Consider the following 60,948-nt stretch of genomic DNA (forward strand, 5'->3'; position numbering starts at 1 on the left):
CTTGGTTATTAACCTATTCCAATAATAAAAATTAAGAAAGTTAACATAATGAAGGTAGGTATATGAAACATATTTAGATGAGCGAGAACTAATTCAAAGCAATTGTTTGTTGTCTGACGTCTAAGTAGCCATACTCACACACATATGTACGTTACGGTTAAACCTCCACCAGAGAAAACAACGAAAGCAAAAAAAAAATTGCATATGCGATGCGATGCGCTGACTGAAGAAATTGTTTTTGGAGGGAAAACCTGCTTTTCGAATTGAAGCATTTTATCCAATTCAATATTAGGGTTACCCACCTTAAGAGGAATGTATTATGTATAGGTATTATGATTTTATAAAATTAGACCCGAATATCTTTGTTCCAAGAAAGTGTAATAAATTGCGTTTGTTTTAAAGAATAATATGCAAGTTGATATTTAAGTTTATATGTAGATTCAAAAATAGGCCTACGATTGTGATGTAAAGTGCATACATATGAGTTGTAAGGTAGGTAGTCTTAGAATCATAGAAAATTCTCATGTACATTTGTATAATATAAGCCGTGTCTTTTCTACAGCACATTAGTTACAAACTTCACACGTATTTGTTTTTGCAATAAAAATTAAAAAAAAATAGTATATACTGAGTTGAAGGAAAAACGGGCTTTAGTATGTAAATAAAGAGGAAGAAATTTCTATAAATTCATAATAATTTTGGTTTCTTTTGACTTATACAAAAATCAGATCAGTTAAAAAGTATGGTAAGGTAACACTACCAATTTAACACGAACAAACAGGAATGGTCAGTGCGTTGAGATGCATTCATGGGAATCAATTCAGTGTTGCCCCCAATTGGTTAAGAGTGTAGAATGGTGGACTTGAAACTTCATCACTATGCCAGTTATATGGTCTTTACTGGGTTATATAGAAAAACAAACTTGTTGGTATTATTTATTTAATTCCAATATATTTTCAAGTTTAAATATTATCCATAACACGTAAAGTGGTTTACTGTTTGTTTTCCTTGAAAGTGTACAAAAACTCATTATCTATCCTAGTAACAGAAATACTTTTTGTTTAGGTAAAAAATTATTGGAAAGAATATATTATCGCTTTATGAAGACACATTGCATAATTTTCTGCAACTCTCGCGTCGAAATAATTTGTCGAGAAACATTTTAAATCGAAATGAAATTCATATAGCTAAGAAATGACATTTGTTTTTCCACAATTTGTCACGATGCGAGAGTTGCAGAACGTAGGCACTGAGTATTCATATACCTAGTATAATTGTTTTAAACAACCTTTAAGAGTAGAAAATGAGTTCGGGATTGTAAGATAAATAATTTTTAGTAAATACTTTACCATTTTACATAGCAAAAATAAATTAATTTGTTTGTTCAGGGGGCAACACTGAACAAATTTAAGCGCCAGACAGTATTATCTTGCGCATGTGCGATGCGCTGCAGACAGTATTATCTTGCGCATGCGCGATGCGATGCATCGCGTTGAATTTCACATTTTCTTAAACAAAAAAGGTAAGTTCGCACTAGCTAGCTTTCATATTTTCATAAATGGAAGACAATATTGTGTGAATTCTTTAAGAATCCATTTGAATATGATTTGTTTTTGTTTCTTTATCTAAATAACTGACTAGAATTATGTTCTTTTATAAAAGGAAACAATTCAAAGAATCTGCAATATCTTTTTTTTTTGTATTAAAGGGACACTATAAATAAATAAATAAAAGTATCTCTACCAAACGTAGAACTACGGTGGTGGGGTCTTATTTCTTTTTTTTCTATTTCGATCCATACCTCCTATTAGTAATTTTCTTAACATTGGTGAAAATTTTATAACTTACCTATATGTATGAAAGAACACAAAAAATACGCAAAAATGGAAAACACTTTGTGCCCAGCATGCTGACTCTTTCTCTCACATAATCTCAAAGGGGAATTATTTTTTTAAAGGAGAAACAAAAATGCTGCCTGGCAGAGTGGAGATGTTTGATAAAAAAAATAAAATCTATCAAATAAGTAAAAATGAAGAAAATTCTCTCAGAGTAATAAAAACTTCTTACAGAGTTAACAAACGTCTTATATCACTTTGTAGCTAGATTTGAACTAAAATGTCTTCTTGCTGTCAAAATAAAAATTTTTACAAAAAACGCGACAAGATAAAATCACGTTTTTCGAATGACGCTCAGGAAAAAACTAACAACAAGTTGAAGACTTTTTTCCTCAACGGCATATGCAAAGTGCGATTATATCGCGTGCGTTTTTTGTTGTGGGACAGCCTTTACCCGTTGCACCCGAGATATAGTTACAGAGAAAAATCGCTAAGTCAGCGTTTACATTCAACGATTTTTCCAGTGGCGATTTTTTTTTGTTGTAATCACTTTAGATTTCGTTCCACTGCAAAACTCTTTCCTTCTTCTTTTCTCAAAATAACAAAAATAAACAAAAATCGTCACTGGAAACATCGTTGAATGTAAACGCTGACTTACATCCTACCCTAATTATCATTTCTTTGAATTGTCTCAGTTTTTGTACGTTTTCGTTATAAAAAATTTAATTAAAACGCAAACATTCTTTACAAAAATTTTCACATTGAATTTTTGCACTCTCCATTGTTATTTTCCTTTTAATCAACGGTGTTTTTCAACACGACAAGAAAGCGTTTTTCTTATGACGCTTTCTTGTCTTGTCGCTTTGAGGTCGGTGTGGGTAAGCCTTTAGGGCTAGACACTTAAGAATTTTAACGCGAGATTTTTTCGATATTGTGAGGTTCACAGATTTAACCCGCGACTCATTTTTATACCTAGACGTTTCATGCGAGACGTTTTTCGATTTACATAATAGTAAAAGAATAAGAAATATCGAAAAGATGAAAAAACAAATTGGCCTTGTCAGTCGCGGGTAAAATCAGTGCGACTCACAATATCGAAAAAAGTCTCGCGTTAAGTATTTAGTGTAAAAGAGAATATATAATGTTAGGTCTGTTTAAGTACTAAACAAACAACAAATTTCAGCCCACAGTAAAAGCAGAATATCTACTCAAACAGAAAATCTACCTCCAAAAGACAGCGGGTAATAATAAATATCCTGAGAAAAATTGTTTCATGTGTAGACGGGGTGTAATGCAAAAAAACCGCGTTTTAACTTAACATTCGTGGAAATAATGAATTATTGAATCCAAGTAATTGTTTAAGTGACAAAATGTTGCTAAGTAAACGGTATTTAAAAAAAAAAAAAACAATTCATTTCGATAAAACATGTTCGTAAGTATAATGTTTGTTCGAAGTCCACTTTAAATTATAGATATAACTACATTGGCCACTTTTTGCAAAAAGTGCAAAAGTAAAAATATTTTTCTCTTACTAGCTCCACCCACCGTTTTTTCGCGTGCAAAAAGTGCATAAATTGCTTTAAAACTTAAAATGAAAGGTTTTCAACACATTTTTTAAGTTTTAATAAGTTTCATTAAAATAAATATACATATATTAATTCCAAAGGTATATTTTAAGAAAAGTTTCATTACATTTTAAAAATTTCTACACGGCAACACTTTTTTTCAAACTCATCGGTCATCGCATCAATTCTATCGCACATGCGCAGTAAGTGTGTGTGTCGAACGAAAACGGTAAAATTGTTGCGTTGAGTTTTCAGTCTGGCTGGTTCTTGGATAAAGTAAGGAAGCAAAAGCAAGTTAGTTCGTGTTGGATACATTTTGATATAAAGGTGGTGAGTACCTATTTTATTATTTAAAGTTTGCATAGTTATTATTTGTGTTTTTATGATCAATATAAGCATAATTACTGTCTAAAAACATAATTTTCTTATGATTACAGCCAAAGATCAATTTTAAATCGAAGTCCACATTAAATTAAATATATATTAATTCCAAAGGCTGGCTCTGGGATAAATTAAGGAAGCAAAAGCAAATAACTTTGTATTGGATACATTTTGATTGTTGAGAAAATGATTCTTTTCATTACTGCTGTATATAAAGGGTTATCATCAATAATAAAAGTCCAAGGACAATCTAGTTTATTAACATACTTAGAGTTGGCCAAAGCTGGTGAGTACCTATTTGTTTATTCAAAGTTTGCATAGTTATTACTTGTGTTTTTATGATCAATATAAGCATAATTATTGTCTAAAAACATAAATTTCGTATGATTATAGTCAAAGATCAATTTAAAATCATCGGAAATATTAAATTTTACGATGCAAAAGCTAACGTTTTTATTTGTGATGAGGACGTAGTTGAGTATGCAATCCAGTTTAAATCTTCTCCAAGCTGGACCTTAGGAGTGCTAGACGATGGCGTTCTTGAAATTCCAGGTAAACATTTAGCCAGTTCATGTGAAATTAGTATTTTTTAAAGTCGCTCATACACATCACATTTGTGCCCGCACCGGTCTCATGAAAAAAGATTGATTTTATTACCTACCTCCGGTGAGCGCTTTTGTGTGATGTGTATGGGCTACTTAAATCTTAACAACCCATTTAAATCAGTTTTTATTATGAATTAAAATCAATTTCTTTTTTTCAAATGATCAGGTTCCCAAGGAAGTTCACTATCAATACGTGACAGTGATACTACTGTAGCAAATTCATCTTCTATAAGTGACATTAGTGTAACACCATCGCCACCACCGAAACATCCTTCAGAAATAATACTTCAAGAATAAGTGACGTGCAAGAATACTTTATAACTAAAATCAATGCTCAGGTAAAAACATTGAAATAACTAACTGAATTTTTCATTTTACAAAATATATAGGGGCCCTTCTATGTAACTCTGTTCTACTTTCGGATCTGCTAAGAATCTACTTTCGATTTAACTTTTTGTCTGACTACATAAAGTATCTGAATCTTGCGAATAGATAATATTAAAAAATTTTACATCACTAAATTTATTCAATTTTCGTTTTCTACGGAATCACGGAGATACCATTTTACAAATTTGAACACTTATTGTAGAATCGAATTACATAGTTGGGCCCCCGGACATAAATACTTTAAAAATATTCTTTTTTATTAAAATACATTGCAGTCCCACTACTTGAATTCTTTAAAATTATACTTTTTATTAAAATACATCCCGCCATACGTTTTTTAAAGAGTTAAAATTCTGTTCAGTAATAAATTTAATTCAGTCTGTCTAATTTTTTATTAAAATACATCCCAAATACAAGTCAAAATTTAAATTTAATTATACTTTACATATCGTCGGTTGACAACCAAAACTCATTATCTGCAATGTAATTTGTATGCAGTTAACGAGTTTTGGTTGTCAACCAACGATATATTCTTTTGCATTTATCTTTACCTTTTTGCGCTCTCTTATTTTTGTGACTAAAACAGTACCTAATATCACTTTGACTTAGGTGCATTTAACATACATATAATAAATATTTAATGTGTAAATATTAAAATTAAATGATAGTTTGTTACTAACTTGTTGAAATGGTGTATTGAGCTGTTGCAAGAATTTTAAAATTTTAGAAGTCAAATTAATTATACATAATTATCTCAAGCACAACTAAGCCCAATCAAATTAATTAGGGAGCAGAAAGGAAACGACAAATGCAGAAGTGCAGTCTCAGTAAAAAAAAAACCTTATATCCAGGATAACATTTCGATCTAAAAATTTTTAAAGCCTTTGAAGTTGATTAAATTGATTCATTATAATTTAAGTAGCGGTTTACATATCTGATAATAGTCGTATGAACTAATGTATTTTATATTTTTTTTGTGTAGTAACTAAAGAAAATTATTCAGAATTTATCCGAGCAACTCTAATTTCGATAATTTTTTTTTTAATATTGGTTTTCCAAAATAATTCAAGTTTTATGGATTTTAAAGTGCCGCTCTTGGCATTACAGTTTATTAAAATCATGGGGTACTTGAAATTTAAGAAAAACAATATTTCAAAACAAAATTTAAGCTTTTTATATAAAAAAAAATACCATTTCAAGTTCATGTTCTATTTTTTTATTTTGTGAAAAAAAGTAAAGTAAAGTAAACTCTTATAAAGTCGCTCATAAATAAAAAAAAAAAAGTTCTTCGAATATGAGTAGGTACTATATGGCAAGTTTATTATAATAAGAATGCGAACTCAAAACTAACAATTACTCGTAAGATAAAAAGTTTTCAATTTGTTTATTTGTAACTTTTATTATATTCATGTAATTAACAGACAATAAGTTTTGTTGATCTGATCTGTTCTGTTTTTATTATTAATTAAAATCAATTTCTTTTTTTTTTTTTCAAATGGTCAGGTTCCCAAGGAAGTTCCCTATTAATACGTGACAGTGATACGAGTGCAGAAAATTAAAGACTCTTAAGGAACCCGGCATCGAGAATATACAAATAATTCCTAAAAATATAACATCCTCCAGTAACAATACAACTCCTCAAGAAGAAACATCCTTCAGAAATAATACTTCAAGAATAAGTGACGTGCAAGAATACGTTATAACTAAAATCAATGCTCAGGTAAAAACATTGAAATAACTAACTGAATTTTTCATTTTACAAAATATATAGGGGCCCTTCTATGTAACTCTGTTCTACTTTCGGATCTGTTTAGAAGCTACTTTCGATTTAAATTTTTATCCAAACTACATAATGTATCTGAATCTTGCGAATACATTATAAAAATAAAAATTTGAACACTTATTGTAGAATCGAATTACATAGATGGGCCCCCGGACATAAATACTTTAAAAATATTCTTTTTTATTAAAATACATTCCAATCCCACTACTTAAATTCTATATTAAAATTCAATAAATTAATTATTTCGCTTGTCTATGTTTTGAACTGTTAACTTTAAGTAAATTTTGTTAAGCTTGTAAATTAATACATATATATTTATTGTTTAAATAAAAAAAGAGATACAAATGAAATTTTATCTATATTTTTGAATGGAAAATGCGTAAATCTGAGAATTAGAATTTTGGAGTTATTTTGAAACTGTTGTACGTTTGTGTCACACTATTATCGCGTTTGGGAACATCGAATCTGCTTTTTGGGGTAGACAAAATATACGTTCACAGAAAACGTATTGCGTAAAAAAATCCAAAACTAAACAAATCAAACACCAATTTTCTGAAATACAAATGTATTAATCGTTTGTTAAAGCAATAAGTTTATTTGCCACAGTTAATTTATTGCTTTAACAAACGATCAATACATTTGTATTTCAGAAAATTGGTTTTTGATTTGTTTTAGTTTTGGATTTTTTTACGCAATACGTTTTCTATAAACGTGTATTTTGTCTACCCCAAAAAGCAGAATCGATGTTCCCAAACGCGAAGGTAGTGTGCCACAAACGTATACCCCACAAACGAACAAAATCATTTGATTCAAATGAGTTATTTGTTTGAATCAAACGAAATATATGGTCCCTTCAATTGCTCCTGTCCTGTGCCACAATCGCAAGATACGATTGCAACAAACGTAAGTATAAGGAAAACGAATTGTAGTTCCCTCCAAATGCTATTGTTCTTTGCTACAATCGCAAAGATACGATTGCAACAAACGTGAAATGGTTGTTTGCATCAAACGAACTGCATTTTAATGCTCTTTTTCTTTGCCACAATCGCAAAGATACGATTGCAACAAACGTGAAATGGTTGTTTGCATCAAACGAACTGCATTTTAATGCTCTTTTTCTTTGCCACAATCGCAAAGATACGATTGCAACAAACGTGAAATGGTCGTTTGCATCAAACGAACTGAATTTTAATGCTCTTTTTCTTTGCCACAATCGCAAAGATACGATTGCAACAAACGTGAAATGGTTGTTTGCATCAAACGAACTGCATTTTAATGCTCTTTTTCTTTGCCACAATCGCAAAGATACGATTGCAACAAACGTGAAATGGTCGTTTGCATCAAACGAACTGAATTTTAATGCTCTTTTTCTTTGCCACAATCGCAAAGATACGATTGCAACAAACGTGAAATGGTTGTTTGCATCAAACGAACTGCATTTAAATGTTATTTTTCTTTGCCACAATCGCAAAGATACGATTGCAACAAACGTGAAATGGTTGTTTGCATCAAACGAACTGCTTTTTAATGCTCTTTTTCTTTGCCACAATCGCAAAGATACGATTGCAACAAACGTGAAATGGTTGTTTGCATCAAACGAACTGCATTTGAATGTTATTTTTCTTTGCCACAATCGCAAAGATACGATTGCAACAAACGTGAAATGGTTGTTAACCCAAAGATTATAAGAATTTGATGCAAACGAAGTCGAAAATATCTACAGCAAACGAAAAAGTCGATTGGGCAATTTTTCCGTTTGCGGCAAACGATTTGTTCTCTGAGTGCAAAACTAAATAATAAAAAAACGAAGTAATCAATAACAAAATAAACCAAAAAAGGAGGCATAAGAAAACGGAGTATAAATTTGTCGAAATAAAGGAAAAACCAAATAAATAAAAAACTAAACAACAAAAACACGAAACAATAAAATAGCGAATCGACTTAGACGAAACAACCAAAAACTTAAATAAGAAAAGCGAAACAAACCATACCCAAAATTTGGCATTATATCGATTTAAATTATTGCTGTTACGAAACAGATTAATCGAAATATGATAAAAATTAATCATTCCTTGGATTCGGATTTGATTAAAATAATTCAAAAGGTATTTATGTTGTTGTCTTAAGGTACGAGTACACTGAGAAAAAAAAACTTACATGAAACATCTTCATATTAAAGTTGAAACCATTGCCAGACTTCAGCTTTAGTTGCAGTTTATTATAAAAACTTTCAACAGTGAACAGTGACATAGTGTTGGTTAAGCACTCGTACTTTAAATATCTAACCAATTAAAAATAATTTTATTAAAGCCTGGGCGTGTTGAAAGTTCCTCAATAAAGTTGGAAACAACAACATTTATGTAACTTATATTTTTTTTTTGTGTTTTAGAATAAAGTTTCTAATAAAACAACAGAAAACAAAATAATTGTTGACCAATTTTTTTTTTTTTATTTAAAAAAAAAGCTATTAAAATTGTTTTAACCTTCAAACTAAATATGCAGTTATCTTGTATAACAAAGAATTTTTTGGAATTGTTTTTTAATTTTTCGAACCATCTTTTAAGAAAATTGGTTTTGGTATACAAAAACTAGCTTGCCATTAAAAAGCAAGTATAATCGACACATAAAAACTAATCATACATGCAACAGATTTATCTCCACACGCACATTAGTCGGTTAAAAAAATTGATTCTTCTAAAATTAATTTGGATCTTTTTCAATCCAAAATTTTTTGGACTAAATATTGAATAAATGTTTTCTAGGAACTATCACCCGATTAGATAATCTTTAGTACCTACGCGGGAGGTCTTACAAATAAATATTAAGTTTTGTTTTCTTCTAATTGTTTCTTAAATAAATTCAAACGGTGAATAAAATATTCCTTTAATAATAAAAACGATGTTTATGTTTTGTCTTAATATTATGAGAACCCTATGAGCTCGATCACGATTAGAAAAAGTGCTTCTGTCTGTTATCGCCTTGCAGCATTTAATTTCTTATTTTATCAGCAATATAGTCGTGCTCTGTTCGTGGCCAAGCTAAATGAACATCTGACAAAAGCACTATCACTTAGTCATTCATTTTTAGTAGTGATCACCCCGGATTATTTTTTTGATGAGTCACATCATAGGTCAAGATTTAAAGACATACAAATAACATCTTTATTTTGAAGTAGGTACACAATACACTTTATAATGTACCTAGGTACTAAAACTATAAGTAATAGCATTGAGTTTAATCACTCACTTTTATTATAAGGCCAAGTGTATACCCTGGAGTTGTTTCTCTTCTTTCGGCCTTGTAGTTTAGTGGTACATGTACCTACTTTTTTAAATGCCTATTTTAAATAATTGTACAAAGGTATAATTTGGAATAGGTAAACGCTTTATATTTAATAAAAATCAAGAATTCATAAAGTAAGACTTTACTTTGCATTAAAAACAAAATGCAGCCCAAGCTTCTTGAGTGATTTTTCTTAAACTCGATAACAGTTTTAGGAGATTATCTAGAAATAAATTGAACAAATTTTAGAACCAAAAGTAACGATATTAGAAAAAGTCATACTTTTGAAATTAAAAAAAAAAAAAATTGGTTCCCGAAAAAATATTTTTTGTGCCGTTATTATCTGTAGCTTTTTTTTATTTCTGGATTTTAACGAACATTTTGAAACAATAGCGTATTTTTTTTTTTTTTTGAAAAATCAATTTTTTGAAAACGGGTTTGTAAAATATTTCGAAATTTCGTTTTTAAGTGTTAATTGATTATTTCTTAAAATGGCATGCCAACTTTTTTTTTTAATGTTAGAAAATTTGACAAAAACTCGAAAAATAACAAAAAAAAATTTTTTATCTTTACAAAAATATCTTTATAACTTATCCATAGATCTTGTAGAAAAGTATCTTGTTATCTTTGGGGGAAAGTGTTCTTCATTTCACACACAAAATTTAAAACTGCGACGGCTCAAATGTTTTAAAATTTTCGTTTAGTAGTAAATTTTTTTAACAAAAATTTACTTTAAAAATCCATTTTTACTTGCGATATAGGTACTATATATCAAGTTATGCATTCGTACAAAAAAAGTTAAAAAATGTTAGTTTTAAGCTAAGGTCTATCTTTCAATGAAAATCATCATTAACGGTACCTGCCATAGAACCGTTTGTGAAGAAGCATTTATATAATTTAAATATAAACCAAAAATAAAATTTTCAAAAAAATAATTTTTGGATTTTTAAAAAAATTTTGAAAATTTTTTTTTGAAAAATCAAATTTTCGAAAACGGGACATTGAATATTTTTGAAATTTTGTTTTTAGATATTGATTAGTGATTTCTACAAAATAGCATACCAATTTTATTTTAAAACTTTTTTTCCAAAAAATTATTTATAAAAAATTAGTTTTTTTTAAAAACGGCTCTAACGATTTTGAAAATTTTTTTTCTAAAAATGCATGTTAATATATCAATTAAAACTGCATACTCGTTTTTTAGGGCAATTTAATTTCAGATTTTATTTTTTTTTTAAACGAATTTTATTTTTTTTTTCCAAATTTGTATATAAAAAGTCTTAAAAATTTAAGCAACTTTAACTCTAAGAGCAAGTTCGTGCGACCCAGTCGTGCATTTTATTTATAAATGTTTTCTGAAATTCTGAAGTGACACATTTATCATTTTTCTTGCGATATAGGTACTATATATCAAGTTATGTATTCGTACAAAAAAAAAAAGTTGAGATAACATTTTTCCATAACATTACGATGGTAGAGAATGCCAAAAAAGTGGGTCCCGGAAGTCCGTCTGTCTGTCTTTCTGTCTGTCTGTCTGTCTGTCAGTCTGTCAGTCTGTCAGTCTGTCAGTCTGTCAGTCTGTCAGTCTGTCAGTCTGTCAGTCTGTCAGTCTGTCAGTCTGTCAGTCTGTCAGTCTGTCAGTCTGTCAGTCTGTCAGTCTGTCAGTCTGTCAGTCTGTCAGTCTGTCAGTCTGTCAGTCTGTCTGTCTGTCTGTATAAGGAGCTACAGCCTAAACGGATGGACCGATTAATGTCAAACTTGGTGTGTAGCGTTATTTGGCGACTCTCCAGAGGGGTTTTTGGAATTAATTTTTTTGGACCAAAAATAACGGTACTTGTCATATACCGATTTTAGTAAAGTTGAAATTGCTCAAAAACGGCTCCAACGATTTTGTTTAAAAAATTCAAATGTAAGTTTTAAGACAAGGTCTATCTTCTAATGAAAATTTTTTTTTTTGAAAATCATTATTAACGGTACCTGCCATAGAACAGTTTTTTTTAAATCCGATTATCTCCGAAAGTGCTTATTCTATTTCAACGAAACTTTTTGTGATGAAGAATTTATATAATTTAAATATAAGCCAAAAGCAAAATTTTGAAAAAAATACTTTTTGGATTTTTAAAAAAATTTTGAAAATTTTTTTTTGAAAAATCCAATTTTCGAAAACGGGACATTAAATTTTTTTGAAATTTTGTGTTAAGATTTTGATCAGTGATTTCTACAAAATGGCATACCAATTTTATTTTAAAACTTTTTTTCCAAGAAATTATTTATAAAAAATTAGTTTTTTAAAAAACGGCTCTAACGATTTTGAAATTTTTTTTTCTAAAATTGCATGTTAGTATATCAGTCAAAACTGCATACTTGTTTTGTTGGGCAATTTGATTTCAGATTTTGTATTATTTTGTTAAAAAACGAATTTCCTTTTTTTTTTCTTTCCCATATATTTAGATTTTCCAAATTTCTATATAAAAAGTCTTTAAAATTTAAGCAACTTGAACTCTAAGAGCAAGTACGTGCGACCCCAGTCGTGCAATTTATTTACTTGCGATATAGGTACTATATATCAAGTTATGCATTCGTACAAAAAAAAAAGTTGAGATAACATTTTTCCATAACATTACGATGATAGACAATGCCAAAAAAGTGGGACCCGGAAGTCCGTCTGTCCGCCTGTCTGTCAGTATGTCAGTCTGTCAGTCTGTCTGTCTGTCTGTATAAGGAATTAGAGCCTAAACGGATGGACCGATTGACTCCAAACTTGCTATGTAGCAGTTTTTGGAGGCTCTCCAGAGGGGTTTTTGGAATTAATTTTTTTGGACCAAAAATAACGGTACCTGTCATACAAAAATTTCGGAAAAGTTTAATTTCACAAAAACGGCTCCAACGATTTTGTTAAAAAAATTCAAGTATTAGTTTTTTAACAAGGTCTATCTTTCGAAGAAAAAATTTTTTTTGAAAATCATTATTAACGGTACCTGCCATAGGACCGCTTTTTTCAAATCGAATTTTCTGCAAAACTACTTATTGTATTTCAACGAAATTTTTTATACAAAAGCATTTATATAATTTAAACATAAGCCAAAAATAAAATTTTGAAAAAAATAATTTTTGGATTTTTAAAAAAATTTTGAAAATTTTTTTTTGAAAAATCAATTTTTTGAAAACGGGACATTGAATTTTTTTGAAATTTTGTTTTTAGATGTTGATTAGTGATTTCTACAAAATGGCATACCAATTTTATTTTTAAACTTTTTTTTCAAAAAATTATTCATAAAAAATTAGTTTTTTAAAAAACGGCTCTAACGATTTTGAAAATTTTTTTTCTAAAAATGCACCTTTATATATCAAATAAAACTGCATACTTGTTTTGTGGGGCGATTTGATTTCAGATATTGTTTTATTTTTTTGAAAAATTAATTTTATTTTTTTTTGTTTTTTATATACCAACATTTCCCAAGTTTCTATATAAAAAGTCTTAAAAATTTAATCAACTTGAACTCTAAGAGCAGGTTCGTGCGACCCAGTCGTGCATTTTATTTAAGTCAAATCCTCACTTTGCACTTAAATCACTTGCTCGTAACTCAAATCACGACTGAACATCTACTAATTTCCCATTGTCGTTGAAATAATTGGAGTTAACGTGGTGAATATGACCACCGAGAATGAACCATCTTTGTACAACCACCTAAAAATGAAAACCAGTTTAAAAAATAAACCAACCACTTAATTTCCAAAATTTTCCATTCACTTTTTTAGCTCAGAAAACATACCTCCGTTCCTTTGAAATTTATGATTTCCCTTTCATCTAGGAAAAATACTACTTACTGTAAGCATACCTTCTCTGTACCCTAGGTAGGTACCCCTATGAAAATTTCTTTGACTAAGCTACTGCCTGTTACTGGTACATTATATTAGCATTCATCATCATCAAAACAATTACAACCCAAAATCTCTGTATTCTTATCATTTTCTCATTTGTTATGATTGAAAAGCAAAAAAAAAAAACTATTGTAGTTATTACTCTCTTTCTTATATTTTTATTATCAGACTTGTCATGAGCTTGGTACAAAACATCCCTATCTCCTACCAGAAATATACTCTCATGGGTAAACAACAAATAAAATTTAATAACAATAATACTGTACAGTGTACATGATGTACACCTTCCTCTCCAGCATGTAAGTAAGTAAGTGGCTTATCAATCTTTGAGAGAAAAATAAAAACAAAATAATCCACGGGGTCTTTTAATATTATTGCCAACTGTGGTTTAATTTTTAAGTGCTAAATATATTATTAAAAAAAATTAAAAATACACAAATTTCATATATATAACTATGCATAAGAAATATACACAATTTTTGTATCTTATCAGGTTTATCAAATTAAAAAAAAGTAGGATCTCATTATCATAGATTTGAAAGAAGAGACCAAGACAACAATCAAAAAGTAATCAGATTTTAACGCAATGGTTTACAAAAAAAAAACTTTTGACCCCTTGTAACCCAAGATCGTAAATTTTAAAATTAATAATCTCAATCGATTGGCCTTTACCTTTACCTATAATAAAACACGTATATTTTAAAAATTCGATAAATTTATTATTTACTTAGTTATTTCGATATATGTATGTATATATGACGTACTATTTCGATAAAGCAATACTTTAAGATTATGTTAGAAGCTTCAAAAGAAAGAAATATAGTTTGTACAGCTTTTGTGCGATCTTGTTCGGTTTGTTACAGAAATGTCACATGGGGCTACAAGGGGTTATGAATGTATCCCTGTATACTTTTTAATAACAAACACATTTTTTAAACTAAAATATTTAATTTTTTTTTTAATCAATTCCAGGATCTCCAGGATAAGGTCAGTGATGGGAAGTAAAACCAGTCCGAAGAGTGAATTTTACGATAATACTTCAATGTGTTGCCGCCCCTATTCGAAAATGGAGATAAAGTTTTTCGAACTTTAAAAAGAACTAGCTTGGAACCTAAGAATAGGACAAAAAAGCAAAACTAAATTATAGTAGTTTTTGTTTAAAAATTGAAGTACTACGTATTTATTCCTATTTTGCTAAAAAAAACAGTTTATCAATTTTAAGAGATTAAAAAAATTTTACTTAATAACGCATTTCTGTGAATTAAATTTATTTTCAAAATAAAAAACTCAATAAAATTGATATCAAAAGCTTTTTTTCCGGGAAAACCGTTTGACGAAAAGGAAAACTTTGTTCTTGTTTCAAAATCAGTTATAGTTTGGCAGCACTAGAGATATTTCAAGAATACCACACGAAAACCACAAAAATTGTTATAACTCGAGAACGAAGTAAAAACGAGAATACCTAAAAAGTTTTTCGGCAAAGAACTTTTTTTTTGGGCACCAAATCTTACGGTAAATGTAAAAATATACGCGTTCTTTTGCAGATATTATGCTACTTTTTAAATAAAAAAAAAAAAACATTTTTTGAACCCTTAGTAACTGTACCTGTCATAAAACTTTTTCTTGATTTCTAACTATCTCGAAAATGACTTAACTGATTTTAATGAATTTTGGATATAAAGTAAAAAATCAATTTTTTGAAAACTTTGTTTTTATGGTGTCAACTTATAATTATTAAGAATGGCATTTTAATTTTTGGAAATTTTTATTACCGAAAGAATTTAAAAAAAAAATAAAAAGGCTCCGAAAACTAAAGCATATTATAAAAACTCTGTGTTGTATAATGAAGTTAAATGGCATACTTCGTTTTTAGATTAAAAGCATTTAAATAGATACATATTTTTGTCCATTTTTGTTATTTTGTAAACAAATCCTATATTTTTTTGAGATTTTATTAATTTCTTATTAAATTAAATTAAAAATATGCTGGAATGAATTAAAACACTGTTGAAAAAAAAAACAACAAATTGAAGTTCAAACCTGTTTGTCTCAAATATAAATTTCTTTGATTTATGTTGCTTTAAAGTTTGCAATTACTTAAGGGGTAATAACACTTTGTAGACACGAAATCGTTTCACCATTTTCATCAGTGTATAATACAAAGGAGAAACATTATTTTCTTTTGGAGTTTGTTTAGTTTGTTTAAGTATGTCCATAGGTAACAGAATAGGCTAAGGTGAAAATTTTTAATGATGTTAAATTTTGTAAATGGCGGCGTAGTTCAGGATGGTCGTAAAATCCTGTGCACCCATCGGGCGACCAACTAACTCCTACAGTTTTTAACCGATTTGACTGAAATTTTGTGTGGAGCTTAGCAATACTATTGATTTTTAAAGAAATGACATTAGTTTGAAAAACATATTTTATTCCAAAAACAAAATTCGATGATAAAAATACCATAAAATCGTTAAATTTTTATATAAAAAATCCTAAGTACTTCACTGGAGAATAGTATTGTTAAGCTCCACACAAAATTTCAGCCCAATCGATTAAAAAATGTAGGAGTTAGTTGGTCGCCCGATGGGAGCACAGGATTTTGCGACCACCCTGAACTACGCCGCCATTTACAAAATTTCACATCATTAAAAATTTTCACCTTAGCCTATTCTGGGACCTACACTGAGGGAAAAAACAACTTAAAATCAACGAAAACCACGTTGATTCAACTATTTTTCGGAATGATTTTGCGTTGAAGACGAACATTTTAAAATCAAAGTAGAACATCGTTAGTTTAAAGTGGTTTACCGTTATAAAACATCTTTAAATCAAAGTTGTTTCAACTTTAAAAAAAACATTAATTTATTAAAAAAAAAAAAAAAAAAAGAAAAAATGGGCAGCCGCTGGGGATCGAACCTACAACTCTTGGGTTACTAGGCGAATACTTTACCAACGTGATATCTCACTGTTGAAAATTAGAGTGATAAAATGCAACAAAAGCTAAAGTCCAACAAAAATAAAAAAATTTCTTACGTTGTTTCAATTTTATTTTGAAGAAGTTTCATGTTAATTTTTTCAAACATTAAATCAACGTTGAAAATTTTACATTTTACGTTGCGTTTTTTCCATCAGTGTATGGATATACTTAAACAAACTAAACAAAATCCAAAAGAAAATAATATTTCTCCTTTGTTTTATACGCTGATGAAAATGGCACTTGATTTCGTACTTACAAAGTGATATTACCCCTTAAAATTAATGTTCTCTCCACGTTGATTTTGAGATGTTCATCGTCAACGCTAAATCATTTCGAATATGAGAGTTAAATCAAAGTGGTTTTAATTGATTTAAAATAGTTTTGCTATCGCTTTTTAACTAAGTGACCTAAAAAAGTTTGATATTCAACAACTTTAGGCATAAAAGCAAATACGTACGGCGCAGTTGTGCATTTTATTTTAAATAAAATGGAAAAAATAAATTCAGAACACATTAAGCTATTGGTCTGTCAACAATTCCCCTAGTTTCAAAAACAGAGTTTCACAATGTTTTGTATAATGCAAAAATTTCAAATGGACTCCAACAACAACTCTCCTCCAACTCTCGCGGTTTCTTCATTGTATTATGACTATATCAGACTAATCAAAATTTCTATATACTCAATAACGAAGGAAAAAATAATGAAAAATATTTTTATTTTAAGTGGAACTATTGAATATAATTTAATTTTAAAGTTTAAGTGGGCGAAACTCTTTGAAGTTGAGGTCACTTGAACTTTAAAATTGAGTTCTATATTTTCTTCAAGACTGTATTTTTGAGGTGATATTTATTGCTTCTACTTAATATATATTATATTTGATTTTTTCATTCAAATCATTCGATTTCGTTTCAATTTTCTTCTACTTTTAATAAGTTTAACTAATAAATTCTCAAAATATTAAGTAAATCATTTTTTAAGTCTATAACTTTTTATTTAATTCTGTTTAAATTTTCTTCTGCATATAACCGGATAACAACTTTTTTGTATAAAATTGTTCAATTTGTTTTCGAGAAAAAATTGTTAAAGCTTATCAGAAAACTTTATTACAACTCAGTTGAGAAAGAAGATAATTACATTTTAATTACTTCTTTGATATTTGCATAATTTTTAAATAGACCGGTCACAGTCATTAAACGCTGTTCAAACGCTGTTTCGTTTCGGTTTTTAAGTGTCGTCAATGTGATTTTTTTTTAAGTAAGGTAAATTTTCTTGTATTTTACTTGTAAAAGATATAAACATAACACGTAGAAAAGGCTTTTTCGTATTCAAGCGTTTTGGTTGTTTTTCTCCAATTAAACATTTTCAAAAGTATTTTTTTTTAAGTGGTTGGCAACCATGGTCTTACTTTTGGCTGCAACATTTTTTCTTTAAGTACTATCGTGGCCTTTTTTGACTATACCGATACCCATTTCCAGAGCGTTGACAATCATCTTTCAAAAGACAACAAAAGCATCAGTCTGATAACAGTGTTGTTGTCAGTCTGTAGAAGTTTACTCACGTAGTCAGTTTGGACGGGATCTGACTCAAAAACGTCTTTATTTTAAGTTCAAATTGATTTAAACAAAAAATAAAAGAAAATTAAATCAAAAATAAAATAAATAAAAAATAAAAGTATTTTTTCCATGATAGGTAAAAAGAATAGACCCATGTTCATTGACTTTATTGGAACCCAAAATCATAAAAAAATGTCCGATAAGATCAGTTTTTCCAACTTTGACAATAGGTGAGTCACTTTAAATGGACACAAATAAAAAAAAAAAAAACAAAAATAAAAAAAAAAAAGACACCGATGATGCTGTGACGGGAACATTTATCACGATGGGGGTCATCTTCATTGATACTCTTTCCAATCAATAATCCCGAAGCTAATGGGTTCTTTCTGTTTTTTCTTTTTTTTATTTTTTTATTTTTTTTTATAAATTTTTTTTTTTTTACAAAACACCTTCAGCGAGAGTCTATATTCGATACTGAAGGACTGCGTAAATCGAAGATCGATCGACAGTTTAACCGATGATTCGGACTGTAGTGCCTCCGTTCAGGAATATTCCACATTCGATTGCTACAAAATGGTCTCGATGACCGATCACTTTGGTGATAATATTCTCGAAGAAAACGGACGAATATCACTGGCATATGAAAATCTACGATCAATTCCGAAAAGGATCGCCGAAAAATTTGCATCGAAAACAAAGTTTCTCGATTTGGGTTACAATGATTTTACGAATTTGTCGTTTTTGATGTTTTTTGATAGATTGCATACGCTTATATTGGATCGAAATATGCACCTGGATGTTAATACATTGCCATTTTTACCCAATTTACGGATCCTTTGGTAAGAATAATTGATTTTTTTTTTTCATAGAAAATATAACTTATTTGAAATCTATTTTTCAAAGGATCAACAATTGTAATATTTCAAATATAGACGCATGGCTTTACAGGATTGAAGATCAGTGCCCGCATATTCAACAATTGTCGATAATGGGAAATCCAGGAACAATGACCTTAATGAATGCACAAGCAAATAATGACTATAGAGATTATATTTTTAATAAATTGCCAAGTCTTAAGTATTTGGATGGAATTGCTAATGAGCCATTAAGTAGGAGTCTTTTGAGAATTCCATCAAAATCTTCAACGGCAACAACAGATTCTACGAGAACGAATTTAAGTTGTAATGGCATAAGTCGCAGTGGGATTAGTCGTAGTGGTCTTAGTCGCAGTGGCACTTCGTCGTTATCACTGTTTAAGTTAAGCGAGTTATTTAGGTTTAAACGAAGAAGGAGATGTTTTCAAAATTAAAACATGACTTTTTAACAAAAATAAATAATTATTATGATAAGAATGTTTAAAAATTTTGTTTTTGTTTTTACGTTCCATATAATTAAATTAATGCTTGAATGACTAATTCTAATTTACACACATACGTAAGCATATAGATAGTGCTACTAATTACACGGTGCGACACTGAAAATACACCCGACGAATTTCATAGTGTAGGCTGTTCGTGTGGTCGAATAATGCATAAAAATATTTTTGTTATATTTTTATCCTCCATTTTTTTTTTATTTACAAAAAACCATTTTTACAGACTTTACGATGTAATCTATTAATATCTCAGTAATATTTTTAACAATTCTCAATATGTTATATGTTTTTGGAAAGAAGATTTCCAGACCTTTTGAATGATGTATATAAGTCTATTGTAATCCAGTCAAATAAGGGTTTAACCTCGGAATGAATGTTAGTAGACATTTTTTTTGCTCAATATCTTCCTTTTGCCATTCTATAACATATCTCAAAAGTCTAGAAAAATCTCATGTCCGCTTGTCGCGATTTCAAGGTCAAATCGCGAAATGGAGATTTTCAAAATTAGCAAAAATAGGCTATGGTATTATATACACATATGATACATGATTTCAAGGTATTTTTTAATGCTGATTCCAAAAAATCTAAAATCAAGACAATCTGACGTCTCTGGAAAAAGTTATATCTGTTTTTCATCTGTCAACTCATATTATTATAACAGTTGCAAACTTACTGCCGAAAAACCCTTAAAAGTTATGGTAGATGAACCAAATTTTGCATGAAGATTTTAGAATCCATCATTATTAAAAATCAAAACAATCCATTACAGAAAATATATATACCTACGAAATAATGGTATTTTTTGATGGAGGGGCAAATTTTAGGATATGCACTAAAGAAGATTTTTGTTCATCTTAGGAATAAGTGCTAATAGGCTAATTTTTTCATTTTAATCTTTGTTTGGATATTCTTTAACTACCCTCAAAAATCTAAAAAATCTCATGTCCGCAAGTCCTAATTTTTTTGGTTTGAAGATAAGGTGCAGATTTTAAAAAATTGAAAAACTACACTTCAGATATTTGTGTCAGATCAACATGAATAAGGTGCTTTACTTTTCAGGGATGGTCAGGTTGACTTGTTTGTGAGTTTTGTTGGAATAAGTGTTAAAAAATACCTTTAAATCATGTCGCTTATGTTGGTATACATATAAAAATTTAAACTTTTCTTATTAATTTTTTTTAAATCTGCACCTTATCTTCAAACCAAGAAAATTAGGACTTGCGAACATGAGGTTTTTTTAGATTTTTGAGGGTAGCTAAAGAATATCCAAACAAAGATTAAAATGAAAAAATTAGCCTATTAGCACTTATTCCTAAGATGAACAAAAATGTTCTTTAGTGCATATCCTAAAATTTGTCCCTCCATCAAAAAATACCATTATTTCGTAGGTATATATATTTTCTGTAATGGATTGTTTTGATTTTTAATAATGATGGATTCTAAAATCTTCATGCAAAATTTGGTTCATCTACCATAACTTTTAAGGGTTTTTCGGCAGTAAGTGTGCAACTGTTATAATAATATGAGTTGACAGATGAAAAACAGATATAACTTTTTCCAGAGACGTCAGATTGTCTTGATTTTAGATTTTTTGGAATCAGCATTAAAAAATACCTTGAAATCATGTATCATATGTGTATATAATACCATAGCCTATTTTTGCTAATTTTGAAAATCTCCATTTCGCGATTTGACCTTGAAATCGCGACAAGCGGACATGAGATTTTTCTAGACTTTTGAGATATGTTATAGAATGGCAAAAGGAAGATATTGAGCAAAAAAAATTTCTACTAACATTCATTCCGAGATTTACCCCTTTTTTCTCCTTATTTGACTGTATTATTGGTTAAACAAATTAAGTGTAGGTTTTTATCCCATAAATCTTGAAAAAGTGATTTTTTTCTCAATTTTTTCAACTTTACCCAATTTTTTTGCACAATAAAACAAACAAAAAATAAAGTAAGGTTATATTCTGAAAGAATATTTATTTAGGCACAAATTGGTGTATTGTTTTATTGAATTTGACCAAAACTGCGGAATATAGGCTACTTTTTCATAACTAGAAAATATAACAAATGATGATGTGAATTGAAAGGTGCACAATAGGGTGCTCGATATTTTAAAATAATTGGCATTTGTATGCTCCTAAGATCTTATATGGTTGGAAATAAACTAAAAAAAACATTCCCCAAGTTTCAAGTCTCTAACTTCATTCTAACCCGTGCCGCGAAGCGGTTGAAGTTTTTTATGGAAATAACATGGACCTAGTTCGATCAATTTTATATTCCAGCCAAACCATTTGTTCAAAAAATTTAAAACTTTAAAGACTTAAACTTTATAAGTGTAGCTATCATGTGAACATTTTTCAGATTTTAAATTGTTATATTTTTAGAGATTCTGCTTGGTAAATACAATCATTTTTTTCAGACTTTTTCAAAAATCGCTTTTTACACATTTGATGCCAAAAAATTAAAAACATAAACAGTTGAAACTCGATTAACCGGGATGGTCGGGACCGGGCCCATTACGGATAATCGAAAATCCCGAATAATAGAACTTTCATTTCTCAAACAAAAAATTATATATGTATCTCAAAATCGGTAAGTGTCATTTTAAACAAAACGAGTAAATATTATAATAATTGATGTCTAGCAAGACAATTAAATCACAACAAAAACATTATTGTTAAAAAAGGAGCCAAGTTCTCCTATGTTTAAATTATGCTGACACAAAAAGTACTGAGATGTAAAAGTGTACCAAGTTCTAAAGTTTGGGTTCAAATTCGTATCAATAAAATTTTGATTGTTCTCTTGACAATTTTTCTTTTAATTACCGATTTTTAAAGTTATTTCAAAAATTGCCAAGTAAACAATCAAAATTTTATTGATACGAATTTGAACCCAAACTTTAAAACTTGGTACACTTTTACATCTCAGTACTTTTTGTGTCAGCATAATTTAAACATAGGAGAACTTGGCTCCTTTTTTAACAGTAATGTTTTTGTTGTGATTTCACTACTTTTTGCAAGGTATGGCTGTAGAATTGAAAATCTCTATGATTGATGAAAATTCAGGGAAAATGGGCGGTTGCCACGCCCCCTGGCTGAAATTCTCAAACTTTAAATTTTGTTCTTTGTATAAACTACCATCTCTACCATTCTACCAAATTTCAAGATTCTACGATAATCAGAAGTGCTATATTATATTTAATAAAAATTCAGCGGAAATGGGCGGATGCCACACCCCCTGGCTGAAATTCTCAAATTTAAAATTTTTTCCTTTGTATAAACTACCAGCTCTACCATTCTACCAAATTTCAAGATTCTAGGATAATCAGAAGTGCTCTATATAGATGAAAATTCAGCGGAAATGGGCGGTTGCCACGCCCCCTGGCTGAAATTCTCAAATTTTAAATTTTTTCCTTTGTATAAACTACCATCTCTACCATTCTACCAAATTTCAAGATTCTACGATAATCAGAAGTGCTATATTATATTTAATAAAAATTCAGCGGAAATGGGCGGATGCCACGCCCCCTGGCTGAAATTCTCAAATTTTAAATTTTTTCCTTTGTATAAACTACCAGCTCTACCATTCTACCAAATTTCAAAATTCTACGATAATCAGAAGTGCTCTATAATATTTGATGAAAATTCAGCGGAAATGGGCGGATGCCACGCCCCCTGAATTGAAAATCTCAAATTTTCGATTTTTCCCTTTGTATACACCACAAGCCCTATCACCGTGTAAAATTTCAAGTTTCTACGTTAACGGGAAGTTCTCCATAATTTTGATGATCTGTCAGTGAGTGAGTGAGTCAGTCAGTCAGTCAGTCAGTCAGTCAGTCAGTTACGGTTTTTGCGATTTTTAAAGCCCTATATCTCAGAAACTACTCATCGTAAAAGGCTGAAATTTTGTGAGGAGTTTGGTTTTGACAAGCTCAATAAATGTAGCGAGTTTGAAATTTCTAGCATCTTTGGTGTGGAAGTTAGAGGGGGGTCGAAAATGGCCGGAGTTGTTTCCTGTAAATAAGGGTGTAGTGCCAAAGTTGCTAGAGAACTTGGCTGGGCACTACCGTGCCCCTTGATCTTTGAATTTTTCAAATCGGTTCATTAATGCCTGAGATAGTGAGATATGACCAATTGTTTATAACTCACTCTCTCTTTTAATCTTTTATTATAAACAATTAACCCTTTCGGACCCAGCGTTACTCTCATGTAAAATTTTTTTGTTTTAATTCGTAAAAAATATTAAATTAAACAATTTTTTAGGTTACGATGGCGTAATTGAAAGATAATAATGCCTAGTTACTGGATTATTACAAAAAGTTATTCAAATATCATAAATTTAATTTTTTTTTATCAAAAAAAAAAAATTTTTATATATGGTCATAATTTTGAAAAAAAGATATAAAAAATGTTAATGCAGAAAATGTTTTGTTTTTTTTTGCTTAGAAGAAGTAGCATACATTATCTATAGTTTCATAAAAAGTTATTTTCTCAGTTCTCCGACTTTTTTTGGTGGTCATAGGCAGTGCATGTTACTTACATGTAACATGAGAAAAACACATTAGTTTTTCTATTTATAATTTTGGAAAATAAATTTTTGCTATTCATATTTCTTAGTTGTGATGTTTTGGCCCGATAATACCGAAAAAAAACATTTTTTTAATATTGATTTTCATAGCTTGGGTTCGAAAGGGTTAATCATATCTCAGGCATTAATGAACCAATTTGAAAAATTAAAAATGGCTGAATTTTACACCAAAACGTGTTTTACCTTTAATCCAAGATGGCGGCTTTGGCTCAAGGTCGATTTTTCCCGAAAAACTGCGTTTAAAGCTCTCAGTGATCCCCTCTACCGTCCTCTGAAAAAAAATTGCACGATCTAATTCTTTCCATTTCAGCTTAATTTTTTGTACATCCCGACTGGGTTATACATACGCTCTGTGACTGTTTAGAGATGGTTAACAATATACTTTTCCTAAAAATCTATGAAAATTAAAGATAACCATTTTTCGATAAAAAAAAACTTCTACTCTTTTCGAGTTTTTGTCTTTAACTTATAGTAAGAGGAATTTGAAAATTTTAACTGAGTAATTTTTTATATAATGTTAAATTTTCTATCTAAAAATGGATCATTTGAAAGATTTAAAAAAATTATGTAGGCATTGTAAAAAAAATTAAGAAAAACTATTTAAAAAAAAAAACAAAATAATTTGTTTTATACTTTTACTGCATAGCTTATGCTTAAATGCTTTAAGTATCTATAGTATATGGCATAGGCATAGTATAGGCATTGAACATTATGAAGAAGATAATACTTTACGAATTGAGAACTTCCTCCTTTTAAGAACTCGGTTATTAAGAAGATAGATACCTTTATCTTTATCTCTTAAAATTGGATAAAATATGCACTTTCAAAGTCTACTGTTTTTTTTGTTAATTTTTCTATTACATATTTACAAGTGGTAATTAGCTATTTTATTTTTTTTTTCCCGAAACTATTTTCAAGTTTTTATAAAACGCTATAATTGAAATTAGGTCTGTTTAATGAAGAAAAACTAGAACAGAAAAGATCAGAACAGCACAAATTCTTGAAAACTGTCAGAACAAAAAAGATCAGAAAAGTACCTACACCTTCCTATTTTATAGGGTTGACTTTTGTCTATCAGTTTTGAAACTTAAAATAAAAATAATTTTTTTGTTATGACTTTTCATTCAAATAAATTATAATTAATCAGAATATTTGTTCACATTTTGAATTTTTCTTCATATTAAGAAGATTCTAAACAAATTTTCATTATTTTGAATTTATTTAAATATATTTTTGTAAGAATAAAACAAATCAGTTGCTGTTTTAGAGCTGGGCAAATCGTTCATTTCAAAAGATGGAATCGTTCAAAGATTGATTTTACCAAAGATTCGGTCTTTTCTATCAATCGTTCTTTCGTTCATTTAATCGAAACCATTTCTTTTTCACTCATTTCGTTCTGACAAATGAGAGAAGAAACAAGAAATCGCGTATAACCTGAAATATTAACATTTCAATGCAACCATATAAAACAATTTTTCGTTTATATTTTCTATGAGAGTTTTTTAAAAATCTAATTATCTCCGCTTTTTTTTTGAAAATATATTTTTGGAAAATTTGTATGGTAAATTTGATTATTAGTAAGGCATTATGTCTCCGCCAAGTTCAAAACGTCGAAATGGATACATCAAAAATAAAAAGAAGTCAAGGTCAGATATTCGATAGAAATTCCCAATCGAATCCGATTCAATTCAAACTCTGAACCTGCTTATATAAACTTGTATCAGTTGTATGCATGGAATCGAAATGATGATTGAGAATGAATGGAATGAACGAAATCCGAGTTCTGAGAGATTTTTTAGATGATTTTTGATTGTGAACGATTTGGATAAACGAAACGTTCTTTTCCACTTCCTGGTTTTTGATTGTAAACGATTTGGATAAACGAAACGTTCTTTTCCACTTCCTGGTTTTTGATTGTAAACGATTTGGATGAACGAAACGTACTTTTTTACTTCGTACTTTCTTATTTTATGAACGAGATTGATATAAGTATTGATTGATTTGGTTTATAGTGATTGCAATCACTCAGAATTTTCGGTGAACGGATCAAAAAGACCGAATCAATCACGATTGACACAGCTCTATGCTGTTTGACACTTCTCACTCGTTTGCTCTACCTCAAAAGTAGGTGCAGAAAAACTTGAACTAATCTGTGCTGAAAAACTTCATGGAACACAAAATGACAGTTTGTAGAACAGTTTAGGGCAAGGTTTTTCTTCATGAAACACACAAACCTGTACTTTTCGGATCTTTTCTGTGCGGATCAGATTCATTAAACAGACCTCTATTTGTTTTAATATGTTTCATATTTTATTATTTTTGAAAATATTTCTTGCATTATGTGGTTTAATGGATTTAAATTCTATTAAAGAAGTCAAATTAAACTACTGCTAAAGTGTTAATCAACATTTGTTAAAAGATGTGTCATTCAAAAAGACAAAAAAAAACAGTAGACTTTGAAAGTCCATGTTAAAAGATAAAGTACCTATCTTGTTTACTTGTTTATACATTGATACATACATACGTATCTTCAAATGTTTACAATATTTAATTTTTTTTTTTAATTTTCAAAGGATTCATATCAATGGGAAATTCAATTTTCAACACTCAACAGAAAGATCCAAGGATTTTTAAGAAAAGTATATTGTTATCCAAAAATTAGACTTAACATACAAATATTTAACTTCAAGGATTCGACAGATTTTAAAGTTTTCTTTCAGTAGGATAATTTTCAAAAATTTCGTTCTTAAAATCGACTTTTTTAAAGTGTTTTGATTCATCGGTCATTAATAACCGAGGTGGCCCATAGGTATAATAGTTCATTCTCTAGTGTTTATTGTTTATTTATTCAGCTCAATATATATAGTCCGAATACTATAAGTATGTAGGTACGCTTGGAAAAACAACAACAAAAAGCATTGGAAAATCATATACCTACATTATAACATGGACAAAATTGCAACAAAAGGATTTGAAATCGATTTATAATTACCTGCTTGTTAAATGCGCTCAAAATGCACCTTATTAGCTACCAAATTAAGTGTAGTGTAGGCTACTGAAAAAAAAAATTCAAGAATTAAACAGAAGTTCCAATTTTTTTGTATTCTGTCTAAATCTGTCGTTAGATTCAATAGTGCAAAATTTTAAACGATTTAGTAAATGGCTAAGGCCATTTAGTAAGTTACTAAGTTAAAAATCAGTCCGCTTTTTGGCATTAGTAACTTACTGTTTAGCAATTTACTTGCGCTAATAGATTGAATATCTCAAAGTAATGTTCATCATGCAATCCCAAACTCTGTATACCAAAAAAAAAATAAAAGTGGTATGCTAAAGGTTTAAAGGCACTGTGAATTTTAGGTATTGTTAAATATATATACCTATATCTATCTACCCACATAAAAAAATCTTCCAGCCTTTTTTTTGTTTTATTCAATTAAATTTATAAAAGAGAAATGATCAGATTTAAACTTAGTTTCACCTTTTTATTGCAGACACTGCACTGTTTAATTTTATGATTTCTTTTTTTTTAATTTTCAATTTTTTTTTTTTTTTTGAAAAATTGATTAAACTAAAAAAAAATATATGTGAAAAAAGTTGAGGGGGTTTTCCCATCATCCGATTTTGTCCGGATTTGGAGATGAGGTGCAGTAGGTAGTTATTAACAGATCAAAAATCAATTAATTTTGTATGACCTATTCAAACTTTTGAAACTTTCTTGTTAAAGTTATTCAAGAAAAAAAAAAGGCAATATCTTAAATTTTGACGTTTTGGATTCAAAATTAAAATATTTTCGGAAATATCAATTAAAAAAAATTAATACACTTGAAAACTCCACCTAACTACATTATGTGTACATTAGCTGCGTTCCTTTGGAAATATTTATCTACTTTTTAGTACTTAAAACTACTTTGAACTACTTTTGCTATATTGAAAAAGTAGTTCAAAGCAGCTTTAAGTACTAAAAAGTAGATAAATATTTCCAAAGGAACGCAGCTATTATGTTAATTTCGATATAAAAATTGTTTGCAAAGTTTTAATTTTTTGATACAAAATTTAACATTAAATTTTAGAATTTCGAGGTCCTAAAATCTAGAATCATTTTAACACTTTCTGTGATTGCTACAAATACGCGTTATTTTTTATTCTTCCCGATACAAGAAGTGCCAAGTGGCAATTAAAAATTAAAATGTCTCAATTAATTGCTGAATGCTAATTAAAATTACTCAAGAGAGTGTCATTATTTACCAGTTTTAAAAAATAATTATTATTGATTTATGTATCTTAAAATAGAAATAAATATAAATAGTCTATTTAATAGACCCGAGCTCCAGAGCAAAAATAGAACAAATTCGTTCAAGACTTTTTATTGGCGATTATGATTCCTTGGCATACAAGAATACTCTAGCCAAAAGTGCTACTAAATCCGTTGGTGCATTTCTGAGAAAACGGCAACACTGGTCGGTTTTCAGTTTTTTTGATTTAACTCGAAAACCAAGCTTGACTTTGAAATGGTTCAAAGACACTTTTCATAGCAAATTAAATTTTCTGTCAAGTTAAGATGGTTAAAAAATTTTTAAAATTATTTTTGACTAAAATTCTAACCTAAAATCAAAGAAAAAAAAGTTAAAAAATTGACAATTTTATTTTTTTTTACTAAATCAAGGGGCATTTTGTGTATGTAGCCGGGACGTCCAAACTTTGTACTAATGAAATAAAGTAGAGGTAAAATCCTTTGATAATATGCAATTTTTAATTTTTTTTCTCAAGAAACAACTTAAATGTACCTATTCAAAAATTAGCACTTTTTCTAAATTTTTGACTTTTTTAGTTAAAAGCAAGTTTTTAAAACTCCATAAAATCGTATTAATTGGTAACTTTTAGACTTTTAAAGTAAGCATACTTCGAGGGATTGATTTAATATAAACTAAATATGACAAACAAAAAAATTTATTTGCATCCTTATGGCCTTTTGTGCAATTTTGTGTATGTGCATTTTTATAAATTCGGGTCGAATGGATGGGCAGAGAGCCATTAGCTTTGGTCTATTGCATAGAAGAACATTTAATACCAACTTTTTTACTGTTTTCAATGGCCTGAAAAACAATTCTTGTAAAATCCGCGACCAACGAAAAGTTTCTCTTGAAAAACGAAAAAAATACTCTAATGAGTTTGAAACAAAATAGCTCAGGCAAATTAGTAAATCAAATTGCACTTTTCGCGGGACAAATTTTTTTCATAAAACGTGTTTAGGTGAATGTCCTTATCGTAAAATTGAATTTTTTGGGATGATAAGATATCGGGAACAGCCGCCATCTTGGAAAAGAGGTCGGTGCCGTTTTTATTTTATAACTCCATTTTTACTCATTTAAACCAAAAATGTCCGAGGATAAACTTATTATCAATTAAATTATCTAAAAAATGATATACAAATGAATTCCGTGAGTTAGTTAAATTCAATTTTATAGTCGGTCAAAGTCCGGGTTCTTCTCGCAAGGTTAAGACAATATGACATTTTTTCAAATAGCTGAAGAACTTTTGATTTGTTTGGGATTTTCTTAAAAAATGAATTATAGCACTTTTAATTATCTATGAAATGAGCCCTTTATCGTTACTGTAACCAACATAATGTATAAGTTATCTAACGTCGAAGTTCACATTCTACCAGTCAAAAGTGAGAAAATATCAAGTTTTCTTCTATTAGACCGAGCAAATTTTTGAAGTGGAGGTATAACCAAAATATAAGTAAACAGTTTTTTAACTATATTCGTCTAAATATTGAATTCAAAGTTTGAAATCTTTAATGTTAACCTTTATATGGTTTTCGAGGTTTTAAATGAAGTGAATTTTCCAATTAATGTGAATAAGCTAAAGTGACACTATTTAAAATTCTAAATATAAGAACTGATGCCCTGTCATTTTTCCTAAACATGAACACCTCAATCTCAGCATTACGATAAGTATAACTCAAGATATGAGGTGTGTAAGCCGTTATGTTTTCGAGACTATTGTGTTTAATTTTTGATTGTTTATTTGAACTATTGAAATTCCAAATATGTTCAGTTAAAAAATCGTATATCATGACTTCGACGTTTGGTTGCTTCTACAATGTGATGGTTACAAAAACAATAAAAGGTTCATTTCATAGATAATTAAAAGTGCTATATTTCATTCTTTTAGAAAATCCCAAACAAATCAAAAGTTCTTCAGATATTTTAAAAAATGTCATATTGTCTTAACCTTGAGAGAAGAACCCGGACTTTGACCGACTATAAAATTGAATTTAACTAACTCACGGAATTCATTTGTATATCATTTTTTAGATAATTTAATTGATAATAAGTTTATCCTCGGACATTTTTGGTTTAAATGAGTAAAAATGGAGTTATAAAATAAAAACGGCACCGACCTCTTTTCCAAGATGGCGGCTGTTCCCGATATCTTATCATCCCAAAAAATTCAATTTTACGATAAGGACATTCACCTAAACACGTTTTATGAAAAAAATTTGTCCCGCGAAAAGTGCAATTTGATTTACTAATTTGCCTGAGCTATTTTGTTTCAAACTCATTAGAGTATTTTTTTCGTTTTTCAAGAGAAACTTTTCGTTGGTCGCGGATTTTACAAGAATTGTTTTTCAGGCCATTGAAAACAGTAAAAAAGTTGGTATTAAATGTTCTTCTATGCAATAGACCAAAGCTAATGGCTCTCTGCCCATCCATTCGACCCGAATTTATAAAAATGCACATACACAAAATTGCACAAAAGGCCATAAGGATGCAAATAAATTTTTTTGTTTGTCATATTTAGTTTATATTAAATCAATCCCTCGAAGTATGCTTACTTTAAAAGTCTAAAAGTTACCAATTAATACGATTTTATGGAGTTTTAAAAACTTGCTTTTAACTAAAAAAGTCAAAAATTTAGAAAAAGTGCTAATTTTTGAATAGGTACATTTAAGTTGTTTCTTGAGAAAAAAAATTAAAAATTGCATATTATCAAAGGATTTTACCTCTACTTTATTTCATTAGTACAAAGTTTGGACGTCCCGGCTACATACACAAAATGCCCCTTGATTTAGTAAAAAAAAATAAAATTGTCAATTTTTTAACTTTTTTTTCTTTGATTTTAGGTTAGAATTTTAGTCAAAAATAATTTTAAAAATTTTTTAACCATCTTAACTTGACAGAAAATTTAATTTGCTATGAAAAGTGTCTTTGAACCATTTCAAAGTCAAGCTTGGTTTTCGAGTTAAATCAAAAAAACTGAAAACCGACCAGTGTTGCCGTTTTCTCAGAAATGCACCAACGGATTTAGTAGCACTTTTGGCTAGAGTATTCTTGTATGCCAAGGAATCATAATCGCCAATAAAAAGTCTTGAACGAATTTGTTCCATCCAAAAAGGTCTATTCAATAGACTAAAAAAAGTCTGATACAAAAAACAATTGCATTTCTCGCACAAGCCATTGCAAAATTAACAAATAGTTACAAAATAAATGCATTAAAATGCTAATTAACACATAATAAATAATTAGTGACCTTTAAAGCTTATTTTTTTGTATTATTTCATTAAGTAATGTAGACTAAAATTGTTTAAGACGATGTTAATAAAAAAAACTAGTATAATTGCATAGTTATTAATGTTTTATTCTAGTTCGTATTCATTTAACATTTCATAAATTAAAATATCGATAGACACGTGTGTTTTTTTATTACATTAAATCTTAATTTTAAATAAAATAAATCTATTTTTTTATAAATTCTTAAAATTTTTGTTTTTTATCAATAAGACTCTTATTTTTAACAAAATGTGCATTTAATTTGTCCATTGACATATAATTTTTATGCAATTTCGTAGAAAAATTTATAAAAACCATTAATTTTTTGTGAAAAATCTCTTCGAGAAGGGCAAAAGAAAGCTTTTTACGTCCAATGGCTAATTGTCTGTGTTCATCGTTTATTCGGATACCGTCAAAATATTCCAAATTTGGTAAAATTTTTAGTATTTGTGTTAGATATTCTCGCTCATCGTGCTCACTAACACCGTTAAGTACGGTCCAGCCTACTGGATTGCACATCATTGAAAGTTGTTTCAGAGCGGGACACTGGACCTGCAGTGTTGTCAACCAATCTGAGACATTTATAAGATTGCAATTGTTAAGCCTACAAAAAAAATATTCAAAAATTTATATATAGTTTTTTTAATGACATAAGGATTCAAAAACTTACCAAAGAATTTCTAGGCTTTTCATCGAGGGCAGGGACTGGCAATCTAAATATGAATTCTTGTCCAAAATAAGAGTTTGAAGATTTGAGAAACTTTGAAGAAATGAGAGGTTTCGAAAACGGTTATGGCTCAAATCGAGGATTTTAATTTTATCAGCCATGTATTTTAGAATAAGACAAGGAATCTCTTCCAAAGCCCCATAAGCGAGTGACAAACGGCTTTCATGGTGCAAAAGTAATGAAATTTCTTGCTCGCTAATGGACTCATTAGCCGCCGCCGAACTGAAAAAGATAGACGAAACGAACGATAAATTATGGAAAAGATTAGATATCCTTCAGTGACTTACGTAATGAATTGTTTACGGATAGAAAATTTCTTGGCGGAACGATGCAATTCGGAGGGCGGAAGAATTTTGTTGCTTTTGAAGTTTCTGGGTGGCACCTGCAGCAAATTTGCTGTCTTGGGCCAATTAGTCCTCCTTTGGATACACAAAATTAATTAATTAATTTTCTTAATTATAATTAGTAGAAAAGTAAAAAGTTAAGTGGCCAACATAACCTCTTTTGTCTAGTTTAAAAGATGCAAATTTGAGACTAGAAGCTTAGAAACTTACCTTTGTGAGATAATCATCTTTTGCATCCTTTTATTTAAAACAAATTAAGAAAATAAAATTTCCAAAAAAAATTTAAACAAATTTAAGTGGTATTATAGCTCAATAGGAAAAAGATATCCAAAGAACAAAAACCACTCTTTGTGTCTCTATGGGTATTGGTATGGAAGGTACTATAGATATATTGCCACTCGTAAATATGAAATTCAACTAGAATTTAAATATATTTTCATCCGGCTTTTTATACAATTCGAATACGGAAAAAGGAACAAAATTAACATCTTTTCAAAAAACCCATTTTTATTATTTTTTTTCTGTTTCTAATTATTTAGGTATTCGTTCGCGAACGCACAAGCACATGTTATTTTTTTTCTGTTGTGATAATAAAAATTGTATTTTTTCTTTGAAATGACCAAAGAAGCAAAGAAATGGTATATTCCTAGAACGACAGTTATAAAATGATGACTTCAGTGGCGGATTATGCTTGGATGGGTTAAGAAATAAGAAACTGTGTTAAGGGCCATGTACTGAACAAATATTTGTTCAAATTTTATTTAAATTGAGTAACTTTAAAAATATTTCTATAACAAATTCTAACAAAATTACTTTATTATCACAGAATGTGATAAATAAAATACACTCCGGGTCGCTCAAAGTACCTGCAGTATGTATTCGAAAAATTTTGGTCAAACATTTTGTTACCCTTTTCGAGCTCAGTTCTTAAAATTCATGAGAGCTATGGGTTTTTTTACAATAGGTAGCAAAATACTTCATTAAAGTCAATTTAATGTACCTATTTGAATAAGAGGTGCATTTGGCTCGTGATAACAGTTCAAAAAGTAGGTAATTTAGTGAACAAAAATTTGGGAAATAAACTTTTCGGAATGCAAAAAGTCACGTCTCAAACGCAGGTGGCAGTACATGAAATTTCCAAAAGATTGGATGTGGCAATGAGACCGCTACTACCATCAGAAAGAAAGATTGTTTTTTTTATTACTGTACAGTATACCTATATACAGAAAATAAAGCTGAAATGGAAAAAATTTAATGGTGAAATTTTTTTCATAGAACGATAGAGGAGGTCACTGGGAGCTTAAAACTAGTTTTTTTTTTTCGGGAAAATCGATCTTGAGCCAAAGCCATCATCTATGATTTAAGGAAGCTTTAGTGAATTACTCGGTCATTTTCGATTATAAATTTTCTCTATACGACCCATATTTTTAAAGAAAATAAGTAAATATTGTAACTTACTAAAGAATACAGTTTTGGAATTTTTCGAATCGGTCCATTATTGCCTGAGATAATGACCAATTGTTTGTTTATAACTTTCTCTCTGTTTATGTTTTTTACTTGCGATATAGGTACTATAGGGCAAGTTTAGGATTCGTAAAAAAAATCGAACTCGACATAACAATTTTACATGACATTACGATGATGGAGAATGGCAAAAAAGTGGGTCCGGCAATTCTGTCTGTCTGTCTGTCTGTCTGTCTGTCTGTCTGTCTGTCTGTCTGTCTGTCTGTCTGTCTGTCTGTCTGTCTGTCTGTCTGTCTGTCTGTCTGTCTGTCTGTCTGTCTGTCTGTCTGTGTGTCTGTCTCTATCTGGAGCTGCAGCCTAAACGAGTGAAGTGATTTTCTTCAAACTTGGTAGTTAGCAGTTTTTGGTGATTCCCTAGAGGAGAAATTGAAATTTTTTTTTTATGACCAAAACTAACGGTACCTGCCATATAACGGAAATAGAAAAGGTATTTTTTTTCAAAAACGGCTCTAACGATTTTGATTAAAATTTTTGTGTGTAGTACTACACATAAGGGCCAACTTTTTAAATAAAAAAAATATTTTTTGTACCGTTATTAACGGTACCTGTCATAGAACGGTTTTTTTCGTTTCTGAATATCTCGTACAAAATTAACCCGATTTAAATGAAAATTTTTATACAAAAGTGTGTAAGTAAAGATAATATTAAAATTTTAGAAAATTTTCAAAAAACGCATTTTTGGTTTTTTAAAAAATATTTCAAAATTTTTTTTTGAAAAATCAATTTTTTGAAAACGGATCAATGAAAAATTTTGAAATTTAGTTTTTATGTGTAAATTAATTATTTCTTCAAAATGGCATACCAACTTTTTTTTTGAAAAATGTTAAAAAAATTTTATATATAAAAAATTATTTTTTTAAAAAACGGCTCCTACAATTTTCAAAATTTTTTTTCTAAAAATACCTTTTTATACGAGAAATAAAATGGCATATTTGTTTTTTTTTTTAAGATATTTTAAAACTGAGTTTTATTAATTATAAAAACAGATTTAATTTTTTTATACTACTTATGAAATTTCTTCAAAATATCAAATTTTAAATTTCTTGAATAAAAAGCTTTAACATTATAGTAACTTTAAGCATAAGAGCAAGTACGTGCGACCCCAGTCGTGCAATTTATTTTATAAGCAAGTGAACATACATATCTCTATCAATAATGGACCGATTCGAAAAATTCCAAAACTGTAGGTATTCCATTTTAAGACTTGAGTTATATTATAAGTAAGTACCTAATATATTTATTGGTTTGTATCTTTAAATACTTATTTACAAATTTTACAGTGAATTTAAAAGCTTTCGATTTGCCGTCAGCTCGGTTAGCAATTTTAAATGATAATTAAAAAAAAAACATACTTTTACAATATCAAAAATAAGCAAAAAGATTATAAATATTCAGTCACAAGTCACATCCTATATTTTTATTCGTCTTTCAGAAAAGGATAGAGTTTCTTCCATGTGCAGACAGAATTATTTAGCTGAGAAGTGTGAAAGTTCTCTTTCCAAAGTGTCAGATTCGTTGATATGCAAATATGGAACAAACACTTATAAAGTGGAAGCAGTCTTTTTTGGATTTAAGATTGCACAATTAACAAAATTGGTTGAAACTGTTATTATACATGGTGTTCCATTAAGTCCAAAAGTTATAATATTAATTTACTTTCTTTAACATAACGCTTAATTTAGGTAGTGCCTTTTGCAATTAAAATTTCAGGAATTTGCAAAAACTAACATCGCATCTAGATTTATCACCCTCAAAAATTTATAAAAACACTCCCATATTGCTTTGATCTTAAAATCTTATACCTACTCAGAGAGGGTATAACATTTATTTTTCAAATAAACTTAATATTTAACTAAATATGAATTGCAAGTAAAAATATTTTGCATTAAAAAATAAATTGCACGACTGGGGTCGCACGTACTTGCTCTTATGCTTAAAGTAACTATAATGTTAAAGCTTTTCATTCTAGAAATTTAAAATTTGATATTTTGAAGAAATTTCATAAGTAGTATAAAAAAATTAAATCTGTTTTTATAATTATTTAAACTCCGTTTTAAACTATCTTAAAAAAAATAACGAATATGCCATTTTATTTCTTGTATAAAAAGGTATTTTTAGAAAAAAATTTTCGAAAATTGTAGGAGCCGTTTTTTAAAAAAATAATTTTTTATATATAAAAATTTTTTAACATTTTTCAAAAAAAAAGTTGGTATGCCATTTTGAAGAAATAATTAATTTACACATAAAAACTAAATTTCAAAATTTTTCATTGATTCGTTTTCAAAAAATTGATTTTTCAAAAAAAAATTTTGAAATATTTTTTGAAAAACCAAAAATTTATTTTTTGAAAATTTTCTAAAATTTTAATATTTTCTTTACTTACACACTTTTGTATAAAAATTTTCATTTAAATCGGGTTAATGTTGTACGAGATATTCAGAAACGAAAAAAACCGTTCTATGACAGGTACCGTTAATAACGGTACAAAAAATATTTTTTTTATTTAAAAAGTTGGCTATTATGTGTAGTACTACACACAAAAATTTTAATCAAAATCGTAAGAGCCGTTTTTGAAAAAAATTAACTTTTCTATTTCCGTTATATGGCAGGTACCGTTAGTTTTGGTCATAAAAAAAAAATTTCAATTTCCCCTCTAGGGAATCACCAAAAACTGCTAACCACCAAGTTTGAAGAAAATCACTTCACTCGTTTAGGCTGCAGCTCCAGATAGAGACAGACACACAGACAGACAGACAGACAGACAGACAGAATTGCCGGACCCACTTTTTTGGCATTCTCCATCATCGTAATGTCATGTAAAATTTTTATCTCGAGTTCGATTTTTTTTACGAATCCTAAACTTGCCCTATAGTACCTATATCGCAAGTAAAAATGTTGCATTGAAAATAAAATTTTTATTGCAAATAAGTATGTTTTGCACTAAAAAGAAAGTTTTATTGCAAATAAAAAACTTTCTGTATTGAACAAAAAAATTCAATGCAAAATGTGTTTTTTTTTTCTAATATTCTTCGAATTTCATAAAATTTTGGCTATTTGACCAAAAATTATCTATTTCAACTACCTATAACATTGAAGCTATAATATACATAGGTCCAAATAGTCAAAATTGTAAGGTTTTCGACGAATATTTAAAAAAAAATATATTATGCACACATTTTGTATTGAACTTTTTTTCAATGCAGAAAATTTTTTATTTTTTTGGAATGCAAAATATTTTTATTTGCAATAAAAATTTTATTTTCACTGCAATTTTATTTTTCATTTTCAATAACATTTTTTAATGCAAAATATTTTTAATTGCAAATTATTTGTTTCTTTCAATGTAAATTTATTTTATTTGTAATAAATATTTTTTTTAATTTTAACTGCATTTTTTTTTAAATTGATATTCTTTCAACCCTGCTTGGGACTTCATTAATTATGCAAAAAAATAGTGGTATTGAGTTTTAAACTAATATTATAATATAAATCCTGCCCTGAGGAGTGCACTGACACAAATACCAATGAGATTTCAAAATAGTGTAGGTAGATAAATTAGCTCATCCATATGTCCATCTGTCTATCCCGAACGAAGCCACAATGTTATCAAACAACAACAACAACAAAAAACGCATTACACCACAAAAAAAATGTAAACAACAAAGGTACATTTGTATGTTTGTACATAAGTACATGTGTACATACATAGGTATATAATGTATTGATAATGCATATATTCGTACTATAAAAAAGTAGGAAACAACTGTTTTCAATTTGTTATCACAACAAAGTCTATTCGCACTTCTTAATGCACGCGTCTCTTCTTACGAAGAACAAAAGAAAAATCATAATACATATTTTAAACAAATTCAATATCAACTCTTTTGACAACCGATGTACAGTCGATTAAATCATCATTATTACAAAATAACAATAACCGACGACGAGTCAAAAATCGCTTTCAAATTATTTGACTTGTCGACTGTCTGTCTGCCAAATTAACTTTCCTTGGATTAATATGAAATTAATATTTTCTAGGATTACTACATTATAAAGAGATTTACCTTGAATAGCCAAAATTAAATTAAATTTATTTCTTAAATATTTTTTTTTTATCAACAAAGTCAAGTATAGTTAAATTTTCGAACTACAATTGATATAGGTACTATTCCTCCTCGGTGTATTCCTCCTGTGGCTTTTAACTTTAAAGAAACAAATTCTATGTAGGGTAGAGTTGCCTAATTCCGCCGTCTCCAGTAGCCGGCCAACTTTCAGAAAAATCGTTATAACTAGTGATTTCGTAGGATTTATTCCAAATGTTTGCTCTTATGCTATTCTTTTAAATGTCCCTCCTAAAATAACAATATTCTTATATTCTTCTTATTCTTCTTATTCAGTTTTCTTAGAAAAAATAACTTTTTGTGAAGTGATCCAATCGGATATGGTTTTTTTTGTAATTTTACTGCCGAAACCTACTATCGTAATTAGTGTTTTGTGGAAACAATTTATAAGCTAATGCTTTGAAATGTTTTTTTTTCTCATTAAATATATATTATTTTTCAAATAAAATGGGTTTTAAATAGGAAAAAGATGTGAATTTTGGAAATTTTAAGGGGGGCCAGAGATAGAACACAAAAAAATGCTTTGAAATTCAAGAGTTTCCTCTATTCGGCCCCCTTTTATTGATAAAAGTTTAAAAAATGGGGAAAAATAAATACATTTTTGAATCATTTGATGTTATAACTTATTAACAATCAAAATTGTTTCTTAATTCTTAACACAAAAATTTAAATAAAAACAGATGGTTTTTATGGCATTCTAAAAGTGTTTTTTTTTTTTTTATTTTTACTACAATTTTAAATTTGTATCGACGAAATTTTGATTCTTTACTTGTCCCTAGTTAGATATCCATCGGAGCGGAAAATTCTCCGATGTTATACGAATTATGCTTCGAGGTATGCTTCCTTTAGATAAAAACTCTCCGATTCGTATGAAATCGGAAAAATTTCCGTTCCGACGGATACCTAGCTAAGGCCGTATGTTTAAAATTGGTTACTAACACAAACAAAATTGTCCAGTAAATCAAAATTTCAACTCCAAAAATTTAAAACTAAATCTTAGAACTCTGAACACTTTTATGTATACGACTATATTTCTTTTTAACGTTGTTGTTGCCTACATTATCAATCATTTTTTACCTTCATTTTTACCTTCATTACCCAAAATTCATAATCAAATTATGAATTAAAAAAAAATTAAAAAATACAAAATAACCCTACAATAAATACAATTTTCTTAAATCAAATAAAACGAGATGTTTATGTTACCAACTATTTACCATATGGAAAATTATTTATTTATCTTAATGTGTTTCGTATGTTCAATACATGTTTTGTTTTTTATTATTTTTCTTCTAATTAAAACGTCTACTTCACAAATTTTTACATAAAAAATTAAATAAATTCAATTAAACTAAATATAGAAAAAACAAAAAATATTTTCAAACACAAATATTGCAACCCAACGAATGGGTTGCACTTTACAAAGAAAAATGCAATTTTCAAGACCGTCCTGCGAGATAATGAAGAATACATTCATTTTTTAGTTATTATTTTTTTTTTTTTTTTGAGAAACAAGGACCCTTTGGTTTATTTTTTGTAGTGTTGTTTGTTTTATATTTATTTTTATTTTTTTTAATGGTTGCCAAGTTGCCATTGAAGTTTTCTTTGAAATGATTATGGAAATATTATAATGTGTGATTTTTTTAAAGAAACAATAAAGACACATATAGATTATAGGTGTAGGTGTATTTTGGAATTATATAAAATGAAAACTATGCAAAGCATGTTTTTTGGCAAATTTTGACAAATTCATGTCAATTGGATTTCAAATCCATGCTGCCAAATGCGCTTTCCAATGCAGCAATATACTTGTCATTGTTTGTAATCTTCGATGTTGGCGTCGTTTTCTTTGTGGCTTGTTCGAGTGCCCATTGAGCCATTTTTTGTGCATCCTTTCGCTTAGCTACGACAGCTCTGGAATTTGCAATAAAATTGTAGCACTGCAAGAATGAAACAAAACAAAACAAAAATGATTTACAAAAGTACTTTCAATAATTTTTTTAAAATTCCTTACTAGGTAGAGTCCATATAACGCTCTCAAGTTGTTTGCATTAAGTTTGACAGCCTGCGCATAATAAGTCTTAGCTATTTCAATATTTTCCATTCCACCCTGTAAGATTTTTGTATGCATTTTTTTATTTTAATATTAATTTTGATTAGTATTTAATTTTACCATTGTATAACGAATTTCTGCTATTCTCTGATGAATCAAATGACTATGTGGATTATGTAGAAGTACTTCTTCCATACAGAAGGCAGCTTTTGCGTATTCACCTTCGGCTAAATACAAATTGCATAATTCATGCCAAGCCTCTTGATCAGACATAAACCTGAAAATTTAAAAAAATATAATCATTGCATACAAATCATATTTTGAAAAGATAAGTATGTTTGACACAAAGAATCTATGAAATTATTTTTGTCGTCGTCCCTACAATAACTACTTTCGTTTAAATTGTTAAAATAAATGGTATTGTTTTATTGTGTCTTGCTGGCAGATGAAAAACGTGTTGAATCTTCATTTTTGGAATGAGACGGGGTTGTTCTAACATTGGGAAGAGTAAAGTTTGACAAGTAATTGGAAAATCAATATCTTGCATTCTTAAAGTGCATCTTGCACGGAAATACCCCATTTCACACTTATTGGAAATCGGTTCTAAGCTTTACTATTTAAAATAATGAAATATTTGCTAAATTGTGTATACTTTCAAAAAAGAAACACATTTTCATTGCACAATTACTCCGTACTCACCTACTACAACTGGTTAGTAAATTCTTGTATCTTCTTTAATTTCATACCTACATACGTATAAAAGATCGAATGAGAATTTTCAACTATAAATCATTTTAGGCAAGGTTGGGTCACTGTGGTGTATGTGTACTTTTTCTTTAAAAAATCTTTAAACATGACATTTTTATCGCTGACCAATTGATCTTTGTATGATCATTTTGAGATCTTTTAATTGATTTTAATAGAACTTTAAACTGTTAATTAATTTGTAGAAAGATCTTAACGATTATCCAATGTATTAGTGTAAGAATTGTAAAAAAAATAAAAATGTATAGGGGGAATCAAAATACTAGTTCGAAGTAGCTTTTTTCTAGGCGGGAATATGTTGTTCCTCTGAGAATTTTAAAGTGATTTCTCAGATTTTTAAAGTGATTTCTTAAGTTCGCACGTATCGATTTTTTTGTTACTGACAAATACAACCTGATTTATAAATACAAATTTTAACAGTTATTATGCCTACTTAATGTATGTACAGTATTCTGTCAAATGCATATTCCATCACATTTTCCTACCTTCTTTTAAACAAGTTTAAAAAAATGCATACATACAGTTGATACGTGCGACCTTAAAAAATCACTTTAAAAATCTGAAAAAAAAAATTGAGTAACTTTGGTTTTCTCAGAGGAACAACATATTAAAAGAACAAAAAAAATCGAAAAATAGGATTTTCTGGTCCATCCTAATAATACATACATATAAATGAGACAGATGTCTCTTTGGTATCAACCAAATTAAAAATTCCTTTATTTTATTTTTTTAAATTAATTACCAAGTTTTATCCTTATAAACAAAACTGTATTTAGTAGGTAAAAAAACCTTTGTTTTTGTTAGCTTATTCGAAATTATTGCAAAATTTCAAGGTCCTGAGATTTTTGTAGCAAATCCAATGATCTCTAGTGGGAAATAACTATGTGTGACAATTTTTCTATATAAAAAAAAAAATGCCCAAGTGTGTGAAAGTGCATGTGCAAATCTCGTTAAATCGAGTTCTGGAAAATTTGATATCAGATCAATAAAAAATTAGCTCTTTTGACAAAAAAAAATTTCAAATACCAGTATTTCCCGGTATTTTCAGACACAAGATAAAAAAATTGATTTTTTGTGGCGTATTGAAATTTAAATAAAATACATAACTATAAAATAATAATTTCGAATTCCTTTAAAAAAATCGATTTAAAAGCGATTTTGAGGTGATTTATCGTTATAACTCATAAGCAATGTGCCGAATATAATATTGAACAACAAAAAATCGCTTTTAAATCTATTTTTTTAATGGAAATCGACAATAGAATATCCCTAAACACATTTGATGAAAATTAACTACAAATGTACATGAATATTGAAGAAATGAATTATTTTGATCTTCTGAGCAGGCCTAGTTTGATAAATTGCTAATATTTCGTCTATTATCAAACTAACTGCTCAGAAGAACAAATTACATTTTTCAAAATGATCACGAAAATAGGAACAATAATAAGCAGTGTTCTTACTCTCAACAAATATATTTAGCAAATTTTTCAGGAATAAACTCTAAGTTTATTTTTTTTTAATAATAAAAATGTAAAGTAAAAATATAAAACTAATATTCATGTTGAAAACTAACCAATCTACCAAAACTATTTTCTTTGTTTTGGGTTCTATGTAATTTTTTTTAATAGTATTAGTTTTTAAATCATCATGTAACATCATCTATGTATTTACATATTATAAGTATGTATCATATTATAATTATTTGCCTGTCATTCCGGCAGTTGTAATCTCGATCTCAAAGAAAAGACATTTCATTAAAAAAAGACATTCGATTATTTTAAAAGATTTGCGTTTTTAATTTTCTATATTCAGTTTGCGCTGTTTTTTAACAATTCTTGTTATGTTTAGTCGGGTTGAATTTTTTTCGGGGGAACCCCATAAAATGTTAAGCTTTTGCTGATTTTTAGATAGCCTAAATTTCAGCTCGATTGGATAAATCTAAATGGAGCCGACACTCGCTCAAAGTATCAAAAATCTCCGTTTTTTTCACTGTTTTGTGAAGAAAATTAGCTCTAGCTCCCAAACAGATTTGGTCATTTTCACTTTTTATATATTAGATTAAAGGTAGTTTTTTTACACATAATTCAGATGCTAAATTTGTTTAGTTTTACTCAAAAAAAACTATATTGTGTTCAATTTAAATTTTCAGTACTGACCTCAAAAAAGAGCTGAGGTGCAAACTCTGTTAACCATGAAACTTTCTATGTTACAAGTTGATGTAAGCTATTTGATCGAAATGTTTCTCGTATAATTTTAACTACAATACAAGCATCAGGGCACAGTAAAATTAACTTTGAAATTTCAAAATCAGCCTTGCATTCAATAAAAAAAAAAAAATACTTACGAATTGAGAACCCCTTCCTTTTGCAAGGTAGTAAAAGAGGTTTTAAAATTATGGTCCAAAACAGATTCTAAGAAAGACAGCGAGGATATCAGTAAAAAAAAATGTTAATAAGCACCAAACACTTGATGTAATAACCCAGATTACAGGAGAATTAAAGGCAAAACTCAACTTATGTGAGCTTAGTTCTTCATTATTATTGTTGTATATCATGTTAAATCCAACTGCGGATATGGATATCAATATTTTGATTAATTAATTATTTCTTATTATTAGGCAATGTTTTAGTGAAAGAATTGTAAAAAACAAAAATCAATAATGCGCAGAGGAAGCAAAATATTGTTGCAAAGTCGTGATTTTTCGAAATTTCACAAAAACTGCATTAAATCGAAAACCGTAAGGATTTGGGATGAACAAGTTACCAAATTCTGAGAGCCCAAAAGTTGGCCTATCAGCATGTTTCGTTTGATCTATTACTTTTGGGACACCCTGTATAACACTGATTTTGAAACTATAAAGTCAATTGGATTCTGCCCTAGTGCTTCTTTTGTTATCAAAATTATACGTGAAGAATTTCGATCAAATACCTTACATCAACTTATAACATAGAAAGTTTCATGGTTAACAGAGCTTAACAGAGGTCAGCTCTTTTCTGGTCAGTACTGAAAATTTAAATTGAACACAATATAGTTTTTTTTTGAGTAAAACTAAACAAATTTAGCATCTGAATTATGTGTAAAAACACTACCTTTTAGACCGGGCGGCCACTGCAGAAACGCTCAACTCATCGAGCTAAAGAAAATTTTAAATGGGAAGTGAAAGAGGGCTATTAGTAGTTACGAAAACCACAGGTCTTCCCGTTCGCATCCTGGCACGATTGGCGTGGTAAAGTGCATCGTGCATCTCATAGAGTTAAAAGACAATATTGATGTCAAATTAAAGGTGCTATTGTCAGCTATCAAAATTCAGAGGTCTTCCGGGCGAAAGTCTGGCAGTTTTGTCATGCAGCCCGTTTTAAGGTTAGAAGCGATAAGAGTGAGTTTTTTCATAAAGTCTTGTTTTTTGGTATTTTGGTGGATGAGTTAAGGAGTTTTTTCACTATAAAATAAAAATAAGAGTTATTAGCATTTAAATATAAAACGATGTTTTGGAAAAAGCTTGATAGTTTATTAACAATAACCCAAATTATATGCAAAACTACGAATAATTCATGAAAAAGTCTCAAATAATACGCTGCGCCCCTTACAACTTACCGAATTAAAAGTCGAATTTAATTTCAAATTAAAGCTAACAATGTCTTTTTTTGAAAACCAGAGGTCTTCCAAGCCAAAAATTGGAAGTTAAGTCACGCAGCTTGTTTTAAGGTTAGGAGCGTTTTTCACTTAAAACGTTCAAGCAGGCTGGGGAGTGAAATGTCAAGATGTCGCTTGGAAGACCTCTGGTTTTCAAAAAAAGACATTATTAGCTTTAATTTGAAATTAAATTCTCCTTTTTTTTTCGGTTAGTTGTAAGGGGCGCAGCGTATTATTTGAGACTTTTTCGCGAATTATTCGTAGTTTTGCATATACTTTGGGTCATTTTTAAGAATCTATGAAGCTTTTTCCAAAAAACCGTTTTGTATTTAAATGCTGATGACTCTTATTTTTATTTTATAGTGAAAAAGTTCCTTAAGTCATCCACCAACATACCAAAAAACCAGACTTTATTAAAAAACTCACTTTCATCGCTTCTAACCTTAAAACGGGCTGCAGGACAAAACTGTCAGACTTTCGCCCAGAAGACCTCTGAATTTTGATACCTGACAATCTCACCTTTAATTTGACACCAATATCGTCTTTTAGCTCTATGAGATGCACAATGCACTTTACCACGCCAATCGTGCCAGGATGCGAACGGGAAGACCTGTGGTTTTCGTAACTACTAATAGCCCTCTTTCACTTCCCATTTAAAATTTTCTTTAGCTCGATGAGTTGAGCGTTTCTGCAGTGGCCGCCCGCTCTATTTAATTTAATATAATAAAAAGTGAAAATGACCAAATCTGTTTGGGAGTGGGAGCTAGAAACAGTGAAAAAACAGAGATTTTTGATACTTTGAGCGAGTGTCGGCACCATTTAGACTTATCCAATCGAGCTGAAATTTAGGCTATCTACAAATCTGCAAAGGCTAAACATTTTACGGGGTTCGCCCGACCAAATTTCGAAAATCGATTTCTTGCGGTCACTCTAGTGCGCACAGGCAGCCGACTAAATAGTCAATTAGATAGGAAATATTTTAGTTTGAAGGCAAATTGTGTAGCAAAACCAACTTTTTTTCGATCAAACAAACTTTTTGATAGGCCGATACTAAATCGTTGTAGTGTGTGCACTTTCATACATTTTCGTACTGATTTTATGAAACCGACTTAACTATCGGTCGATTGAAAGTTTTCTCCCTAAAAAAAATTAAAATACATTTGTTGAGTTTTGTAAAAACGCTGCTCAATTGATTTTGGAAATGTTTTATTTATCTAATTCAAAGCCATTGATTTAAAAAAATAAAACATGGTATCGCTCCCTTTCAAGATAAATAAATAAATTGAATGAGTTAATAATAATTACTATATCCGTTCTATGATGAATTCTATTAGGGGAAGTCGTATTAAAAACAAAAAAAAACATCACTAGAACGTTCTTGCTATGAGGTTTTCTATTTAAAAACTAAGCAAGCTTTAAATCAATTTATATTAAGTAAATTAGTTATGCATCAATAGATTACCTGTCCTTCAAAAATAAATTAAAAGAAAATCAGCAACTTACTTTTTCAAATATTCACATAATTCTTTAATAGCTTCTGTGCGCTTCCCCTTCGCTTTTAAAATTGCAATTTTTCTCTTCCTTGGCGCTGCATTTGTTTCGTCCTTCTTAATAATCGCATCGAGAACATCCAAAGCTTCATCATATCGCTCCAATGCTTCCAATCGCATTGCCTTGAATTTTTGCACCCTCAAACTGCCAGGAAATTCCAACGACAGTCGCTTGGTACATTCGACAGCAATATCGAAACGTGCTACATCCAGGGCAGCAATAATTACTTGTTCCAAAATTAAATGCCTCTCGTTGCCAACTTTACGGATTTTATCCTCCAAAATTGCAATCCAAAGTTGAATGACATCGTCACTTCGACGTTCATTATCTTCGCGCCATTTACGAAATAGATCACGAACATCTGCAGTATTTTTAATTTATAAAATATTTCATAAAAATAATTAAAATTTTTCTTCAAATTGGAAAAAAAATTGAATGAGTGAAAAATTTTTGGGGAACATTTTTTTTTTCTTCGTGCAGGAGAAGAATCAAAGAGAAACAACAACTCACCGGCCCAACTCATTTCTTCGTAATTATAAGACATTTTGCGTTAAAATTATGTTAAAATTTTAATGGGAAAATGAACATTTATTTCAATAAAAAATTTATTTATTTATTGAAAAAGTAGCAAGAAGAGAATTTAATTTAATTCTTTTTTTTTCCTTTTTTCTTATTTCTTTTTTGTTCTTCTTCGAAGGTATGAAATGCAAATGTCACTTGTTTCGTTTTCATTCGTCGGTGGTGGAAAATGGAAAACACACACAAAAAAACACGAGTCAGTGAGCTGTCAACACTCGGCCAGAGATGTTAGAGAGTTGAGTTTACACTTTAAAGTTATTTTCGCGCGATATTTCAGCGGGAAGAACGCGATTAGAAACATTTTGACGGTGTCGAGTTCAGCTATTAATTTTTAACTTCACAGCACTTAGGAGGTGGCTACACAGTGGTGTGCCCAATCACGTTCTAATTTGTATTTTCTAGGAACAAACATCAAAAAGAGGAAAATCCTCACCCCTCTTGCCTACAATCTGACTGGTAGGCGATTGAAAAATCACCGTGTAGCCCGAAAGAAAAAGCCTATAACTTGTTTAACATGAAAAATGCTGCCAATGCTGTTGCATTGTTGGTTTTAAAAAGCCACCTTAGTACGCACAACGGTTTTTTTTTTTGTCGTTTAAAGCCTAGTACGCTGCTGAAGCGAAACGAAATTTTCCATGCAAAATTTCGTTAACGAAATCTTAAACGAAAAATTTCGTTTTGCTTTTGGTTTTTCATTTGTCACTTACTTTTTACTGTCCTGTGAATTTTTCTTGACTCCAAGAGCAGTGTTGACGGTTTTTTCACTTCTAATTCATTTATTTCTTGCTTTAAAAATTATTTTCTGATGATTTTTTCTTGATTTAAAATTAATTTTGAATTTTTTTATTTTGACTTTGACAGAATACTCGACTATATTTTTTCGTTAGCATTTTCGTTGTCGACTTTGGAGACTTGAAAATTTTTCGTTTCGCATCGCAGCGAGAAAAAAAAACATTTTTGACTTTTGTACTTTTTCAAAAAAAAATCTCCAATGTAGTCAAAGGAGTCACCGTGTAAACAACTTGAATTTAACTTTATTTAGCTTAATAAGCCATTTAGTTTAGATTGTTTACATTTTTTTACCTTAACTTAATTTAATATCACAGTTACTATGCTTCGTATTAATTTGTATATATCATTTGATAATAATTTATATTTATATAGTTATAGTTTGAGCATATTCTATTATTTTGCGTTTAAATTCGTTTATGTTATTAATATTTTTTATTTCTTGAGGAAGATTATTAAAGCTATTGAACCCCATATAAAATATTGTTCTCTGACCTCTGGATGTTCTTGATCTTTCGATTCTAAGGTCACCACTGTTTCTTAAATTGTATTCTATATCTTCATTAGTACGAACATTTTCACATAAATAACCGGGATACATATTGTTTTTAATCTTAAATACAAATATCATACTTAACATAAAAAGCCTTTGATTTACATTTAACCACATCAACGTATCTAACATATTTTGTACTGGTGTGTATCTATTACATTTCAATATTATTCTCATGACTTTATTTTGCTGAAGTTGCAATCTATTTTTGTGACTTTGTGGACACATATACAATAAACTAGAACAATAATCAAAGTGAGGTTTAATCAATACATTACATAAATTTACAGCAGTGTTCATAGATATATTTTTTCTTATTTTTCTTAATACACCAGTTTTTTTTGCCACTTTTTTGCATATATAATTAATATGTTCATTAAAGCTAAGTTTTTCATCCAGAATAACACCAAGATATTTTATTTGGTTAACTTGTTCAATTTGCTCATTGTTTATACATATATTAACATTTATTGACAAACTTACAGGATTGGACTTGAAAATCATACATTTAGTTTTATTAACATTTAACACTAGTCTATTCATTTTCAGCCATGTATTTATCCTCTCCAGATCTTGATTTATTTTCTCTAAACAATCCGCAATGTTTTTACCAGTAATGTAGAGTAAACCATCATCAGCAAATAAAATGAGTTTTGACGAATTCATTATTTTGGATATATCATTTATAAACATTAGGAATAACCACACTCCCAGTATTGTGCCTTGTGGTATTCCTACACTGACATGAATTGGTGATGATATTTTTCCATTTACAGAAGTACGTTGGGTTCTTCCTTGCAAAAAAGATTTGAACCATTTAAATTCCGTTGATTTTATACCGAAATATTTTAATTTCTTTAGTAAAATGTCGTGATTGACTGTTTCAAAAGCTCGTTTTAAATCCAAGAAAACAGCAATCACAACGTTTTTGTCATCTATTTCTTTCCTCCAATCATTAATAACAAAACAACAAACAACTGCCTAATATTTGTGGGTTGACCTTAAACTTGTTCCCTTTTCATGGCTTCTACTGTAACTGTCAAAATTGTACAAACAACTCAAATGCACCCAACTTCACTCATGTAATTTTCGCGCCAAACACAAATCAAAATTTGTAAATTTTCGTATGTTGTTTGCATTTTATCCCAAGCAAAAATTTCAATTTGAATGTAATTCGCCGATAATTTATCGTGTTTATAATTAAAAAAATATATAAAAACTTTATTTTAATTGTTTCATACAAAATTATACAATAATTTAAAATCATGACTGATGCAGAACAATTTATCAGAGATATTCAACGAGAATACTTGGATTTCCTCGATGATGAGGTTAGTACACAGAAGAACCTAAATTCCAATTTCGTTCCCAATGCTCATTTATCATTCACTTCTTTAGGAAGACCAAGGTGCCTACACTGGTCACGTTAAAGAAATGATTGCAGAAAAGAAAAAGCGTCTAATTGTCAACATAAATGATTTGAAACGAAAAAATCCTCAACGTGCCCTCGGAATTCTTAAGAATGCCTCCGATGAACTATTGGCTTTTGGGCGGGCTGTCAAGGAATATGTTGCATCCATTGATCCAAGTTATGCCAAGACCTATGAAGACTTTTTTGTTGGTTTTGAAGGTTGTTTCGGAAACAATCATTTCACTCCAAGAGGTTTAACTTCTGCGTAAGTATTTTTTTACCGACTTCCAAAAAGGAGGAGGTATTCAATTCGTCTGTATTTTTTTTTTTTTTTTTTTTTTTTTTTTTTTATGTTTGTTACCGCATAACTTTGGACTGAGTGAACCAATTTTGATAATTCTTTTTGTATTGGATAGCTGGTGGCTATCTCACTCTTTGCCATAAGAACTATTTTAAAAACCATAAAACCCAGTTGTGATCCATGGAAGTCGGTTTTGTTTTTTTTTACTATGTTTCCACCTACGCTAAATCCGAGATTTAGCTAAGTAGATTTAGAATAAATCTCGAGATTTATTTTAAATCTACTTCGCTTAATCTCAGATTTGGGTTCAGCTACCCTAAATCTAAGAATTTCACCTACTTTCAATCCCAGATTTAGAATAAAACTCGAGATTTATGCTAAATCTACTTAGCTAAATCTCGGATTTAGGGTAGGTGGAAACGTAGTATTTGCTAAAAATGATTATTATTTTCTAGTCCAGACAAAATAGACATAAAAAAGGGCAAACCCAGAAATAATTCGCATAGAGCTGCAAATTGGTACAGAGCATTGAAATGTCGATTAAAGTAAAATGTTAAGTACCCAAAAGTCTCATGTGTGCAAAAAAAAGTTATTCAAGTTTGAATGTCAAAAATGAAGGGTTTTTATAAAAATAACTTTAAAACGGAAGAAGCTATTGATAGTGGAATAACTAATGCAAATTATTAGGGAACACGGCCGAACAGCCCCGATTTCGATGATCTTTTTATTTTCAAACGTCGGCAATTAAAAATACTTTAAAGTCTATAGGTTAAAAAATTAATTTTCAATTATTAAAAAATTAAAATTCAATTTTTTTTTACAAACCCAATTTTTGTTCCTTAAATTTCTGAATAAACTGATACCAACAGTTTTTTTTAGATAATTTAAGGGAACTAAATATGTGGGAGTAATAAGGGACAATCTACCATCGATTAAGCGATAGATGCAATTTTCTCAGAAAATAAAAATTATTTTGAACACACATTTTTAAAAAAGCCAGAAGCTCATTCCTTTCTGCAATCTTTAATGTATAGTTTTTGAAAAAAACGGTCCTCAAACTCAGATTTTGAAAAAAAAAATATTTAAAAAAATTTGTTAATTATTAGTTAAATTCCGAAGAGTAAAAGGTAATTTTAATTACGGTTTTGAAACAAAAATTAAAAATTACTTCAAATTAGATTTTTTTGATAAAAACTGAATTTTTGTATCGAAATAATTGATTTTCTCTAAGACTTTGACGAATAAGACCTTCAAACTTTCTTCGCTATTTAACCTTCAACAATAACTGTTGCTGAATGAAAAAAGACTTGTGGCACTCGAGGACTGCCGTGATTAAGCTATTGCATTGCATTTTTTGTCAACTTAATTTGTTTACCTACCCTACACAAAACCAATGATCATGTTTTGTATCTACCTATCAATTCATATACCTACAACAACAAGGTCACATTTGAAAACATGCATACACACAATCTCATGTATGTATTATGATATCTAGTTTTACTTGCACTTTGTTTTTGGTTAGATTTTTCTATTTTACTGCAAATATATTTAAAAGAAAAATTGTGTTTTCGATTCTATTTCAATTCGATTCCTCGATCTGGTACTTCCATATACCTGGATCGAAATTTCGATTCAGTTTCAATTCGATCTTTAAATCGGTCATACAAACGGGGTAATAAACTTCTCCAGACCAAAAAATAAGAAAACACAAGAATACTTTTTCTCTACAATCGCAACGCAACGCTTTAGGCTTTACTCGTTCACAAATCAAAACAAGTTGAACAAGAAACAGAACAATGGGAAGAGAAAACAAAAGAAAAGAAAATAATAAAAAAAAAGATAATTTTGTTTTGCTTTTGATTTATTCTGCAGACACAGCATTTATGGTCTTCTTCCTTTATCCTTTCTCTGTTGTCTAACATTATTTATATAACCCTCTCTGTCTGAACCAAAAACCATTCACACAAACAGCGCTTGCTTGCTCTCGTTCGTCTCGATACATGGAAGCTTCGTAGAATTATTGCACATTCGTACCATGTACACACATACCATACACGTTTAGTGAACCATCCATGTGTGCGGCGTAATAATTTTTCGTTACTATTTTCGTTACTATATTTTTTGGTTTAGTCCCCATCCCCATGCCAAGGTCTGTCATAAAATCTATGCAATAGCTTAAAAAGAATAACTTTATGTTTAAATGTTATTTTTTGACAAAAAAAAAAGGTAATTTAACTAATAAAAAAAGTTCTTGGAAAATGAAATACTTTTTAATTTTGTTCATAAACTGTAATACATATTGCTATTTAAGGCTTAACTACTCACACCACTTTTTGAAAAAGTACAAAAGTGAAAATATTTTTTTTCTGTTGTTTTTTAAACCAAAAAATAAGCTTTCTGCATCATTTGTTTTAATTTTCCAACTTTTTGAGCCACTGTAGTTAAGACTTTACTTTTATGAATAAAAATTAATATGACCAAAAAAATTTTAAAAATAAATGCATATTTTGTTAAGAAAAAATTATAAAAAATTAGATTTAAAAAAATCAATACGGCAATAGCGACAATTTTTAAACTATAGAGGTTAAAATATTTTTAATTACTGAAGATCTTAAAAATCGGAGCCCGTTCGGCTGGGTTCCCTAATGTTTCCATTTTTTTTAGCTTTATTTACTCCACTATGAAGCCGAGTATATTCTAATAAATTGTTTATTTTATATTAATTCAATGTTTTCTGTTTTAAGATTTTACACTAATTGGTTTACATTTTTGTATTGTCCATTATATCGTTTGATTTTTAAAATAAAAGTAGATTAATAAATAAATGAACAAGTAAAAAGTTAAAAAAGTAAATACAAGTAATCAATGTTAAACTTTGACTCATCCAACAATACTCGCAGGATTTTTAAAAAACTATTTTGACAAAATCCAAATGATTGTTTCGGTTCACTTCCGAAATGAATAGCTTTTTTTCTCGCAGCCCTTCCGTATTATTTTGATTCGTGCAAAACATTACGAAGAGTGCACACTCAAATGTTAACCGGTGCCATTTTTGAGGCACTTTTTGTTTTTTTTTTTTTTTTCACTTGTCTCAAAAATTCACTTTTTTTCCTACAAAAAAAGGTTTCCTTACTGTTTATTTTTATAATTTCGGTTGACCCGATGTTTTCGTATTTTTTTTTTTTATTTTTGATTTTTGTCCAATTTTTTTCTTAATTTATAGCTTATTTCAAAAGAGCAAATAATCTACACATACTTTAAAAATTTGTTTAGATAACATTGACCATTTGACAAAAATAGACAAAAAACGATATTTTCGATATAATATACCACTTTTTTGAGCGCACTACATTTCAAACGATAAGTGCTACTAAAGCATCTCTTAAGTTATTTTGTGGAAAATGTTGTAGTGTATGAAGTGAGTTAAAAATATATTTCAAAAAACTCATATTTTAGAAGCTAGGTACGAATTCGCAATTTTTGAGTTCGACCAAATATTTTTTTTTTAACGACTACTTAAAAAAAAAAAACAAAAAACGTTTTTATATAAAGGAGCATACATTTGACACATTTTAAAATCGCGATATCTTCTAAATGATCGTAGAAAATTAAGTGTTTTAACATTTTTTTTTAGGTAACTACAAAACCTTCAAGTCTTCCACATATTTTTTTTATAGCTTCTCCCGTTTCAAAGTTACATTATGAAAAACTTCCATTTTTGACATTCAACTTTAATAACTTTTTTTGCTCACATATGGAACTTTTGGGTACTTTTGACATTTTACTTTAATCGACACCTGTACCAATTTTCAGCTCTATGCGAATTATTTTAGGTTGAATGTCTATTTTTACTGGACTATTCTGATTTATTTCAACACAAAGGTCCTTGACAAATCATCTTTTCTTCTTCCAGCTATCTTGGAAACTTGGTTTGTGTTGAAGGTATTGTCACAAAAGTCTCACTCATTCGACCAAAAGTTGTTCGAAGTGTTCATTATTGTCCAGCCACTAAAAAAGTCATGGAAAGGAAATACACAGATTTGACTTCTTACGAAGCTGTCCCATCCAGTGCCGTCTATCCAACCAAAGACGATGATGGTAATCTCCTTGAGACCGAATTCGGTTTGTCCATCTATAAAGATCATCAAAGTTTGACGATTCAAGAAATGCCAGAAAAGGCACCTGCTGGCCAGTTGCCACGTTCCATCGATGTTATTTGTGATGATGATTTGGTGGACAAATGCAAACCTGGTGACAGGGTACAATTCACTGGCAACTATCGTTGTCTGCCGGGCAAATCAGGTGGTTACACTTCCGGAACATTCAAAACTGTTTTACTCGCCAATAATATATCGCATTTGAAAAAAGACAATGATTTGGGAATCACTCGCAAAGATTACTTGACTTTTAAGAAAATCTCCAAAGACCCAGAAGTATTTGAGTTGTTATCTAAAAGTTTGGCTCCTTCCATTCATGGACATGAATACGTTAAGAAAGCCATTTTGTGTCTTTTGTTGGGAGGTGTTGAGAAGAACCTTTCCAATGGAACTCGTCTGAGAGGCGATATTAATGTTCTTCTTATTGGAGATCCCAGTGTGGCAAAATCGCAGTTGCTGCGGTATGTTTTAAATACAGCTCCGAGAGCAATTCCAACAACTGGTCGTGGTTCGACTGGTGTCGGTCTGACGGCAGCTGTAACAACCGATCAGGAAACTGGTGAGCGTCGACTTGAAGCCGGTGCTATGGTCTTGGCCGATCGTGGTGTTGTTTGTATTGATGAATTTGACAAAATGAGCGATATGGATCGTACGGCTATTCATGAAGTCATGGAACAGGGAAGAGTTACTATATCGAAGGCTGGCATTCATGCATCTTTGAATGCACGTTGTTCGGTTTTAGCTGCTGCTAATCCTGTCTATGGAAGGGTAATAAATTATATGAAGATTGTTAAAAGTATTTGTTTATATGTTTTGAGTTTTTCTTTCTACAGTATGATCAATATAAGACGCCAATGGAAAACATTGGATTACAGGACTCGCTGTTGTCTCGTTTTGACTTGCTGTTTGTTATGCTGGATGTTATTAATCCCGATACAGATAACATGATTGCCGATCATGTTGTGCGCATGCATCGTTACAGGTAAGAACAATTATTTTATCTAGAAATTTGTAAATGTTTGAAGGCCTAAGAAATTTTTTGAATTGCCTTTTTGTTGAACCATTGCTTTGAACCTTAGATATTTACCCTAGTCGATAGAAGTTGAGTTCAAAATTCTGTATTCTTGTTCCACCTTAAACGAACATGACTTTAAGAATCTTCCAAAGAAAAACTGCTAAGTCAAATTTTTTTCTACAAAGTTACCCAGCTCTCAAGGAGTTTAAGGCCAATTCTGAGCAGTTTTGCTCTCAAATGAACAGGCACCTTAAGAGCAATCCACAATGTTTAATCCAATCTTGAAATTATGCTATAATTATTAGGGTGGGTCAAAAAAATCGAAAATTTTTTTTTTGATTTGGTACTCCGAAAAATCGATTGCTAGACCCCTCTAGAATATACACACCAAATATGAGCTCTTTATATTAATGGGAAGGTCCTCCGCTTTGCAATTTTCCATTTTTACATCAAGCTTCTACTAAAAAAAAATAATTTTTTTATTAATTGACTTTTTAGCAAATTTCTTTTCATATTCTTGTAGGAAATTGAACGCTCTACAAAAAAGGCCTTATACACTTTTTTCGTTTATCTAACCGTTGAATAGATATTTGAGGTCCAAAAATCGAGAAAATCTTTAAAAATTCGTTTTTTGTTCTTAATTTTGTAACAAATTGAAAAATTATAATGATTAAACGCGCAAGACATATTCTTGTTGGAAATTGATTGCTCCACAAAAAAGGTCTTATTAACTTTTTTCATTAATCTAACCATTCTAAAGATATTCGAGGTCAAAGTTAAAAAAAAATATAAAAACATTTTATATTTTTAAAAAATTTCTAATTCACTGAAACTTCATTATTTTCAAATTAACAAGATATATTCTTGTAGGGGCTTAAATGTTCTACAAAAAATTCCTTGGAATGAAATTGATTGCTTTAACCGTTTAGAAGATATTCGTATCCAAACCAATGCTCACTGATTTCAATAGTTTTCTTATGACCCGTATGCATTGCGATTTGGATACGAATATCTTCTAAACGGTTAAAGCAATCAATTTCATTCCAAGGAATTTCTTGTAGAACGTTTAAGCCCCTACAAGAATATATCTTGCTAATTTGAAAATAATGAAGTTTCAATGAATTAGAAATTTTTTAAAAATATAAAATGTTTTTATATTTTTTTTTTAACTTTGACCTCAAATATCTTTAGAATGGTTATATTAATGAAAAAAGTTAATAAGACCTTTTTTGTGGAGCAATCAATTTCCAACAAGAATATGTCTTGCGCGTTTAATCATTATAATTTTTCAATTTCTTACAAAATTAAGAACAAAAAACGAATTTTTAAAGATTTTCTCGATTTTTGGACCTCAAATATCTATTCAACGGTTAGATAAACGAAAAAAGTGTATAAGGCTTTTTTTGTAGAGCGTTCAATTTCCTACAAGAATATGAAAAGAAATTTGCTAAAAAGTCAATTAATAAAAAAATTATTTTTTTTTAGTAGAAGCTTGATGTAAAAATGGAAAATTGCAAAGCGGAGGACCTTCCCATTAATATAAAGAGCTCATATTTGGTGTGTATATTCTAGAGGGGTCTAGCAATCGATTTTTCGGAGTACCAATTAAAAAAAAAGAATTTCAATTTTTTTGACCCACCCTAATAATTATATATATAAAGAAGGCGTTACTACTTAAATGCTTTCATAGCCCGAAAAAACAACGTTTGTCAGGGTTGTTTTCAGATAATTGGACTAAAGTATCGGTTGTATCTTTAAATTGTATTCTTAATAAAAAAAAAAAAACTCGCGGAGAACTGTTTTTAGAAGAATTTCCAATTTAAATATTCCGGAAAATGGCTCCTGTTTTCTTTTAAATTACAACGAAAAAGATAGTAAGGTATAAATTCTTCGGCCTTAATCTTAAACTACACCACTTTTCCTGAAAACTTTTCGGCAAAATAAGACTGTTCATAAAAATTAACTTAAAAAATTAAAAAAATACGAATTTAAATCAAATGAAAGGCAATTATTAAATAAAAAGAAAAAAAAAGTAGTGAACCACCAAAAGCTTTTCAAAGTTTTCTAAAATGAGCTGAAAGAATTTCCTTGAGCAGAATCGAGTAGACTCGATTTAAAACAGTCGAATTATTAATTTCAATGTTTTCGGAAAGTCTAAAGTTGATGTCGCCATTAATTACAGAATTTATTTGTTTAACTAGGTTAGGTTAACGTGGCTATCAGCAGGAGAGGTGATACATTTAGACTATGATTGGTCCGTTGTGATACTTTGTTCAACTAGTTATGGGGCGAAATTCATAGTCGTTACTCAAGTTAAGATTTTTTTCAACTTGAGCATTGACTTGAGAAAATATTTTTCTCAATCAAACTCACAATGAAATTTGACTGATTTGAGTAAACTGTCATCTAAAATAAATATTTTTTAATTATTCGCTATCAGTTTTTTCCTTTAATGTTAAAAATCTCGTCAAACACAAAATCAAATCGATACCGAATTATTAAGAAAACACATTTTTAGATGATGGTTTATTAGTTAAATTAGTTAAATTAGTCAAATTTCTTTGTGAGTTTGATTGAGGAAAATATTTCCTCAAGTCAATGCTCAAGTTGAGAAAAATCTTAACTTGAGTAACGACTATGAATTTCGCCCCATAACTAGTTGAACAAAGTATCAGGAATATGAATTCCTCAGTTAGATGCTGTCATACCCTTACTAAGACGCAAAATTTCAATCACTCCGCTTAAAAATAAAAATAATTTTCATTATTTTTTACTTTGAATATGAATTCCGCTCAGTCTCTCAAGCTTTTAAAAATTTGAGAACAAAATCCAAAAATTTATTTTAATACTTAAGAAAAAAAATAAGAAATTTAATTTTGATAAGAAAAGTACCTACTCAATCTTCCTACTTTCTTTTTCTAATGTGTTCAGTTCAGTTTTCATTCTATATATTTATTATGGTTTATAAAAATACAGATTCAAGAGTTTTTTCGATAAAAAAAAATTAACTAAAAAAAAGCCATAAGAAATAAACAAAATTGCGATAGGCATTGATAAGTAAAAAAATAAAAAAAAAAAATAAAAACATATACATACATATTTGGAATCAGGGGGATATGAATCGTGTTTGTATAAAGTCTATACTTTCATACGATAACGCAAAAAAGGAAAAGTTAGGACAATCCGTTCCCTAACTCATTGGCAAATTCTGTCTAACTCTTGTTTTGTGGCAAAATAAACTTATTGGAACTTTATATTTTTATAATCAAAGCTTTTAATCGATTTTTACTCAAATCTTGCGAAAAATTTTTGATTAAAAAAAAAACAAATTTTATTTTATTTGAAAAATTAACTCAAAACGCATTGTATAAAATATTATATTAAACTAGATGATCCGGCGGACTTCGTTCCACCTTTTCTAGTATTTATTTCCAATATGTTGCTCAGCAGTGTGTGAACCTTTTCCAATACCAACAGAAATTGGGTCTCAACAACAAATCTAATACATAAAATTCTTGTGTCGCGGCGTTTGTTACCAAACTCATCCGAAACGGCTGAACCGATTTTTATGAAGTTTTGTGTGCATATCGGGTTGGCTTGAGAATCGGCCAATATCTACTTTCCATACCCTTAAATAGTTAGGGTGGTCCAACCAAATTTTTTTTTTTATTAAAATGATTTTTATGAAATTTTGTGTTTTTTCTGGTAAAAAAATTACAAATACAAATGGACTGCGGAAAGTAAAATTGTTCCAACTCCATAGGATTTTTTTAAGGACTTCGAAAATTTTGTTTTCACTCCATTTAAATAAGTCCTCTCGTTTTTTTTTTCAAAACTGCCTAAAAATCGAGGTAATATTTGTGCCCATGATTATGAAAGTGGACTAAGGGCCGGTTTGTTCACACTCGATTATCTTTTAATCTAGGATTAAGTCACTTTTTGCATTGTTTAAAGAAAAACTTACATAATAATTTTCTTATAACGATTTAATTATATTTTTTTATGAAATCACTAGAGGAACAATAAAAAAGTTTATTTATTGCAATTTCGCTTTCAAATAAACTTTACCCCTTGAATAATAATTATTTTAAAGCTAGATTTGAGGCCATTTTTAGGAGTGACTTAGTCCACTTTCATAATTAAGGGCACATTTGTAAATTTAACTGTTAAGTGTATTTTATTTTTAGGTGAACTATCGTTTGTAATTCAATTTTAACATTCATTTTATTGCCTATTTCTTATTTAGAAATCCAAAAGAATCTGATGGTGAGGTTTTATCTATGGGAAGTAGTTATGCTGATTCCCTTACCTTTGTGAGCAATAAAGAAGAAGTAAGAACCACAATTTACATAACTTATTAATTTTTACTTAGTTGTTAATTTTTTTAAATTTTTTTTGCAGAACAAAAAAGAAACAGAACTTTACGAAAAATACGACGCTCTTTTGCATGGAAAATCACGTAAGCGTCAAGATAAAATTCTTTCAGTTGATTTTATGCGGAAATACATTCAAGCCGCTAAATGCATGAAACCCAAATTAACCGAACAAGCATGTGAAGCCATTGCAAATGAGTATTCTCGTCTTCGTTCGCAAGACAATGTTGAATCCGATGTAGCTAGAACACAACCAGTGACAGCACGTAGTTTGGAAACACTGATTCGTCTCTCCACAGCCCATGCTCGTGCACGAATGTCAGCAACAGTTACAGTTGACGATGCACAGGCTGCAATTGAATTGGTACAGTTTGCCTACTTCAAGAAAGTCCTCGAAAAAGAGAAGAAGAAACGTCGTCGTGATGGTGATGGAGACTCGGATGAAGAAGAGGTTGAAAATGGTTCTCAAGAAACGACACCTTCGCGACGCAGTAAACGTGCCAGAGCAGAAACACAATCAGAGCCAATTGATGCAGATGAAGATGATGGTTTCGTGCAACCTCAACCAGATGAGGGTGATTTAACTCTTCGTGATACAAGACGAAGATCTCAAGCTTCATCTGGAACAAATGGCAATAGCGAACCAACTGTTGTAGCGACACCTGCTTTTATATCTGAGGAAAGATTGAATGTATTTAAAAATAGCCTTCAGAAAATGTTCCGTGAGGCGAGGGAACAAAGTTTGCCATTGGCTAGAATAACAGCTGCAGTTAATAAGAACAATGATGAAGCGTTTACATCGGGTGAAATTGAAGCTGCCGTTAATAAGATGACTGAAGATAACCAGATTATGCTGGCTGATGATATTGTTTTTCTTATTTAACAACATAACATGCTTAATTTGTTCAATTTTATATTCTGTCTTTTTTATGTTTTCTTTAAGTTTTTCTACTTATTTTCTAACCATAAAATATTATGATTACAACAATTAAAAGTACAATATTATTAAAAAAAAATAGAAATGTTTGTGGAAATTATTTCATGTTGCATCTTAGTAAATGTGATAATTCCATAAATGAGGGCTCCGATGCTCTTAATGCTCTTCGTGTGCGTTATCCATCTAGTTCTTTTAGTCCTTTCCGACAAAAGCTGCATGCAGTTTGATATCTATTAAATTACCGACAATTTGAATTAAACTTACGTGTTGGAAAAAGCTTTCAATTTAAAATCTTAAATAAATTTCGTCTCTTCTTTTTTTCAATATTATTACGAC

At 29.5% G+C, this 60,948-nt stretch overlaps 4 protein-coding genes across 5 annotated transcripts; 2 read left to right on the forward strand and 2 right to left on the reverse strand.

Annotated features, from left to right (window-relative positions):
- Nucleotides 1-18,185: 18,185 nt before the first annotated feature.
- On the forward strand, nucleotides 18,186-19,613 carry LOC129914436 (uncharacterized). Of its 2 annotated transcripts, XM_055993698.1 has the most exons (4): nucleotides 18,202-18,285; nucleotides 18,384-18,477; nucleotides 18,703-19,086; nucleotides 19,151-19,613. In XM_055993698.1, exons 2-4 carry the CDS (start codon nucleotides 18,401-18,403, stop codon nucleotides 19,554-19,556), a joined length of 867 nt encoding a protein of 288 aa, XP_055849673.1. In that variant the 5' UTR covers nucleotides 18,202-18,285; nucleotides 18,384-18,400; the 3' UTR covers nucleotides 19,557-19,613. The 2 variants fall into 2 exon arrangements, with proteins under 2 accessions (XP_055849672.1, XP_055849673.1); XM_055993697.1 differs by having other exon boundaries at nucleotides 18,186-18,477.
- Nucleotides 19,614-31,837: 12,224 nt separating this feature from the next.
- Nucleotides 31,838-33,493, reverse strand: LOC129914438 (leucine-rich melanocyte differentiation-associated protein-like). The gene is made up of 4 exons (XM_055993700.1): nucleotides 33,055-33,493; nucleotides 32,788-32,919; nucleotides 32,444-32,722; nucleotides 31,838-32,377 (listed from the first exon to the last, which is right to left on the reverse strand). The coding sequence occupies exons 1-4, from the start codon at nucleotides 33,078-33,080 to the stop codon at nucleotides 31,978-31,980; spliced, it is 837 nt and encodes a 278-aa protein (XP_055849675.1). The 5' UTR covers nucleotides 33,081-33,493; the 3' UTR covers nucleotides 31,838-31,977.
- Nucleotides 33,494-39,934: 6,441 nt separating this feature from the next.
- Nucleotides 39,935-47,211, reverse strand: LOC129914437 (ER membrane protein complex subunit 2-like). The gene is made up of 5 exons (XM_055993699.1): nucleotides 47,005-47,211; nucleotides 46,447-46,855; nucleotides 40,663-40,819; nucleotides 40,504-40,599; nucleotides 39,935-40,429 (listed from the first exon to the last, which is right to left on the reverse strand). Exons 1-5 carry the CDS (start codon nucleotides 47,036-47,038, stop codon nucleotides 40,244-40,246), a joined length of 882 nt encoding a protein of 293 aa, XP_055849674.1. The 5' UTR covers nucleotides 47,039-47,211; the 3' UTR covers nucleotides 39,935-40,243.
- Nucleotides 47,212-49,510: 2,299 nt separating this feature from the next.
- Nucleotides 49,511-60,675, forward strand: LOC129914431 (DNA replication licensing factor Mcm3). Its single transcript, XM_055993690.1, has 6 exons — nucleotides 49,511-49,746; nucleotides 49,814-50,091; nucleotides 54,044-55,055; nucleotides 55,121-55,269; nucleotides 59,549-59,633; nucleotides 59,704-60,675. Exons 1-6 carry the CDS (start codon nucleotides 49,681-49,683, stop codon nucleotides 60,556-60,558), a joined length of 2,445 nt encoding a protein of 814 aa, XP_055849665.1. The 5' UTR covers nucleotides 49,511-49,680; the 3' UTR covers nucleotides 60,559-60,675.
- Nucleotides 60,676-60,948: the final 273 nt, after the last annotated feature.

Source organism: Episyrphus balteatus, chromosome 3 (assembly GCF_945859705.1).
Source record: "Episyrphus balteatus chromosome 3, idEpiBalt1.1, whole genome shotgun sequence".
Lineage (NCBI taxonomy): Eukaryota > Metazoa > Arthropoda > Insecta > Diptera > Syrphidae > Episyrphus > Episyrphus balteatus.

What these genes read in the sequence shown, in the direction of transcription:
- LOC129914431 (XM_055993690.1), top strand. Translation starts at nt 49,681, where the DNA reads ATGACTGATGCAGAACAATTTATCAGAGATATTCAACGAGAATACTTG. An exon ending in TGGATTTCCTCGATGATGAG is followed by an intron (nt 49,747 to 49,813) that starts GTTAGTACACAG and finishes TCACTTCTTTAG; the next exon opens with GAAGACCAAGGTGCCTACAC. An exon ending in TTGTGAGCAATAAAGAAGAA is followed by an intron (nt 59,634 to 59,703) that starts GTAAGAACCACA and finishes TTTTTTTTGCAG; the next exon opens with AACAAAAAAGAAACAGAACT.
- LOC129914438 (XM_055993700.1), bottom strand. Translation starts at nt 33,080, where the DNA reads ATGCAAAAGATGATTATCTCACAAAG. An exon ending in AAGATGATTATCTCACAAAG is followed by an intron (nt 32,920 to 33,054) that starts GTAAGTTTCTAA and finishes GTGTATCCAAAG; the next exon opens with GAGGACTAATTGGCCCAAGA. An exon ending in ATCCGTAAACAATTCATTAC is followed by an intron (nt 32,723 to 32,787) that starts GTAAGTCACTGA and finishes TATCTTTTTCAG; the next exon opens with TTCGGCGGCGGCTAATGAGT.
- LOC129914437 (XM_055993699.1), bottom strand. Translation starts at nt 47,038, where the DNA reads ATGTCTTATAATTACGAAGAAATGAGTTGGGCCG. An exon ending in CGAAGAAATGAGTTGGGCCG is followed by an intron (nt 46,856 to 47,004) that starts GTGAGTTGTTGT and finishes AAAATACTGCAG; the next exon opens with ATGTTCGTGATCTATTTCGT. An exon ending in CAGAAATTCGTTATACAATG is followed by an intron (nt 40,600 to 40,662) that starts GTAAAATTAAAT and finishes AAAATCTTACAG; the next exon opens with GGTGGAATGGAAAATATTGA.
- LOC129914436 (XM_055993697.1), top strand. Translation starts at nt 18,377, where the DNA reads ATGATAGGTAAAAAGAATAGACCCATGTTCATTGACTTTATTGGAACC. An exon ending in TTTTCCAACTTTGACAATAG is followed by an intron (nt 18,478 to 18,702) that starts GTGAGTCACTTT and finishes AAACACCTTCAG; the next exon opens with CGAGAGTCTATATTCGATAC. An exon ending in CCCAATTTACGGATCCTTTG is followed by an intron (nt 19,087 to 19,150) that starts GTAAGAATAATT and finishes TATTTTTCAAAG; the next exon opens with GATCAACAATTGTAATATTT.